The following is a 72,089-nucleotide window of genomic DNA, read 5'->3' on the forward strand; positions in this document are numbered from 1 at the left end:
GAGAGTTTCTACTGAAAGTGTAAAATACATTTTTATTTTTTTATTTTGTGTATTATTTTATCCGGAGGTAACCTCAATAAACGCATCATTTTTTATAACAATATTTTGTATCAATCATTTTTTTTTTTAATTATGTTCACGGATTCTTCTCAGACATGATTGTTATTTAAGAAAAAAAAGAAAAAAAAAAAGTAAAGGTAGATGTGACTTCGCTGAAAGGTGATAGTCAACCTTGTCCATACATATACAGTACTCATGTTTGTGCTTGAAAAATCAATTCATAATTCCCGTGCCATGTCTGACACTCATGGCTAGCTACCCAAAAAAGTCATGAATTCTTATAGATTCCAAATATAGCCGAAAGAGACCAACATCCATGCTAGAAATATATTTCCTAATTTGTCTAGACATGTGATAAAATGAAATAAAAGAAAAATTAAAAATTAAAATAAATATTATTAGAATATTATTTTTAATATTATTTTATTTTAAATTTTAAAAAAATTAAATTATTTATTATATTTTATATAAAAATTTTAAAAAATTATAATAATTAAATAAAATGAGATGATTTATAAAAACAAACAACACCTTATAGTACTATCACTTTTCACATGAATATAATTACATATATATATATATATACATGTGTGTGATCAACAAGAATTCAAGAAATGTGTGCAGTACTCAAAAATGGAAAACGCTAGCTAGCATAAAACATGTGGCGGAATCCTTATTTATTTTTCTTTTCTTTTTTTTCAGTTTTTGTATTTCAAATGAATAAAAATTAGTTAGAAAATGGTGAAAAAGTGAAAAAAAAAAAAATTAAAAGTTTCCGTAGGATTCGGTCACATCTAGCATGATAAGCGGTGGCACCCGCGCGTACGTCCAAAATAAGGGTTAAGTAAAAAAATAAATAATGATAGCCTAAATACTGTTTTACTATTCTTTTTAATTCTTTTAGTTTTTTTTTTAATTTTCTTTTACTTGATGATTAAAAAAGTGACTGCCAGTAAAATTTTATATTTTTTCAAATTTTTTCTTAATAATTAAAGATATTAAAAAAATACTTAAAAGCAGAAAAACCAAATAAACTAAGAGTAATAAAGTGGTGGTAAAATAGTTGTAAGTCTATCATTATCCAAAAGAAAATTGTGTATTTTTATACCTTGTATCATTTTTATTTATTTATTTATAGCAAAGCCATTTCATTCAATGAGAAGAAAAACATTACAAATGCATTTCTGTCCAAAGAACTTGGGAAATGAAATCTGGACCAGAATTCCACCACACAGTAATGTCATCTACATTCTAAGTATGTTTTGCAAGTCTATGAGCAACCTCATTTCCTATGCACCTAACATACTGCACAATAAAGAGTGGGATATTCTGCATTAGCTCTTTAACTTCTTGAATCAGGTTGCCCAATAGTGACAAAGATTCTCCACTAGCTTGTGTCCCTTTCACCATAAGTAAAGACTCACTTTCCACAATTAGTTCATTTAAACCTATAGGAATACATAGTTGAAATCCTTTAAGCATAACGAGAAGTTCAATCTCTGTAGGATCTTTACCTTCATTCTCTTCTCTATAAAGAAGAGAATGAAATAGTGTTAGTAGCAACCATCACAACTTCACACTTGGCTTCTCTAAGGATAATGCCCACCCCTGCTTTACGATGATCATGAAAAACAACCGCTTCCACATTCAGCTTCATTGCTCCTGAAGGTGGAGGAGCCCAACAACATTGTAGGCGAGTCAGATGCTTTTGTCGATCTTGAAGCTCCTTATGATCTTTCTGTAGAGATAGTGCATACTCCACCACTTGCTCATGAATCTTCTGATTTCTTCATGAATCTTCTGATTTCTTCTGCACCACATTTCCCATGCAATGAGAAAAAGCTTTTCTAACTCCACCTATGTACTGGTTTTCATAACTGCCTGCACTAACTCTTCAAACTTTTCTCTAATCTAGGTGGGGGCAAACAGTTTAGTTGCTTCTTCCAGCACTCTCTAATGGATGGACAAGAATAAAGGGCATGTCCAGTATCTTCCACTTCCTCCCTATAGAAAATGCATTCATCCTCCAGAACCACCTTTCTAGTTTTTAAGTTGTGCAAAGTTGGCAAGCCATTTTTACAAGCTCACCATGCAAACACCTTCACCTTATTTGGTAATTGTGACTTCCAAATCTTCCTCCATATACTTTTTTTGAATTTCTGCATTTGAGCTCTCACCTTCTTCTCTAGGTTTTCCAATGGCATGAAAAAAAATCTATAGACACTTTTCACACTATACTGACCATCTTTTTCATGCTCCCAGATTAATTTGTCCTCTCGATCCCTTGGTGCTAAAATGATTTTCTAGACTTCTGCAGTAGCTTTTGGTGGTAGAAGGCTTCTGAATTTCTCTACATTTCACCACTTTGTGGTTTGATCAATTAAACATTCCACTTTTTCTTCCTTTAACTGACTGCTGATCTCATTGCTACATGGTGTGATGACTTTATTTTCTGGTATCCAATAATCTGTCTAGACATTTATAGTTTTCTCATTCCCTACCCTCCAGCTGAAGCCTTTCAACAGTCCCTTCTTTGCCTCCCAGATTCCTCACTATACATAAGATGGGGCTGTGCCTAGTTTTGCATCACAGAAACTTGAGTCAGGAAAATACTTTGTTTTGAACACGTTATGCACTAGAGTAGACTCCTCATTCATAATCCTCCATCCTTGTTTAGCTAGCAGAGCCATATTAAAAGTCTTGAGATCCTTGAACCCCATACCCCCTTCACCTTTTGAATCACACATCGTCCTCCAACTTATCCATCTAATCTTATTCTCACTCTATCTTTGACCCCACCAAAAATTTGCCATCATATTTTCCAACTCAGAGTAGAAAGTTCCAGGAAACTTGAAACAACTCATTGTATATGTTGGAATAGACATGGCCACTACTTTAATGAGAATTTCCCTTCCCTCTAACTATTGATTGGTTGGTTCGTGCTTCAATTTGGATTGAAAATCTATGAATATATCTGTAATTTTTTCGAAATCTAAATATAGTTTTGAACTACTCTTTAACTTTAAGATAAAGAATGATATTAGTCCAAGAACTGTACCTACATCAATTCACATTTCTTAGGATTTAATTCAATTAAGAACTTTTCAGAAAAAATTTCCCTGGTGGTTCAATAAGGTCATGAAAAAATTTCAATTTATTTATCTCTTTACATATAATGGATTTGCCCGGACCAATACATGATTTTCTTTTAGTCTTTTTGGGATCCGGTCTTACATTAGGAGGCATAAGGGTAGTATTACTTAAGGACCGAGTCGGTATTATTTATCTTGATATATTTATAGGATAGATAGGTTCCAAATTTAACAAAGGCCCTGAATTAGACCGCTTAAATTCTGTCTGTTATATAATAATAAAAAAAAAACTACGTCTGAATTGATCTTATCCTTTATTTAATGAATAATTTTTAAGATTTTAATAAATAATTTAAAATTTTATTTGTTGAGTAATAACTTTAAGTCTTCAATAAAATACTGCTTGTAGAAATATCAATAACCCGTCATTTTGATGTGAGAGTAATCTTTCCTTCCAACCTTGTAATTTTTTCCAAACTTTATGCTTCAATTCTGAGAAAGCCTTAGTTTTTTCTTGACCTATCATAGGAGGCAGTTCCAAATATTTATCATATTGTTGGACACCCCAAAAAGCCATAATCTCCTCTTGGTGTGATGGACTGACATTCTTGCTGAAGACATGGATGTTTTATCTCTATTTACCTTCTAGCCAGAAGTTCTCTCATAAGTCTCTAGCAACTGTTGAAGTCTCAGGTTTTCTTGCATATTAGCTCTACAAAATAGAACACTATCATCTGCAAACAGTAGGTGATTGATCCTTGGAGCCCTTACAAATCTAAATGCCTTCTATCATTTTATCCTGTGCTGCCTACTGTAGAAGTGTGATTAGACCTTTAGTACACAGTAAAAAAAGATAAGGGGAAAGTGGGTCTCCTTGTCTCAAGCCTCTAGAAGGGTTTATTGGACCCTTAGGTTCACCATTAATCATAATAAAGAAAGAGACAGTATTGACACACCTCATAATCAACTTTACCCACTTATCATGAAAACCCATCTTTCTCATAAGTAGTTCCAAAAACTCCAACTCAACTCTCTCATAAGTTTTGCTCATATCAAGTTTCAGAGATATGTATCCAACTTTACTTTCTCTCTTTTGTCTTAGAAAATAAATCACTTCATAGGCTACAAGAATATTGTTAGAAATAAGTCTACCCAGTACAAAAGCACTTTGTGAACATGAAATAACATTAGGCAAAATAGTTGAGTCTGTTAGCTAGCACCTTCGAGATTAGCTTATAAATTACATTACAAAGGCTTATAGGTCTATAATCAGCCACTACCTCAGGCTTCTCCTTTTTGAGAATTAAAGTAATAAAAGTATGATTAATGGCATGTGGGAATAAGGATTGGTGATAGGTGATATGAATTAGGTGATTGGCATACTAGGGTTTTTACGTGAGTTTTGCATGGCAGTCGCGGGGGCCCCTGGTGGTCCTATGCCGGTAGCCAAACTAAGATCCTTCGCAAACCTTGTGTCTACTACTCCTCAGCCTCTTCCTGAGATTCTGTTGGCCACGAGGGCTCTTAAAATGACGGATGGGGAGGTGTTTTTTTTTTTTTTGTTTTCGAAATAGGAGATTAAGAAGTCAGCAGAGCATTTCAGGTTTTCGATGGTTTTGAAATTTTTGTGTCAACGTCCTTCCTTGGATGCTATCCACATTCAAGAGTAGATGGGGTCTAGCAGGGGTGGTGGTAGTTTCATCAATGAGACTGTATCGTAATGTTGTTGTTCATCTTACATCGGAAGAGGATTTCAACAAAGCGTTCTTGAGAAAGGCTTGCAATATCGATGGTGTTCAATATAGGCCGTTTCATTGGTCTCTAGATTTTGATGAGGAGGAGGAGCCATCTGTTTTGCCAGTTTGGGTTTTCCTTCCTGGATTGGTGTGCCGACAAGTCCTTCTAGTTGTCATCAAGAGGTGGTTTACGAAACTCTCCAAGCGTATTGTATCCATTGTAAAAGGCAGGGACATAATGAGAAGACTTGTAAGAAGGAAAAATTGCAGAGGGAAAAGGAGAAGCCAATTGTGAGATAGGAATACAAGGTGGTGAGGAAGCTTGAAAATGTTTTGATTGATTCTAATGTAGATGATGCAAAGAAAACTGAGGTTTTGGTTTTGGAAAACTTAGAACCAATGCATCTTATCAGAGTTGAAGAAATGACTGTGGCTTCTGAAAATATAGATAAGGAGGAAGATGGGACTGCTGTGAATCCATTGACACAAACGCTTGTGTTAGATCATGGGGCGAAGGAGTATGAGAAAAGAAAGCAGGTTGAAGAAACAGAGCATGGTATTTCACTTTTGCCAAAAATGGAACGGTTTAAGGACATGTATGATATGAATGAAGAGTTTATTGCCAAGGCTAATAGGGATCAGTTGGACCTAGAGAGGGCTTAGGAGGAATGAAATGGTCATGAAGAGGGTTTTGTTTTAGCAGGGGAGGATGAATAGATGGTTAGTCTCTCTGATAGTGAATGAGGATCGAAACCTTTGGGTGTGAGTAAGGACTTAGAACTTTCAAATAAAAAGAAGAAGAAATCAGAAGAGATGATGGTGAAGGGTCGAAGTTCGAAGTGGCTGATAACCCATTCCTCTAAATTAAATTTATGATTAGTCCAATTATATATTGGAATGTTCAGGGGGTAGGGACTTCTAGAGGTAGATTAAAGAAAATTGTGAGGAGTTATAAACCGAAAGTTTTTGTTATAGCGGAGCCGTTTTCCTCTGTAGTTTCCATGGATGCTCTTAAATGTAGTCTTTCTTTTGATGTTTGTTTGTCGAATGAGGTAGTGGAAGGGAAGATGTGGTTATTCTGGGTGTAGGAGGTAGGGGCTACTGTTCAAACAATGAGTAATTAGCAAATTACAGTCATGATTTATGATGGTTTGCAATGCAAAATGTAAGTATGACCTACGACGGAGGCTTTGGGAGGACTTGGAGAGGGAGGGGGACTGAGTATCCCTTGGCTGATTACTGGGGATTTTAATATTATAGCCAATGATAATGAAAGGAGAGGTGGAAGACCTCGTTCCATGCAGGCTATGGAAGAGTTTAATGCTTGGATTCATTCTTATGGTTTGATTGAGATGATGTTCTTGGGGAAGAGTTTCTCTTTGTGTAATGGACAGCAAGGGTTAGCTCAAAGTTGGGCTCAGTTGGATCGCACGTTGATGAAACAAAATTTTCTTGATTGTTTCCCACAATCTTCTATGCGTTATTTACCTTGTACAACGTCTGATCATGTGGCAATGGTTATTTCTTTATCAAGCAATGTGGTGTCATATGGCCCGTCCCTTTCCGCTTTCAACAAATGTGGGTGGACCATCTTGATTTTTATTGTTGTGTGAAGGAGTCGTGGGAGCAAGGAGTACTTGGAACGGGACAACGAAACTGGTTTAAAAAAATTAAATGTTTGAAGGTGCAGCTCAAAGCTTGGAACAAAACAGTATTTGGATGGACTGACCACCACATTCAAGCGTTGAAGCGTCGAATTGAAGTCCCAAAGTCCAATTTGCAGGGGCAGTATGATGAGGATACTGAGCAGGATCTTTTGGCTGCTAAGATTGAACTTGACACTCGAGAACAAAGAGAGGCTACTCGTTTGGCTCAATGTGCAAAGGTTCGGTGGTTGGAGCTAGGGGATAAAAATACACACTATTTCCATACTCTGCTCAAATGAAGAAAACAAATTTAGGTGCTCAAGATGAAGCTTCACAATGGTGTTGTCTTACATTCCCCACAAGCAGTTCATGATGGTGCGGTTTCCTATTTTGCAGAGTTTGCAGTCTTCTAAAGGGGAATATCCAGAGCTAGAAGGGTTGGTTGATCCAATTATTTTAGAGGAGGAAAATTGTCGTTTGTGTCGAATACCTTCAGTGGAGGAAGTTAAAGAAGCGGTATTTAGCATTCCCATTGAGAGCAGCCCAGGTCCAGATGGATTTGGTTACGAGTTTTATAGAGCATGTTAGGACATTATTTATTAGGATGTGATGGAAGTGGTAAGGAAGTTCTTTAGTGGCATTCCTCTTCCAAGGTTTTTCACAGCTTCTTTGGTGGTGTTAATTCCTAAAGTGCCACAGCCTACAGGTTTTGACAAATTTCGCACCATAAATCTATGCTCAGTTTTTTATAATGCTCTAAGGCTTTAGTTAATCGGTTGACACACTTGCTTCCTTCTATGATCTCTATGGAACACAGTACATTTATCCCCGAAAGAAGCATCTTTGACAATATCAGTTTAACGCAAGAAATGGTTTCCTTTATTAATAGAAAGACGACGGGAGGTAATGTGATTTTCAAAATAGATATGGCTAAGGCCTATGAAAAGGTGGAATGGGATTTCTATTGCATGTTTTGGAGAGGTTTGGGTTTTCTAGTGCAGTGTGTGGGCTGATTAGAAATTGCATCTCCTCGCTGTGGTATTCTATTATGATGCATGAGACTGTTCGTGGTTTTTTCCATAGTGGAAGAGGACTGAGTCAGGACGACCCTCTCTCGCCTTTCCTTTCCATTATCATGGAAGAAGTTTTATTCTGTTTATTAAAGAAGAGTTTTTCCAGTGGAAGGATTGGTAATTTTTCCCATCCACGAGGTACACCACTTATTTTCCATATTCTTTATGCGGATGATATTGTCATTGTTGCAAATGGGAGTAAGAAATCTGTTAAACATTTGATGGAAGTTATCGGAATATATAAGAAATGGTCTAGGCAGTGTGTAAACAAGGACAAGACAATGGTATATTTTGCTAAGAATTTCTCAACTGGGCGAAAATGTGAACTTCTTCAGATCACAAGTTTGGTAGAAGGCTCTTTTCCATTCACATGCCTTGGTGTTCCTACTATCTCAGGGAAATTATTAAGAAGATACTTGGATCCCCTCATCACTCGGTTAAGGGAAAAGAATGGTGGATGGAAGATCAAATCTTTATCTAGTGGGGGTAAATTGGTTCTGATGAAACATGTCTTGGCGAGTTTACCAACACATTTGCTAGCTATTCTTCAACTTCCAAAATTGGTTTTGAAGGTTATTAATTGCATGTTTAGCTCATCCTTTTGGGGTGAGAAGAATTGGAAAGGAAAAAAGAAATGGTTTTCATAGGGAAAAATGTGTCAATCGATAAAGGAGAATGGCATTGGCATTCGAAAGCTTGAAGATGTTCAAGCTTCTCTGCATGCCAAATTTTCTTGGAAGCTGCGAGGTGATGATTTGTGCAGTAGATTTTTTTGTGCGAAGTATATTGGTGATAATAATATCTCTTTGGTTGATCCAAAAAAGGTAACACGTTTTTGGCGCATGGTCATCCGTAGCATCCCTTTAGTTTTACAACACTCTAAATGGAAGGTTGGGGACGGGAGTTTGTCCTTTTGGTTTGATAACGGTTGGATGGGGGCCCTCATGCTAATGTAAATCAGATGGTGGAAGAGCCGAAGCTGAAAATATGTGATTTGAAGGTGGAGAATGGATGGGATATTAATAAGTTGGAAAGGTTGGTTAGTATTGATAGGGGATGAAATAAGTAGTTTCCTGGGTTCACGCAAAGCAGGTGAGGATATTCTGGTATGGATAAATAACAATGATGGGAGGTTTTCAACAAAGAGTGCTTGGGAGTGTGTTCGTGTTCGTGCTCCGGAAGTGAGCTGGGCATCTTGGGTTTGGCATGCAACCTTGCCAAAAAAAAATCTCTATTTTCATGTGGAAGGCAATGAACAATTGTTTAAGTGTTGATGAGAGGCTGAGAAGGGTGGGTATTCCAATTCCTTCGAAATGTGACTGTTGTGCTGGAGGGTCTTTGGAAGATTTGAATCATGTCTTAATGGCGGGAGACATTGCTTCGAAGGTTTGGAGATTTTTTTCAATTTGTTTGTGTGTTCCTTATGACTCGAGCAGAACCTAGTTTCAAACCACAGTGTTGTGGTTCAGGAGGGCCTCAAGAATGCACAAATGGGAAGCGTCATTGGAATAATTCTATGTATGATTTCATGGAGACTATGGCAACGTAGATGCAAGGTGAGGATGGAAAGGAAGTTGATCTCAGCTGAAGAAGTATGAATTACAGTGTGTAAACTGTCGAACATGAAATCCAAATTTGAAAGACTTTTGCATGCGGATGAAGCTCGCCTCCAAGAGCTGAATGTTCCTGTGATTCCAGTTAAACTTCAAGTGATGCGGGTTGTAACTTGGTTGAAGCCACCGCCTAGAAGGTTCAAATGAAACATAGATGGAAGTAGTATGGGAAATCAAGGAGCTTCGGGTGCAAGAGGTGTTTTACGGGACTCTTTTCGGGATGTTTGTCTAGCATTCTTGAAACACCTTGGTCCAGGGACTAACATCAATGCAGAGTTGCAGACAATGCTTATTGGCTTACGTTACTGTTGAGAGCTGGGTATCTAGCGAGTAGACGTTGAATCAGACTCTCAAGTTTGTGTTAAGTGGGTGCATTGGCAGAGGTGTGATGTGTGGTACTTAGAAGACTACTGGGATGAGCTTATGGACATTATTCATAGCGGTGATGTTCTTGTCAAGCATATATATAGAGAAGGTAATGCTCCAGCACATTACTTGGCAAAATTGGGGGCAAATGGAGTTACGTGCGTGTGGAGATCTTTATCTCAGGCTCCTACTTATTTTAGAGGTTTGGTCAGCAGACAAATTGGCCTTGCCTTATTTGCACATTTGTTAATGTAAGTAGCTTGAGAGATGGTAGTTTCATCTATTTTGGTTGTGTTTGGTAATAAGGTTATTTTGTCTTAGTGAAATAAGGTAACCAAGGTATTCATACACCAAAAGTGAGGGTTTTGCAATAAATCCTTTGGGCATTTTATTTTAAAAAAAATAAAAAATAATGGCATGTGGCCCTGTGGGAACTTACCATTATGCAAAGCATTCAGTACAGTTGTGCTCACATCCTTTCCTACTATTCCCCTTTATTTTTGAAAAAATATTGGTGCCATTCCAACTGGGTCAGGTGCCTTTGTGAGATTCATTTGTTGCAAAGCCAAAAGGACTTCCTCTTCTAGAAACACTTGTGTGAGATCCTGATTCATTTATGCAATTATTCTTCCAGCAAGTCCCTCCAAGAAAGCCATATCCCCTTTCTAATATGAAGATGTGAAAAGATCTCTGAACTAATCCAGAATAACCTTATCTCTGCCTTTCTCCACCTACCACTATCCTACGTCATCTCTTGCCCCTTATATCATGTTCTTCTTCCTTCTTTGAGTGGCTTTGTTGTGAAAACATTTTGTGTTTTGGTCCCCTTCTTTGAGCCAAAGGGCTTTTGATCTTTGCCTCCACAAAATTGCCTCTCTTTCCAACCATTTTTGTACCTCGACTCGAGCTTCTCTATGATCCTTAATCCATGGGCATGTAGGATCAAGAGTATGCAGCTGCTTTAGTTTATCTCTTTATTGTTGTAGATTCTTTCATATTGTGCCAAATTTTTTGTTCCACACCTCTTGTTTCTCACTGCACCTTGTGATCTGACTCATACAGTACTTAGATCGTTGTTACTTGAAGCACCATGCCACGCCTCAGTGATGACTCTTTGACAATCTGGAGACTTTATCCACATGGCTTCAAATCTAAAAATCATTTTGCCCCTACCATGGTAGCTATCACCATATAAGTTCAAGAGGATAGGAAGATGATCAGAGTGAGCTGCTACTTCATGACTGACAATTGCATTTGGAAACAAAGAGCACCATTTCCAATTTTCTTAGAATCTATCTAGCCTTTCAATTATACTGTGCTGACCATCCCTCCTATTACACCATGTAAATTGAGCTCTCTTATAACCCAAATCGTGCATTTCACAATCATCCAAAACTGCTCTAAAGGCAGCTAATTGTCTTTCAAGTCTAGCTCTCCCTCCTCTATTCTCTTGGTTACTCAAAATCTCATTAAAATCACCAGGTATTAACTAAGCATGATCACTAGGAACTTTTGAAGCTCTGATAAGGGACCATAAATCCCTGTTAAAAACCATTAAGCAAGATCTTCACCTTATTCTTTTACTTTTGCTTGTATATGGAATTTTGAGAAGCTAGTAATAGTTAACACGACATTTTTCTTCCAAAATAAGTCAATATCCCCACTTCTTCCTTCATTGCTTATAGCCATACAACACTCATACCCAACCCAAATTTAAGCCTCTCCATTCTTTTATCGGCTAGTTTTGTTTCTTGAATAAACATTATCTCAAGAACTTTCTTCTTGACTAAGTCATGAAGAGCTTGAATTCCTTGTGGGTTCCCAAGCCCACAAGAATTTCAACTTAAGATTTTCATTGGTTTCGGCAGGGCTGGTCATTTCATTGGTTTCGACAGGGCTGGTGACCAGCCTCTGCCAATGAAAGTCTGTTGGAAATAATGTTATCCTCCCTTACTGGCTTCTATTGCAACACATAGGAGGAAATCACCTCTCCATTTATTCTACTCTTCTTAACCATGTGAGCCTAAGAATGTAACCCACTCCCATCGTCCAAAACTCTCTTCTCTCCTATCTTTTTAGAAAGTGAGACAGAACACATACCTTTCCCTCTAGCCCTTTTCTTCCAACTTCCATATGTCTTTGTACTATGAGGATGTTGTTGGTCCATTCTGCCTTGTTCTCCATTAGTATTTTCCTCACGATTGTCCTTCAGTTCCATAATGCACTACTGGGCTTGGCTTCCAATCACCAATAATTGCGTTGGGCTCAATTTATTGGGCCCCTTAGATAGGAGCCCAGTTTGCTGTTGTCCTTCCATATAAGAATCTCGTCCCATATCTCCCAATATCACATCTACCTGATCCTCATTTCTCTCTACAACCTCCTTGAAGGCTACCTCTGTTTGCTCCCATTCTTTGGTTGTTGATTGAGAATCAACCCCATTTTGGAAACTTCCTTCTCTACCCTCCTCCATCCTCGCAGTTACCTTGTGAACTTCCTATTTCCCTTCATTCCCTCCTAAATCCTTGTGCCTACCACATTCAGTTATTCTTTCCATATCTATATCCATAGGCAGAGATTTTCCAGAATTCATCCCTCCACCGCCGTTGGTCTGTTTCTGATGGTCCTCCTACATTTTGTTTCCACCATCTGCATTGCTTTGCCAAGTATGATTATTCCACCGTTTCCGTCCACTTGGTTCTGCTCGAAGCCACAACCCGAACTGAGTAGCCTATCCTTCCTGTTGGCCACTCAGGATAGGCTACTCAGTTGGCAGTTGTTTCCTTCATGAAGAATTCGACCACACTTAAAACAAAAGCGTGACAGTTTTTCTTACTTTAAAAGTATCCAGAATTCTGAGCCGTTAATCGTCACTTTACGCCCTCTTGCTATTGGTTTTGTCAAATCCAATAAGACTTCCACCCATAGGAAAGTTCCCCACCCCACATCATCAGCATCCACTTCCACTCCTTCCACCACACCGAGTGATGTTCCAATTCTTTCCCCACATTCACGATTCATGCCTACTAAAGGCATATTGTGCATTTGGACCCATAGCAAAGCTTTATCAAATTTCTTCATGTTGGGTTGAACATAGCCATCAAGATGTATGATTACAAATAGGTTGTAAAAAAATCATGGACGTCTCTCCTCGATTCTCTTCTTGTCCGCATGAGTGGAAAAAGTGATGAGAAAGACATTTGGCCCCACTTCTTTGAAAGTTGCTTGTTTGCTTACTCTCCATATTTTTTCCATTGTTGATTCAACGATAGCCCTTCCTATCAATCTTTCCATACAGACTTTTCCAATCAAATACCTCTCATCTTTAGGCTGAACTTCCTTCGTGGCTTCCTCTACTAATTCAATTGCCTCATTCTCATCCTCTATGAGTCTCAGATGACCCCCACATCTCCTCAATCCTTTCCATTATTGTCAATAGGAAAGTAAACGGTTGTCTTCTATCTCCAATTGTAGACTACGACAGTGTTTTTTACACCATCTCAGTTTTCTCCCTCGAGAGAAAAAGAGAGGATTTTTGCAATTTTGAGTTTCACAACATCTCTCCTTTTATTATCAATTATGTCCCTCTATCCTGTTTCTCACAAATAAAATAATTTAAATGTTGATATATATAATGGTATGCAGCATGTCTATTATTGGACACGCATGACTAAAAAAATAATATAAAATATAAAACATAAAAACTTTGTTTAAAAGGATAAAATCCCATTGAAGTATTAAAGTCATTTAAAAATATAAAATAATAAAACAAAAGTAAAATGGGAAATAAAAGTCAATAATAATAAGAAGATAAAAAAAACAAATCCAAAAAGGGTGATGCTTGTATGCCCTCCAAATATACCTCCAAAAATGCCTCTCAGTGTATTTTGATTTTTTATTTTATTTTAATGTTAAAAAAATGCATACAAATTCACTAGTGATAATTTTTTTAAACATTTAAAAAAGTAAAAAAATAAAATACACTAAAAACACTTTTGGAAGGCACCCAAGCATTTTCTATCCAAAAATATTTGAAAAAATAAACTATTTATAAATTTAAAAAAAGAAAAGAGGAATTTCCTCGTTGCGGTGGAGAGGGGCGGCCTACGCACCCTACATAAATAGGCATTGCTCGGATGGCCAACCGAAGCCAGTGAGCGAGTAGAACTAGATGCATGGAGGAGTTTTTTTAGTGTATTTTCTATATTTTTAGGTTATTGAATTTTTTAAGTCTTTTTTGGGTTTTACTTTCTATTCATGTGGTTTAATGTTTTGAATTCAAAATTATTTTAATTTTAACGTTTTTCTAAATATTTATATGTTGTGTTTTGTTTTAAAGTTGTTTTGGATTTTATTTTTCACTTTTTTGATTTAGTCTTTTTTTTTTTATATAAATGAACATGTAAAAGGAGTTTTGACATCCGCTTTTTATTGTTAGCTTTTTTAGAATAATTTTCTTATTTTATCCATTAAAATAATTTAGAGAAGCAAGGACGAAGCAAATATTATAATTTTGGAGGGCCAGATATTTTTAGGTTTAGAATAAATAGTTGAATTAAAAAATCTTAGGAACACATTTAACAAATTGATAAAATTTGAGAAAAAAAAAAATCAAACTTGCATTCTTCCATGAATATAGGTTGGGAGGGGTATTTCCCACCCGGCCCATTCTAAATGGGCTTGAGCACAACACTGGGTCCCAGTCCAACCTGAGTCTCAGTATTCCGAGGCCCTAGAGTCACCAAAAGGGGTCTAGCCCTCAAGATCATATCAAATAAAGAAGGATTTGTAACGCGGGAAACCATACACAAGGGACAGATGGGATCTGCCGACTTTGACATCCCTTGTTACACCTAGCTTTAAGGAACTACGTCAGTAAGGATAAACGAAAGATGCGGATAACCTTCCATTTTCTAACGGAGGGGACCAGAAGTGACCACGATGATCACCTATTGCCGGGACTTGCCCTGGGAGCCACACCGCATTAAAAGCGCCATGCCAAAAGCCACACCACATTGAAGGCCCTAACTCAGGTCACCACGCCGCATTAAATGCTCGAGCTAAGATGGATGTGGGCAGGACAGCTTAACCCCGACATAAGAAACAAAATGTTCCCTCGAGACTTAGTATGAAAGCCCCCATCCAAGTACAAAGAATTCTCTCTAAACTTTGAGTACTAAAGCTATCAATATACCCACGAGGAGACTAACACAGGCATCAGAGGCTCCCCAGACAACCCTGAGCCACCTTCTTCTTTGTGTTTACAGGTGAAGATCCTGGCCCGAGTTACTAAAACCTTGCCCAAGAGTACAAAACATGAAGTTAACAATGGTGCCGTTTGAAGCATCCTTTCCATAGGGATAACATGTCCTTTGTATGCTAGTGACAACACGTTCTCAGACAACTCGGGGACTAGAAACCTTATCAGAAGACATGGAAGCAAGCTTAGCAAAGGTGGAGCAGTTGGTAAAGCCACTGATGACACAGGTGGAAACACTCCAAAGGGAAAACGAAGCCTTGTGGGTAGACATTACCAAGTTACCTAAAGACATTGAGCCCAGCCACAACAACAGGGCGAGTCACTGGCCGTTAGAGGGACGAATGTCGATAATTCGGGATGTCAAATCGTGTTAACGGGTCGTATTCGTGTCATGTCAAGGTATGTACATTACACTTAATGGGTCAACACGAAAACGACCCGTTAAGGATTTCGTATCAAAATTCTAAACCTGAACACGACACGGTAAGACAACGAGTTGACACGACACGACACGACCCGTTCCGTTTCAACCTGTTTACGTTAATGGGTTGAATAGACACGATACGACACGACCCGTTTGACTTGATTGATTTTATATAAATATTAAAATATAAAAAATATCTATAAAAATAAAAAATAAACTAACTACAAGTTTAAAATTACAATCCAAACAAATATGATCCACACAATTTTTAATAATATTCATTATTAAAATTACATACCAAATATAATAAACAAAACATACAATGTAAATATATTAATGTTGCAATCCCAAATATAATAAAAAATTAAAAACATAGATCTAAACAAATTTAGAACTTGAAGAAGGAAGTGGAGCGTCCTCCTTGCCCTTTAGGTTTAAGGATATAAAGGTAAATTTAATTTTCTTAACGGGTCATAACAGGTTGACTCGTTAGTGACCCGTTAAGCAATCGTGTCTTAACGGGTCAATCCATTTTGACCCCAACCCGTTAAGGCTAAACCTTAACCCACTTTTATCGTGTTGTGTTCGTATTGGGTTAACGGATCGTGTCACATATTACCACCCCTACCGATAATGAAGACAAGAAAAAGATGCAGCATGAGTTTCACGACCTCATGGAAAAATACGAAATGATAGCTAAAAAGGTGGGATCCTCATCCTTGGTAGACCAAATGCTCACCAGCATGAACCTACCTTATAGCGCAAAGGTGATGGTCATGCCGCTACCACCAAAATTCAAGATCCCTCAGATAGACTTGTATGACAGATCTAAGGACCCCCTGTAGCATTTGGAAAACTTCAAAGCCCATATGACCCTACATGGATTCCCTAGGGAGATTGTGCACAGGGCCTTCCCGTTGACCCTAAAAGGTGCAAAACGAGCATGGTTCCCGTCGATAGCACCAAACTCAATCTACAGCTTTGACGACCTGGCTTGTCTATTCATCTGGCTTGTCTATTCATCACGTAGTTTATGGCCTCCAGAAGGAGGAGGTGCCTAATGGCTTACCTCCTGACCATTAAACAACGAGAGGAGGAGAGCTTAAAGGCTTATCTGTCTAGATTTAACAAAGAGTGCATGATCACTGATGACCAAGATGAGAAGATTACTCTCACCACCCTCCTGTTAGCCGTATGGGCTCAAAACCCATTTATGGCTAAGTTGGCCAGGAAAACCCCAGCACACTACGAGAATTCATGGAGCAAGCGAATAGGTTCATAAACTTTGAAGACAAACTTTGAGCGTTGATAGCACCAAGAAAGACAGAGTTAGAACAGGCAGACAAGAAAGCCAAGACATCAATCCAATCCAAAACTGCAGAAAAGGCAAAAGGAGGACATCTCAACAAAAGGAGGGATGATTCCCAACCATGGTGGGGGTGGGGGGGGGGGGGGGGGGAGGTGCCAAACGTGACCGGGCAACGCTAACGATAGAGGAGGAGAACAGACCGACTCCTCGGGCCCGTTATTGCATTTACGATCGTTCCATAACTCACAACACACAAGTCCCGAGAGGGAGAAAGGGGGAGAGCAACATACCCAACTCCTTGGCACCACATCGACCAACAAGGAAAAAGGGAGCGAAACTAGGGAAGGTTCCCCAAGCCAAGGAGAAGTGAGAGTCCAAGGAGGCGGGTGGAATGTGAGCCCCCGCAAAAATGCCCCCTTGGGCAAGATCCGAACCATAGCTAGAGGGTTTGCTGGGGGTGGGCCCACTTCCTCTAGCAGAAAGGTCCACACCAGGAGGGCATATTTCAAGGAAGTATATTCAGTCGAACACTGCTTGATGAAGCAGAGGAGGAACGATGAAGAAAGGGTCCTCTACCCCTACGACGAAGCCCTAGTGGTGACAATGAAAGTGACCAACTTCACCATCAGGAGAATCCTCATCGACAATGGCAGCTCCACCGACATCCTATTTTGGGATGCATTCTCTCGGATGGGGATTGATCCTGACCACCTGCGACCAATGCCCATGCCATTGAAAGGGTTCACGGGAGATTTGGTTCAGCCAAGGGGGACAATGACACTCTCCATCTTGGCAGGAAAGGCCCCTCACACCGCTTCCACAATGGCTAACTTCATAGTGGTGAAAGCCCTTTCATCATACAACACCATACTTGGGCGACCCACACTCAACAATCTGAAGGCGGTAACCTCGACTCACCACCTAAAGATGAAGTTCCCGACCCCCACGATAGTGGGCGAGATCCACGGTGAGAAAGTCTTGGCACGTGAGTGTTACGTGCAAGATCTGAGATCGACAAATGGTGAGGTCAACACAATAGAGCCCTTGAGTGACAACTGCATGCCACTTCCTCTCGGGTTCATCACAGGAGAAAAGGAAGTTTGAGATGAGCAGGCCCTCCAACAAGTAGAGCCAAACGAGCCGCTTGAATTGGCTCCCTTGGACTCGACCCACCCTAAGGCCATGATCAGGCTTGGTAGCAGGATGGCTCCCAGCATGGGACAAGCCGTGATGCAACTCCTAACAGAGCATCAGGATGTGTTTGCTTGGAGCCACAAGGAGATGTAGGGATTAACCCGAAAATTATTCAACACCATTTGTGAGTGAGTCCCGAGACTAGAAAAGTCATGTAGAAGAGATGGAGTTTAATGCTGAGAAGTGCACCTCCATCATGGAAGAGGTCAACCACCTCCTAGCAACAAGATTCATACGCCAAGCACATTACCCGGATATGCTATCCAATGTGGTGCTCATGAAGAAGACCAACGGCCAATGGAGAATGTGTATTGATTTCAGGGACTTGAATAAGGCTTGCCCTAAGAACAACTTAACTCTTCCTCGGATCGACCTTATAGTAGATTCCACTGCAGGACATCGCATGTTTAATACCATGGATGCGCATTCTGGATACAACTAAGTCCACATGAACCCCAACGATGAGGAGAAAGCATCATTCATTACGGATAGGGGTTTGTACTGCTACAGGGCCATGGCTTTCGGCCTGAAAAATGCAGGGGCCACCTACAAGAGGTTAGTCAACTACTTGTTCAAGGAACATATAGGGCAGAGCATGGATATCTATGTGGATGATCCGCTTGCGAAGAGCAAGACCCCCGAACAACACTTAACCAACCTGCGCGAGGCCTTCGCGGTATTAAGGCTCTACCAGATGAAGCTTAACTCGGTGAAATGTGCATTCAGTGTAGAGTCTAGGGTTACATGGTCTCAAAATGGGGGATAGAGGCCAACCAGGAAAAGGTGAAGGACGTAATCAACATGTCCCCATCTCGAAGCATCAATGACGTGTAAAGACTCGCTAGCCGAGTGGTGGCTCTTAATCGGTTTGCATCCAGATAGATGGACAAATGCTTGTTGTTTTCCAAGTACTGCAGAAGGCACATGCTCAAAGTGATGAATGCGACTGAGCATTCGAGAACCTTAAGCAGTTCCTTACTAGTCCTCTGCTGCTCAGTCAAACCGACCTGGGAGAGGTCTTGAGCATGTGTCTATCCATCTCCTCGTACACTGTCTTCACAACTTTGGTACAAGACTTGGAGGGCTCCTAGAAACATGTGTACTACACCAGTCGTGCTTTTCGAGGGCCGAAATGAGATACACCTGTATAGACCAGCTCGCATTCATTCTTGTGATCACTGCCCGCTGACTCTGACCATACTTCCAAGCTCACCCGATACAAGTCCTGACTGAAGCCCCCTTAAATAAGACTTTACAACGACCAGATGTCTTGGGCCAGTTGATGAATTAGAAAATAAAGCTGAGTGAGTTTGACATCAGTACATTCCTAGGAGCTCCATTAAGGGACAAATACTGGCGGACTTCATCACAAAATTCACTAGTTTCCCAAAAGAGATCCAGAATCCGCCGTGATGCCTTAGCAAATCTTTATCGATGGCTCATCCTGCCAGGATGAAAGGGGTGTAGGGGTGCATATTATTATGGATGCTGGAGAAGAACATAATTATGCCATCATATTGCCCTTCAAAACTACCAATAATGAAGTAAAACACGAAGTGCTACTAGTCGGCTTGGAAGTTGCTAAGTTATTGGGTGCAAATGAGATAGAGGTGAAAGCCGACTCTTAGGTAGGTTTCAACCAGGTCGGAGGGGAGTTCATCGTGAAGAGCAAAAAGTTATACAAATACTTGACGCTGGTGGGAAACAATCGCGGCCACTTCAAATACTTCCATACTTAGCAAATACCAAGAGCTAAGAATCTAAAGGCCAACAAACTAGCCCGAGCTGCGTTCAAGCAGGAGGACTCGCCCCACTTAAGCAACCAATGGTCAGCATGGTAGTGATGCCCACGATAAGGGTCGAGATCTTGAAGGTGAGGCTAGGAGCTCTGGAATGGGCTATGAATATAATCAAGTACCTCGACGCCAACGAGTTACCTGAAAATAAGTGGGAAACGAGGAAAATCAAGAATAGGCTCGCTTCATCCTAACTGACAGGACTCTACACACATGGGGTTATTCCATGCCTCTCCTAAGGTGTGTCTCGTTTGAGCAAGGGCAGTACATTCTGGCAGAAGTACATGAAGGAGTATGTGGTAACCACTCGGAAGGAAAAACACTAGCAGGTAAGGTGATGAGAGTGGGATACTACTGGCCACACGCCCTCAAAGACGTGGAGAAGTTTGTTCGGAAATGTTAGAAGTGCCAAGAGTTCTCCCCAGTACCCCATTTGCTGCTAGAAGAGCTGAAATCGATCACATCACCATGGCCTTTCGTACAATGGAGTGTCGACCTGGTCGGCCCCCTTCCCATGGTAAAGGTGGGGTAAATTTTGTAGTAGTGGATGTGGACTACTTCACTAAATGGGTTAAAGTTGAGGCCCTAGCGACGATAACAACAAGCAATATTACTCGGTTCATGTGGAAGACGGTCATGTGCAGATTCGGGAAGCAAATTGACTCGGACCATTATCGTGACTGGTGCAGGGATTTGGGGATCAAGTTCAAGTATTCTTCCCCGAAGCACCCACAATCCAAAAGGCAAGTCGAGGCGACTAACCAGACACTACTCAGAATCTTGAAAAAAAAGCTCGACAACAAGAAGGGAACATGGATACACGAACTCCCAGGGGTACTGTGGGCTTACCGCACGATGATAAAAAACCCAACAAGTGAGACCCCCTTCGCCCTCACCTATGGACACAAGGTAGTACACCATTTAAAGTAGGAATGCCCACCTACAAAATCTAGCACTTTGATCAAGACTCTAATAGCATGAGATTAGAGGAAAAGCTCGACTTGTTGGAGGAAACAATGTTAGAAGCAGAGGTAAGGAAGACAATTAACAAGAGAAGCGGCGAACACTACTTCAACTAGTGATTTCAGTCGAGATATTTCAAAATTGGAGACCTAGTGCTAAGATAGGCTGGGATAACCACTCGAGAGGAAGGGAAGCTAGGACCAAGATGGGAAGGCCTTTATGTAGTCACAACCAACAACTGCCCGGGCTCGTATAGGATCAAAGAGGCACAAGGAAAAGACCTACCACACCCATGGAATGCCGAACACCTGCGGTAGTCCTTTGCTAGTGAGTGTAAGCTGCATTTATTTCTATAATGTATAAACAATAACTGAGATGACAATTGTCTTCAATGAGGGTGTTCTGTTCTATCAACGTTTACAAGGCATAGGGTGAGTCCAGTTTAATGTACTGCTAGGCTCCCTTCACGGATGCGAGGGCCAACGAGGTGAGTACGATCTGATGTACTGCTCAACCTTCCCCAAAGCTTACAAGGCTTAGGGCGAGTCCAGTCTAATGTACTGCTCGACCCCCCTTGCGCATGCAAGGGTCAACGAGGCAAGTCTAGTCTAACACCCTGCTCGACCTCCCCCAAAGTTTACAAGGCATAGGGTCAGTCCAGTTTAACGCACTACTCGACCCCTTCGCGCATGCTAACAAGGTGAGTCCAATCTGACGTACTGCTCGACCTCCCCCAAAGTTTACAAGGCATAGAGTGAGTTCAGTATAATGTACTACTCGGCTTCCTTCGCACATGTGAGGGCCAATGAGGCAAGTCCACTCTGACGTACTGCTCGACCTCCGCCAAAGTTTTCAAGGCTTAGGACGAGTCCAGCCTAACGTATTACTCAACCATCCTTGCGTATGCAAGGGCCAACGAGGCGAGTCCAGTCTGACATACTGCTTAACCTCCCCCAAAGTTTTCAAGGCTTAAAGTGAGTCCAGTTTAATGTATTGCTTGGCCCTCCTCGCACATGTGAGGGCCAACGAGGTGAGTCCAGTTTGACATACTGCTCGACCTCCCTCAAAGTTTACAACGCTTAGGGAGAGTCCAGTCTAACATACAGCTTGACCCTCATCGCGCATGTGAGGACCAACGAGGCAAGTCCAGTCTGATGTATTGCTCGACCTCCCCAGCAGTTTATACTTCTCAGCCCCCCTCGTGCATGTCAAGGCTAACGAGACAAGTCCACTCTGCTTGGCCCTCTCGCGCATACGAGGGCCAATGAGTGAGTCAAGTCTGACATACTGCTCGACCTCTCTCAAAGTTTTCAAGGCTTAGAGTGAGTCAAGTCTAACGTACTGCTCGACCCCCCTTGCGCTTACGAGGGCCAACAAGGCTAGTCAAGTCTGACGTATTGCTTAACCTGCCCCAAATTTTACTTGGCTTAGGGCGAGTCTTGTCTAAATACTGCTCGACCCCTCTTTGTGCCTGTGAAGGCCAACAAGGCATGTCTAGTTTGATGTACTACTCGACCTCCGTTAAAGTTTACAAAGGCTTAAGACGATTCCTGTCTAACGTACTACTTGGCCCCCCTTGCACCTGCGAGGTCCAACTAGGTGAGTCCAGTCTAACGTCGTACTCAACCTCTCCCAAAGTTTACATGTCTTAGGACAAGTCCACTCTAACGTACTAGCCCCCCTCGTGCATGCAAGGGCCAAAGAGGCGAGTCCAATCTTACGTACTGGTTGACCTCCCCCAAACTTTTCAAGGCACAAGGCGAATCTAGTCTGACGTATTGCTCGACCTTCCCCATAGTTTTCATGGCTTAGGGCGAGTCTAGTCTAACGTACTACTCGATCAATGAGGAGAGTCCAATCTGACGTACTGCTCGACCTCCTTTGAGTTTTAAAAAAATTTTGCATGGCAAAGCCATCAAACTCATAAATACCGCCAATAGTTCAAGTCCGAGTCTAACTATCAAGTTTACTAGTTTATGGGTTTTCAAATTACAAGTTTGCAAGTTTAGGAATCTACAAGGCAAGTCTGGTTGTTCATGATGGTCTATCTGAGTTGTTTTACATGCCAAGAAAGTAAAGGATACGAACCAAGGAGAGACTAAGTATTATTAATATATATGGCGCAAAAAGCGTGAACAAATACATGGCGCAAAGAGCATAAACAGATACAAAGTATGAAAAACATCTAAGGTACAAAAATGGTAACAAAATCAACCAGCAGGTTCGTCTGGAAAGGCATCATGCATCAGCTCTAGGCCAATGGAGGTGACATGTTTCAGTGCTAGCGCGTCGGGCGGCAAAGTCGCCAAGTCAATATGGGTTCTCCAACACGTGATCCCACATCCTCTTTAAGCCTTCTATATAACCATGTGACTAGGCCTTGTCCTAGACGAATGGTGCGCACTCCAATTGGACCACGTTATTCAAAGCCTCCAAGTCACTCGGCAACTCTCGGATAATGACCTGGTTAGCGGTGAGTCATCACTCCACCTCGACCAATTTGGTTGTCGCCTCATCTACCCAGGTCTTTTCTTGTATTTCTATTGTGTGAGACAGAGCAACCTGAACCTCCAAGTCCTTCACCTTTTGCGACTTAGACTCGAGCGACTCCATCTTCCTCTTTAGGGAGTCAGAGAGAGAATCGAACTATTTTTGGAGCTAGTTGTGTGACCGGGTTTCGAAGTCATGTTACTTCCTTAACCGCGATTTCTCATCCCGTAACTCCTCCAGCTCCGCCACCTGGGTGTCCAACGACTCCTGCAGGGTCTCCCATGCCTGCCCTTGGAGCACAACTTGAAGACTATGCGTCCGGCCTCCTCTTGTGAATTGGTGAGATCTGCTTTGAGTGCAGCCTTCTGCCAACGACCCTGGGCCATCCTTTTTCGCCTTCGACAATGGTTGATTTCGGCCTTGATGAGGGCCTCCTCCAACTTCTCCTTCTCCTCCCTCTCCCGCTTGGAGTGACACTAGGTTAAATTGGCCATGGAACGGAGCGCCCGGTTCTCTTCCTCAGGAGCTCATTGTCCATCCACAATTAAAGCCGCCAGTTGTTCAGCTGCTTGTCATGAAAGAAAAAAAAGTCAGAACACTTAAAGAGAACTCAAGGAAAAAGAAAGCGAAAGCAACGTGATGGAACATTCCCTAAAGAAGAGGTCCCTAAGTGACCTGACCATCTCTCGGATGGATTCCTCGCGCACCTTCCTCTAGTCGATTGATGGGAAAGTGAAAGAGAATCAAGGACAGGACTTGCCTACTCTTTGAGACGGGGGAGAGCCTTGACCTCGCTTCCAGGTTCTGACGTGGGCTTATCAAACTAGTCTATGACCTCCATAGACGTTGGCTCTTTAGAAGCGTGACTTCCCATTAGGCTGGCAGATGGGATTTGCTCTGACACCCATCCTATATCTTTGCTGGCGGGAGGTTTACTCCCACCGAAGCTTGATACTACAGCTTCAACCTCAAGCGGGGTGGGCAAGACCTCAATGATCTCCACCAGCGGCCAGGTCCTTCCTGGTCTCCCTTGGCACTGTCCCAGCCTTAGTCTCTAGCGGGGCAGGTGGGACTTCATTAGCCCTCATCGCAACCATACCAGCCTCGATTCTGAGCAAGATGGTCAACTCTTCCTGGCCCTTAGCTGACTTCGTCTAGACCTCACGCTCCACCTCCCTTTGGTCTTCCCCTTCGGTCTCTGTTGACGCGACCTCATGCTCGGAAAAGTATTGTATTGGGGACTTGAGAATAGATACCCTCCCCTTCACTAACCCTCTCCTCCACCTCAACAGACTCAAGGGAGGAAACTGTCTCAAGGTTAACGGAGGGCGGTGAAACACAAACTTTGGACTCTCGGGGTCAGGTTTCAAGAGAGCTCTGTAGAAGTGCAACGAAAGCCTCTGCTGGGCCCGTGTGAGGGTCTCAACTTTCCCTCACCTTGCCTGGTAGGATGGGAACATGGCTAGAGGGACCACGGCCTGAGGTACCTGAGTCTTCTCAGGAGCCGTTGGAATTTCCCAAGGTACCTCAGTGATCCCCGTCTTGCTCGACAGGGTAGGAAATGATGCAGCCTTGAGAACAGAAGGCGGCAGGGCAACAATGTAGCCTTCGGAGCGGGCACTAAAGGCTTGGGGTGACAGAAAAAGACAGGATGGTAAGTCTACCCGGGAGGAGGCAACGAAGCAGAGTCGCCACTACTGTCCACTGCCTCCTCAACTCGAGCTTTCTTCCCTTTCTCCTTCAGCGACGAGCTTGGGGATGCTTTCGATCCTTATGCACAGCAGCTCGCAAAGGGATACTACAATCATCATAATGAATGTGTGCGGGGAGGGGGGGAATATCGCCTTATGCTAGCCTTGGTCAGCAAGGCTTTAGAGAAAACATTGTTCGGGTTGCGCCTTGGCCCAGGACCGCAAGATCTCAAGCCGAATAGCATTTGCGGGAGTCAGCTTTGGTCTAATTTCTTTGTCTGAGGGCACAACCTCCCATACGGCCCTCACGGGGTGCTCCCTTTGTACTGTCTACCCAGCGGGGAATTCCCACCGGACAAGAAGAAGAACCACCAGTTCCAATCTTTGACCCTCTGGTTTTGCAACTCAATGGACCACTGCCTACCCTGGTGTTCCCCTTTTGCTTTAAAATATTGTGGGTCGAGAAGAACTCATGGGCAGTCATGTCTAGGTGCTCTGGGTCAACCTCCCCCAATGCCCTACGCGTAACTATGTAGTAACAAACCAAAGTCCTCCACGCATTAGGGTGGAGTTGCGTAGTGGCCAAATAGAGGAAGTCCAGAACCTCACAAATTGGCTTACAAAAAGGGAGCCACAACCCACTAATAAACATACCGGGGTGTAGGGCCACCTTTAAGGTGAAACCCTCTGAATCCACAGCCTTCTCACAGGCCTCGGGAACCTCCAAAACAACGAAGTCCGGGAACCCATAGGAGGCCTTCACCGACCATAGGATCGCAGAGAACACCTCTGACCTCTAGTTGGAGCCTTTAAAGGTTTGAGACACCTCACGAACTAGTAATGGGTCATCATCACCAGGGTGTTGAAAAGCGAGGTGAGAAACATTCTTAGTAGCCATCAAAGTGGGAGAATAGAATTGGTCAGGGTTACAACAATGGAGAGGAAATGAAGCAAGAAGGCAAGATCTAAGGCACCAAAAGAGAGTAGAGGCAAACATACCAGAAATAGGAAGGGAGGGGGGTCTTAAATAGCCCCCCACGACTGTTGGGCTGACCCATGTAGCATATAAGACATGCACTGTGCGAAGGGAGCTGAACAAGTGCGAGTCTTTTACATGTGCTCCATGATGCAACTTGGGAGAGGGATCGTCTCTCAATCAACCCATGCAAGAGGAACCCAACGAGCACAATCAAGTGCACATCAGATCTATCATAAATGTGCCGTCCAAAAAAAAAAAAAAAGAAGAAGAAGAAGAAAAGGAGAAGAAAAGAAAACAACAATGGAATTTCTGCCGAACCAGTTCAGCAAGAATTGGCAAGGTAACTGGGAGGGATATTTCCCACCTAGCCCATTCTAAATGGGCCCGAGCCCAACACTGGGTCCCAGTCCAGCCTAAGTCTCACTATTCCGAGGCTCCAAAGTCATCAAAAGGGGTCCAGCCCTCAAGATCATATCAGAGAAAGAAAGATAAGTAATGCGGGAAACCATACACATAGGACAAATGGGACCCGCTGACTCTGGCATCCCCTGTTACACCTAGCTTTAAGGAATTACATTGGTAGGATAAATGAAAGATGCAGACGACCCTCCATTCTCTAATGGAGGCGATAAAAAGGGACCGCGCCATTCATCCACCACCGAGAGTTGCCTTGGGAGCAATGCTGCATTGAAGGCCCTGACCCAAGGAACAAAATGTTCCCTGCAAACTTAGTATAAAAGCTCTCTACCCAAGTACAAAGAACTCTCTCTAAACTCTGAATACTAAAGCTATCAATATATGTACGAGAAGACTAACTTAGGCATCGGAGGCTTCTCGGACAACCCCAAGCCCAGGCATACAAAATACGACGCTAACACTGGTAATTTTACATTTAAGCTTTTCATATATTGCAATTATGATAAGAGGTTGAACTATGGAAACAATCTATATAGGAATTATAAAAAAGAGGTATAGTAGTATAAACTAATGCATAGCAATAACATCATCTATTTAAAAGTTTTTAAGTAGCGTAATTGCATACAGAGTAGCCAGCTATCCAGTGAACGTGGGGTTTTTTGTTAAATATGTTTCACAGATAATTACAAACTTTAAAAGAGAAATAATCTAATGTGAATATTATATTCTAATTTAATTTCTTGAAATAAAATAAGAAAATAAAATGAAGTTACTATAAAATGTTAAATGATCGAGACAAAATTCTAATTTGATGATATATAAGAAAAATCTATTAAAAAATTGTTGGCAATTTACAAAGCACCCTTAAGACTAGTCATTTAATAGCATTGACCAGTGCTAGTTATGAATTGTGGACAAGAACAAGAATAAAAATATAAAAAAAGTAAGAGATACAAATTGTTATATATATATATATATATATATATATATATATATATTAATGGCCCCGTTCCTCTAAGAACACTTTTTCATGCTAAGACCAATCCTCCATGCATGTCTCCTCTTCACTCGCAAGTGAGTTTGGCTGGGAAGTTCTAAACTTCTAACAGGCATCCGATACTTGAGTTAGAATTGGGGATTGAGTTAAGAAAGCGAGAGAATTTGCACTAGAGAGATACAAGAAGATCATTATATTCTTTTACATTGAATATCTTAAACCATGTAAAGTATTACTACAGTACGTACTCTCTATCTATGCTTTGCGTTGCCCACCTTCATTATGCTTGCCTCCGCTCTATTCGCCTTACCTTCCGCCGTGCCCCTTACTTCGGTTGCATTGCCCTTTGTCCGCTTTGCTTGCCCTACACTTATTCACCTTTACGGCCAACTTGTTCGAGCCTCGTGCCTTAGTGCATCAAAGCTTAGTGCATCAAAGCACAAGACTTTTAGCTCTTTCTCTGTTAGTGTTTAATCAGGCTTTTATCTCCACAGATTTATTGTCTTTAGACTCACACTAGCAACTAGCAAGTCAACAAGGAACTTGTCTGCCCCTAGTGAGCTTGATGTGTTAATGAAGTTTAGGAGGGAATCCGGCCTTGTCCACCAACACTGAAATATATATTAGTCCTTGGAAGTTCGTGTAATTGGCTAGTTTGCATGTATTAAACTCTTTTTTCACTCTCGATGAGTTAGTTTTTGTGTTTTTGGTAAATGAGTTTCTCTTTAAAAAAATATTTTCTCAAGTTCTTATTAAAATTTGGAAGCTTCAAATAAGAGAAAAAATTTAATATAAGTGAACCCTACAACATTTACTGCTTATTGAATACTACCCAAGATATTATTTATACAGGTAGTAATAAATGTTGTAAAATTCAGTACTTCATGTTTCACTCTCTTTTCCATTTGAGGTCTGACAAGAACTTGAAGAGATCTTGATCCTTGTTCTTGAGAGTAAAAAAAATATTGAAGAAGCTCAATTCACGCCATCTATATTGTCCACGAGAAATGTTTTAACTACAAATAGATTTCACAAAAGTAAACTCACAAATTCACAATTTGACTAGGCTTGATGTCATATAGTAAATTGTAAAATTATTTTTATTATAAAATAAATCTAACGTATCACATCAAACCATGTCAATTTGTGACTTTACTTTTATGGAATCTCTTTATAACTATAGCATTTCTCTTTTCACAAATATGTAAGCTAAGTGTTGCATCCCTTGATAGAAGGGTGCCATCACTATTATAAAACAGATGGAAGGGTCTCTAGCTCACCTTAAGCTACAATAATAATTTCAGAATCCAGGTGAGTCTCTCTACTAGTGACGACATATGACATACTTGGATAAACATGGTCGAAGGTACACATCTAGTTTATGCATTTTCAATGCACACTCTATTTCAATTTCTTATATTAGTGGTATCAGAGTAACTTCATACTTGTTTGTTATATACTGAAGTTTTAGACTCCGTTTGGATAGTGAAGTGTTTCATCTCATGTCATTTTAACTTAATAACATAAAGCAAAGATAAAGGCATTTAGAATTCATTTGTATTTCATCTTTATATGATTACATTGTGCTGGTTTGCTTTTATAAACACAAGCTAAGGTAGTTATACACTCGAGAAGGGAATAAACACAAGGAATAAAAACTTATTACACTATCTGTTGATAACAGAATGCACTGGCTGTCAATAATAGAATGCAATATTCCTCAATCTTTTGTTGTTGCAGTGGAATTTTCCAGGTCACTCATTGAGCCATTATTCTTGTGGGATGGATTTGTGTAGCTTAGGTTGATATGCCCCCGCAAGTCCACTAGGGGTGCAACCACAATGAGACTCATTTGCAATGTGGTGAGCCTGTCTACTACCAATGGCTTGGTAAATATGTCTGAAAATTGATCCTTACTACTACAAAAGGAAACCCGAAGTGATTTGGCAGCAACTCTATCCCTAACAAAATGAAGATCTATATCCATGTATTTGGTTCAAGAGTGACAGACTGGATTTACAGTTAAGTACATGGTGCCCAAGTTATTACACCATAAAATGGGAGCTTGAGATAGTGAGAGACCAAGTTCTTTTATAAGGGCCTGTAGCCAAATTAATTCAACAGTAGCATTGGCTAAAGCTTTATACCCAGCCTCAGTGCTTGGTCAAGCCACTGTCTGTTGTTTTCGTGAGCTCCATGAGATGAGATGACGGCCTAAGAAATGCAAAACCCTCCCAAAGATCTTCTATCATTTGGGCACTCAGCCTAGTCTGCATCAGAGTAGGCATGAAGAGATAAATTTGATTTGTAAGGGAAGAAAATACCATGGTTTAGAGACTGTTTGAGGTAACAGAGGATACACTATAATGTTGTCCAGTGGCTGAGTTTAGGGTCATGCATGAATTGGCAGACCCTATTTACAAAGTAAGATATGTCTAGTCTGGTTAATGAAAGATATTGCAAGCTTCTGACTACACTTCGAAACAAAGTAACATCATCAAATGAGGGGGAATCGAATTTTGACAATTTTGTAAAGGCTGACAGAGGTGAAAAATTCAGATTTGCCTCAAGCATGTGAGTTTTCTTCAAAATATCAGTAATGTATTTCTTTTGAGATAGACAAATTCTATCAGACAAATAATTAAGTTCCAGACCTAGAAAATATGACAAACGACCTAAATTAGAAACTGGAAATGCATTTCGAGGTGCAGTGATGAGATTATCAATAGCAGAGGAGGAGGAAGAAGTGATTACCATGTCATCTACATAGACGAGGACAAAGATGCAAAGACCATTTTTGTTGAGAATAAACAAGGAAGGATCAGTGTGAAGCTGAGAATCCATAGTGAAGGAGCCATGAACTCAATCGAGCGAACCAGGCACGGGGTGACTGTTTTAACCCGTCGATTGCTTTGTTGAGTTTGCAAACGTAATTAGGCCATTGGGAGTCAATGAACCAGCATCAGTTTGAATGGTGATAATCTTAAAGTTAAAAACTCGCTCGGCAAATTTAATGAAAGTAGTGAAAGTTTGCAACACATCGGATTTGAGTTTAATGGGAGAACACCAAGTAAATATGGTGAACTAATCTACAATAGACAAGTAGTATGAAAATCCATTTCTTGAAAGTAAAGGGGCTGGACCCCATACATCGGCCCAAATTAATTGTAAAGGCCTATCTGCCCGAGTAATGCTTGTGGGAAGGGGAGTTGTCGAGCTTTGGCTAAGGGGCAATCTGGACAAGAGTAAGTAGTCACTTGGGAAAAATGGCAAATGGTTGTTGTGCACAATGCGTGAGACGAGGTCAAGTGAAGGATGTCCCATGCGTTTGTGCCACTGACTGAGGTAAACTTTTTTTGCCGATGTGAGTGGAAGGAGTAGAAGACAATGGTGCTGAAGGAAATTGATAAAGACCATCACGAAGAGGACCGTTGATGTGGAGCATTTTGGTCACTTTGTCCTTCATCAGAAAATAGTTGAGTGAAATTAAAAAAAAAAAAACAAGAATTATCAGTGCAGAATTGAGAAATGGAAATCAGATTTTTTGTAATTGAAGGGACATGCAACAAGTTATAAAGATGAAATGAAGAAAAGGGAGTTTGAAGGGAAGAATCACTAATACTACTGATGGGTAAACCATTTCCATTGCCTACTCAAATTTGCTCAGATCCACCATAAGGTTTTGATGAGATGTTGAGGTTGGATAGATCATGTGTAATGTGATGAGTGGCTATGGAATCGAGGATAACTGAGGGGGTGGTGTAGTTTGTAGAGAATGAGCGTGGGGGTTCAAATTCGTAGGCATGATCAAAGCAGTAGTGACATTGAAGAGCAACATGACAAGGCTTATTGCATACCTGACATGTACATCGATTTTTTTTTTTTTTTTTAATTAAAGAGTGAAGGTCACATGTCCAAGACCCCCTCCCGATTTTATTAAAGAAAACCCCACTTGTGGTGGAGGAATACCTTGCAAAACAACCAAACCACACCTAAATCATAGCAACCTCAGATGCCCAAACAAAATTTCAAACAATCCAGGACCAAAACAACAAGGAATTATAAACGTATATAAGGAAGTTCCTAACTATCCGTGCACAACAATCCTCTTAACATCTCGCGTCTTATAGCTGCTCCAGTGAACGGCACACCATTATTATTGGCCCCTTGTTTAGCAAGGCAATTCGCAACCATGTTTGCTTCCCTGAAAATATGACAAATACTACAATTCAAGGCACTAAATAGCATTTTTATTTCTTCCCAAAAATACCATAGCGTACACCTTCCCGACTAGATCCATCAAACAATGATTGCCGAATCCAACTCCACAATAAAATCCCTAAGTCCCATTTTTGAGCCATCCATAAACCATCAAGAAGTGCACAACCCTCAGCTACAGTATTCGAAATCACATTATAATGCGTTGCAAAACCAGCCACAATTCGGCTCTTATCATCCCGGAAGATTCCTCCCCCGCCAGCCAACCCAGGATTGCCGAAGGAACTACAATCGATATTAAGTTTTAATCCACCCCTTCTCGGTTTCTTCCACATAACCACCTTTGGCATTTTCTTCTCAACCGACATGGAATATTTAATGCCTTCACAACTTCCAAGTCTTTAACACTCATCTGTTTGAGTTTCTGTTCTATTGATAAAATAGCTATCAGACCAGACTTAACCTATCACATTACACCTCTCAATCCACATTTTTTCTTCCATCCGTACCTCGCACCTTGATCTCGACAATGCCCAAGTAATTATAATAGGCATAATTCCATGGCACACACCTGCATGTAGGTCTATTTGAGTTGTAGTTGGGTGGATTTGAATGGAAAGGGAAACGGCCTCTGTTTGATGGAAATCGACTTCTCCCTCTGTTGAACCGACCTCCACGATATAGGGGCCTTCCTCTTTGATCACTAAGGGTGCTAGAAGTCAGGTTGGCATAGGGCTCAAAATGATTATTGGAGGGGCTAGAGCTACTACGGGAAAAATGGGACATACAATTTTCGTGGATGAGGAGGAGATGGTATAATTCATGTGAGGTGATGGTGTCTGCTCGAGTTGTTATAAAGGTGATGAATGATTCATATGAGGGGCCAACTCCATTTAAAAGGTACATTACAAATTCTTTATCGGAGAGGGGGTTTCCAGTAGCAGCTAGAGTATCAGAAAGCATTCGAACTTTACTAAAGAAGTCAAATATGGGTTGGTCACCGTGGGATAAATTTGTGAGTCGGAATCGAATTTGAAATTATTTTGCTTGTGAGAGAGAGCTGAACATGGACTCAAGAGTAAGCCATAGTTCACGAGATGTTTTGGAAGTGATAACATGGCTGATGAGTGAGTCGGTAAGGGAGGAGAATAAGACACTGAGTATTAATTGATCAGCCTGCTCCAGGAAAGGTATTCTAGGTTGGGTAATGGAGTAGATTCAGAGGTGGTGGGAAGGGTAGCTAGAGGTGGAAGTTGTGTGCCATTAACTTAAGAAAAGAGGTCTTGGCCTCGAAGATAGGCAGAGATTTGAACTTGCCATGACAAGTAATTATCTAGGTTGAGTTTTATGGTTACTACATGAGAGAAAGAGGAGATAGAGGTAGGAGGCGCAGGGAATTTTTTAGGTTCTGAGGCAATTGTAGAGAAAAGAAGAAAATAAAAGGATGGATCAAGAGACTGCTAGTCGGCAGCTCTGATACTATAATAACATAAAGCAAAGAAAGAATAAGGCATTTTGGAATTCATTTGTATTTCATCTATATATAATTACATTGTGCTAGTATGCTTTTCTAGAAACAAGCTAAGGTAGGTATACACTCAAGAAGGGAATAAACACTAGGAATAAAAACTTATTTCACTATCTGTTGATAACAGAATGCGTAGTTGTCAATAACATAATGCAATATTCCTAGGGATGTAAAAATTAACCGAAAAACCGACAGGACCGGCCTGAATAGGTGGAACCAGTATGGAAGACACTAATTTTCATGATTCATTACATGGAATGGTAGAATTAAGCTTGTTCCAAAGTCCAGTTTATTTTAATTGTTATTCCAATTAGTCTCTTTCATTATTTGCTACTAATATATTATATGTTTTAACATTAAATATTAAAACAAACGTTTATCATATGATAAAAGGATCACATCCTTTAACAGTAGTATATAGGATCCATTATAAACTGATGAAAACAACATTATAACCACAAGCTCTCATTACCAGTCCAAAAGGATATACATTATTACTACAATCTAGTACACAAAACTCTAGTGTACAAATTCCTAATCAAATTAATTGGAATCAAATTACCATTATTAATGAATGGCAATTAGATAACATTACTCCATTATCTAAGATAGAAAATAATTCTAAAGATGATTTTGAATACATAGATAAAAAAAAGATGGAACAGTCCAAATAGCTTTTCGACTTTTTAAAAGATCTTTATCACATTATTCTTCTCCAAAACCTTATAGTTATCATACACCCAGATTTGTTCTTACGTCAATTTCTCGAAATAGATCTCAAAATTTTGACACCAGATCCCAGAGTCTAGACACAGATTCTAGAAATTATTCTCAAAAATATTATTGATACACCAGTATATACTGTTAATCATCCAAATAAGACATCCACCTCTCATAATTCTGAAAATGAACATTCTTCTCCAACATATTCTCAAGTGATTGGAGATGATGTGCAAATATACACCTTGAGTAAAAAAGAATTTAAAATTAATAAAAAATATCTCAAACAAGATTATATGAAGGAAGAAAATAATCAAAAAATATTAGTATTTTCTCGACTTTTACAAACATAGAAAGAGATTATATTAAAGAAAAATATTATGAGTATTTAGAAGGAATGCAAATTAATATACCTTTCTTTACATGGTTCGAAATTTATAAATCAAACCAATTATCAACCATAAACAGGACTACTAATCAATGGATTAAAGAATAAAATAATCAAATTGTTTATGAAAAATACCCTCCTTTTGAAGCCATTAAATTTTCTCAAAGAAATACTCAAATACTAGCATTACCAATAAAAAAATATAATAATTCAGTAGAAGTTAAAAACACTGATAATATAATCCAATAAAATAATTACACCAATTTATATCTAAAAACTATGAGTAAACAATTAGAAAGAATTGAAACCCAAATATCTCCTATTAATCCTACTATTAAAGAAGCAAATGAAACCCCTTTATTTGTTCCCCATGAAATCTCATCTCATCTAAAAACTATTTTTTCTAAAATAAAAATTGATTTATTAGAACAAATCTATAATAAATTAAAAAAAAAAACTAACTATTAGCAATACCGCATCGACCTCAAAATAACTCCATATTAATGTATGAAGCAAAATAGATTCCCCTGTATTATCTAATTATGAAATAAGTAATATTGAAAACCAATTTAAAAATTTAGACTTACAAGTAAATAAGATTAGAGGAGATCATGCTAATAGTTTTTCAGCAAGGGATTTTAAACATCATGTTTCTATTACTCATAATTGGTATTCAAGGCCTACTCCACCGGATATGCAATTCGAAGAAAGATAACATATAGTAAGATCTGCTTTTGCACCAGATGTATTATATAAATGGAATATATATGGATTATCTGAGTATAAAATATTAAATCATTTCCAAGAAATGATTATGGTAGCTAACGTCTATAAAAATAATAGAAAAACTGATTATCAAGTAGCACATATTATTGTTACAGGTTTTATTGGCCAATTAAAAGGCTGGTGGGATCATTACCTTTCAAATGAACAAAAGACACAAATATTAACTGCATATAAATATGATGAAAACATACAAGTGATTAAAATAGAAAATGGTTTATCATTAGAAGATGCCGTAAATACTTTAATATATGTATTAACTAAATACTTTGTTGGTGATTCTGTTCAATTCAAAGAAAGAACCAGTGATTTATTGATTAATTTAAAATATCCTCAATTATCTGATTTTTGTTGGTATAAAGATGTATTTCTAACTAAAGTTATGATCAGAAACGACTGCCAGCAACCATACTAGAAGGAAAAGTTCGTAGCTTGACTTCCAAATTACTTCGCCCAAAAGGTATGAGAATCATTAGTAAAATCAGACGGTACTACTAATTTTCATAATCTCATATATGGAGATATAATAACTATTATTAATATAATTGGTCTAACTGTGTGTAATGATTTAAGATTAAAAAAACAAATGGATAAAGAAAAGAAATTTGCTAAAAAAGAATTAAGTACCTTTTGCGAACAGTTTGGTTATACTCCATTATTAGCCCATTCAAGAAAGACACAAAAAGGAAAAAAGAATTTATAAGAATTATTCTAACAAAAAACGAAAATATAAAAAACACAATAAAATGACAAAAGATAAACAAATATATAATAAGCCGATAAAAAATTCTAAAACGACTAATAAAAAGAAAAACAAATTGTTTGTTATAAATGTGGAAAAGTTGGACATTATAAATCAAATTTTAAAGTCAAACAACAGATTAATGAATTAGATATATCTGAAATATTAAAAGAAGAATTATTAAACATTTTTATACATTTAAGTGAAGAGGAATAAAGCTTTTCAGAAGAAGAAGAAATTTATCAATTAAAAGAATCAAGCTTTTCAGAGCAATCTTCTGATAATAAATTTGAAGAAGATGGGGCAGAAATCTGCAATTGTTTAGATAAAACAATTGTATTTGTAATAAAACTATTAATATACTTTCAAAAAAAGAAGATATTATATTAGAATTAATAGACAAAATTAATGATCCCCAAGAAAGAAACGATTACTTAGAAAAATTAAAAGATACTTTTAATAGTCAAAACACTTCAATATTATCTCAGCACCTTACAATTTTTCAGAAATAGTAGAAAGATTTAAAACAAAAAAACAAAAAATTACAATATGAGATCTACAACAAGAAATTAATGAAATAAAACAAGAGATTAGAAATTTGAAAACATCCAATTTCAAACTTGAAATTTCAAATGAACAATTATTACAAGAAATTATATTATTAAAAATAGATAAAAACGTAAAGAATTCCCATAATAAAGAATATAATCAAGAACAAGGAGATTGTTCAACAATAGTTATAAAAGACGAAATAGACAATTTCATTAATATCTTTGATAAGATAAATTTTAAAAAATGGTATACTGAAGTAACAGTCTCAATTAATCAATAATTTTCTTTCACCACAATTGTCCATTTAGACACAGGAGCAGATTTAAATTGTATACAAGAAGGATTAATACCTTTTAAATATTTTGAAAAAACAAAAGTGACATTATCCCAAGCTAATGGAACAAAATTAAACATAAACTATAAATTATCTAATGCACATATTTGTAATAATGATTTTTTTTAAACAACATTTATTTTAGTAAAAAATATTAATACCAAAGTAATATTATGAAATCTATTTCTTACCTTACTTTACCCTTTCTCTGTAACAGAAGAATGAATTTCTACTAAAATACTTGGACAAGAAATTCAATTTAACTTCTTATTTCCTCTTGTATCAAAAGAAATTAACTCCTTAAATAAAGTTTCATTAACCAGATAAATGAATTTTTAACAAAAAATAGAATTAAAAAAAATGAAAAAAAGATAAGTTTCTTAAAACAAGAACTAAAATATAAAAGAATTCAAGAACAATTAAAAGACTCGTTATTAACTCAAAATTTGATAATTTTAAAACTATAATTGAAAATGAAGTATGCTCTAACTTGCTCAATGCTTTTTGAAATATAAAACAACATATAATCGAATTACCTTATGAAAAAGAATTTTTTGAAAATAATATTTCAACTAAAACTAGACCAATTCAAATGAATAATGAATTATTAGAATTTTGTAAAAGAATAAATTAATAATTTACTAACAAAATGATTAATTAGGAAAAGTAAGTCACCATGGAGTTGTGCTGCCTTTTATGTTCAAAAATAGGCAGAATTAGAAAGAGGTATCCCTCGACTAGTCATCAATTATAAACATTTAAATAAGGTATTACAATAGATTAAATACCCAATTTCTAATAAACAAAAGTTTATTATCTCGATTATATAATGCTATGGTATTTTCAAAATTTGACATGAAGAGTAGATTTTGACAAATCCAAATTGCTGGAAAGGCCGTTATAAAATAACATTTATAGTTACATTTGGACATTATGAATGGAATGTTATGTCCTTTGGGTTAAAAAATGCTCCTAGTAAATTTCAAAATATTATGAATGAAATATTTACTCATTTCACTCATTTTTTGATAGTCAATATAGATGATGTATTAATATTTTCTTCATCTATTGAACAATATTGGAAACATCTAAATACTTTTGTCCAAATTATTAAACAAAATGGGTTAGTTGTTTCATCATCAAAAATAAAATTATTTCAGGACAAAATTAGATTTCTTGGACATGAGATCTATCAAGGAACTATTCCACCAATTAGCAGATCAATATAATTTGCTAATAAATTTTAGGATGAAATAAAGTATAAGCAATAACTACAAAAATTTTTGGGAAGTCTCAATTATGTTGCAGACTTTTATCAATCTCTCAACCCATTATGTAAACCATTATTTAAAAAATTAAAAAAAAATCCATCTCCGTAGATAGAAAAGCATACAAATATTATAAAACAAATTATGGCTCACGTTAATAAATTACCATGCTTAGGACTCACATCTCCTCATACTTTAAAAATTGTTAAAACAGAGGCACTTGGTTATGGAAGAATTATGAAACAAAAATTATCAATTTATTCGGAACAGATTGTTCGATTCTATTCAGGATATTGGAATCCTATCCAAAAGAATTATAGTACTATTAAAAAAGAGATTTTATCTATTGTATTATGTATTTCTAAATTTCAATATGATTTTTTAAATCAAAAGTTTTTACCTAGAATAGATTGTAAATCAACCAAAGAAGTTTTATTTAAAGATGTGAAAAATCTGCCTGCTAAACAAATATTTGTTAGATAGCAAGCTATATTAACTATTTTTTATTTTGATATTAAACATATTAAAGGAGAATTTAATTCTTTTCCTGATTTTCTATCCCGAAAATTTTTATAGAGAAAATCATGTCATCCTCAAAGTCAAAAGTAAAATCTAAATCTTCTTATGCACGACCACCATCTCCACCATATCATTCACCTTGTCCTTCTGCAACTCTAAGACCATATACAGTATTGAGGTCATTACCATAAAATATTAGATTATCTTACAATTCATTCTCACCATTAGCTTCTACAAAATTACCAACATACTTCAAAGTTGTTTCACCTTCTTCCTCTTCTATTTCTCAAATTGTTAATCCTCTATTACTATCTCAGCCTTCTGCATCTCTTATTATCATTAAATCTCACTAGCACCCATTCTTTCCCATCGAGTCTAAAATTCAACATTTGTCTCATCCCCAAAAATTAGCTGATGTCTTTCTTTTGCCAGACTGGCATTATGTCCCACAAAACATTAAGAAACCTAACATTTTTATAAATTCATTTTAGTTGACATTGATTTGATTATTATCTCTAAGATCCCTTATTTCCTTCAAACTCAACATTCTTCACTTGCATTTCCAATTATTATTTTTCATAAAACTACCATTAAACAAGTTCTCACATTGGAACAGTAGGAAAAAAATTCCTATTTAATAAGAAAGTTTTCTCATTATGATTACTACGATTACCAGTAGGCATAGAAAAAAATATTTTTAAGGCAAAATAAAAATTTACGTCATTCGTGGTTTCTTCATTGTGACAAATTATAAGAAATTAAGACACTCACAAAATGGTTTTTACTACGGTAGGATTATTATGAACCCGAACCTCTTCTCCTTCCTCTCCCCTTCCAGGAAAGTTTTTGAATTTTTATTTCACAAGATGATTGTCCACCAACATTAAGCCATTGTTCACCACTTTTTCTTTTCTTCCTCAAGACAAAATTAAATTGGATTATGAAATGAGAATACGTTATCAAATCTCATCCCTCTTTAAAAAAAATTATCTTTCTAACATGCCAAGTTTCTGGCAAATGGTGGGAAAAATACAATTATGATCATGTCTTAAAAATGTTTTTAAAAATTACCAAAGCTCTAGAAGTTCTAGTCCAGTGGAGTAGATTTCAGGCATAATTAGCATCCATTACCAACAAAAAGATTTGAAAGAATTAGCCAAAACAATGTCATAAATTTCAAATAATGATGATGAAGAAGATGCACAACATCAAGTTAGATTATCTCCATTACAGCAACCTGCATTATTACCGGTCCATCAAGCCTCTCCCTCTCAACAGACCTCTCATTTTCAGGGTAACTCGGCCGCCTCTCATTTTCAAGATTACTCACCCTACCATTCAGTACATTTGATGGAATCCCAAGACCCGTTTAATCTGAAACTTGCAAACTATGAACGTCATATTATATGATTTCAGAAGATTGCTATTTTCTTAATTAGTCAACATGACATATGGAAGTTGTCAGAAATATTATTTCATTAGAATAATAAAAATAAAGAACTTTGTCTATACTATTCATGCCAGATTATTGTCGCTGCCCAATATTATTGTCCAGGAAAATGACAAAAGACTTTGTATATACTATTCATGTATTATTAGAAATATTGTTCCAATTCATGTGTTGATACTATTCATGTATTATTAGAATTACTGTTTTGTATTGTTTTAATGTCTATATAAAGGAGTCTGCAAAGAAATATGGGCATTCAAAATTTCTCATCTGAAGCCAGCCTCTTCCTCGCTCGCCCAAATCACTCTAGTCCCGTCTTCCTCACTCTTTAAAATCTATCTTTTATAAATCTTCATTTCTTCATATCTTCTACTTCTAACTCTTCTGAGAATTAATATCCTTATAAGTGTTATGTCTTTAATGAAGTTGATTTTGTATATCTCTTTTATCTTATTTACTTTCTCATGCATATGGTCGGTTATACCGCCTGTTTTACATGCTCTCATGCGTATGGTTGGTTATACCTTCTACTATTATTCTTATTGTTAAACCTATTATTAGTAGCTATATATACGTCTATGGTATCAATGTTATTGGCGATTATATCATTATATTGATATTTATTGTTATATTGATATTTTATTGCTATATATAAAATCACTACACTAAATAATTATATATGAAATAATGATATAGTAATTAGTATTAGTATACTAATACTATCACTATCAATGATATAGTTATAACAAATTAAAATCATTATACCAAATCCTAATATATAGTTATTCTAATTACTATAACTAATACTAATATATATCCTAATTATACTATTAAAACTAAAAATCCGGACCGGAATCGGTAAAATTGGAAGTACCGGTTTAGGAGGGTAACCGATGCATATCGGTTCAGTCCCAAAATTTTTCCAAAACTAGACCCGTTACACCCCTAAATATTCCTAAATCTTCTGTTGTTGCAGTGGAATTTTCCAGGTCACTAGTTGAGCCATTATTCTTGTGGGATGGATTTGTGTAGCTTAGGTTGATACAACTCATATCATTTTTACAACTTTCCCAAATTTACATACAAAATATTATAAACAATTCAACTTTTTCAAATTTCAAACTAATAATATTAAAAAATAATATTCTAATAATATTTTATTCAACTTTTAACTTTTATCTAAAATCATCTCATCTCATCTCATCTCATCTCATCATTCTATCCAAATGAGACCTTAATAAAAATATTCACATGCTTTAATTTTTGTGTGCAGATAGGTGGAATATTGATCTTTGTGTTTAAATAATTGTTAGAGACAACCTTAAAAATTTAAAATGAAAATGTTGGAAATAGAAAAGTTAAGATTTAGGTTTCGTTTGGATGTTGAGTTGAGTTGAGTTGAGTTGATAAAATATTATTAGAATATTATTTTTTAATATTATTATTATTTTAGAATTTGAAAAAATTGAATTGTTTATAATATTTTGTATTGAGATTTGAAAAAGTTGTAATGATGAGTTGAGATAGATTTAGTAACCAAATGAAGCCTAAATATGTTTGTTATGATTTCAAAATAAATAAATAAATAATTTAAATGTTTGTAAAAAATCATTCTCTTGAGATTTCAGACTGATTTGGGTAAAACGACTTGCGTATTGCGGGCAGTCGATCTAAAACGACGCCGCTGTACCGGATTGTTCTGTATTTCATAGTTTATCTTGTACAGTAATATTAGAGAGAAGTTACTATAGTAGTACACATTTTATATTCACTACATAGTTACTTTTAATTTTCTACTTTTTTATTTTAAATTTAAAAAATATATAGTTTAGATTATGGCACATCATGTCTACAAAATAATTACTTCCAAAAATAACTTTTATCTATATTTATTCTATCTTGTTCCTCCTCCCCCCCCCCCCCCCCCCCCTCAGTATTTCCCAATCCGAAAAATTAGGGTTTCATTTTTCAGACTTCACTTGAACTCACTTGTGATCCGCGGCAAAATTCTGTTTCCTCCTTTTTCTGTTACTGTTTTGTAGTGTAAGTCTGTGTGTTTTGTATTCATTGGATTATCTTTTTTCTTTTATGGAAACTGGTTTTGGTCCCAGGCACTAGGAGCTTAACAATGGCGGCGGAGCCCAAGGCAGCGACTGAGGACGCGAAGATCGATTTGTTCGAGGACGACGATGAGTTTGAAGAGTTCGAAATCAATGAAGGTAAAATGAAGAAAAATATTTGATACCTTTTTCTTTTTCCACACAAAAAGACAATGATCCTTCCGATCTAAGATTACGGTTTGTGGTAGATACATACGGATACAATCTTTTGCAAAACTATGGATGGACTGCTTGTATATATAAATCAATAGGAGTAACCATATACAAGAAAAACACCTAGCCCAGAGAGCCCCTAATGACCCAAAAATCCAATGAAACCTACCCAAAATACACCAAGCCCGAATTGGTCACACCTCCCCAACCCCAACCCCAACCCCAACCCCTTGTTTCCATAAAACTAATCCTCTGCCCGAACATCCCACAACGAGATCGTCTTCACAACCTTTATTCTTCCCTCGACTTGAGCTACCTCCCTTAGCATCATAGTTGAACATAGAAGACGCTTTAACTCCAAACACAAATATTGATACTTGAAATGATTTTGATTCTCCTCCCAAAGATCTAACATATTGTAGTAGTTTTTCGGTTTTCCTGGTTCTTCATTGGTTCAGTGGATAGACTAGTTTTTGTTGATAAAATTTATGGACCCGAGAAATTGAACATGTCAGGCTCCCTGATGAATATTATAGGTCATATGCACTTCACATGAAGGCAATTGCATCTGCCCCCCTCCCCCTTCTTCTGTCCACCCCAGTTTTGCCCCGGATCATGAAACCCTTGATAATTTGCTGTGGTGTTCATAAATATTTCTCTCTCTCTCTCTCTCTCTCTCATACACACACACAAACAAATATATACCTTCATTTTTCAAATTCACCAGATAGGCAGATACTATGCGCATGTTTGGGAACCAAGAATTTAAAAAGAAAACCTCTGCTGTTTAGGAAAAAAAAAAAAAAAAAAAAAAGGCTGCCTTCAATCAAAACCTCTTTTACTCGCCAAAACAATTTTTCATTACTCAAGAATAGTCTCATCAAATAATTTGCTCCTTTTTTTTATCCTTCTTTAAAGCACAAAGACCAAAACAAATTTCACAAATACCTAAAATAGCTCACAATAATTTCTCTCCAAACATCATTTCATTAGACCCACCACCTTTTCAAAAATATATCTCAAAAGAATTTCTCATTCCAAACATGCTTTTTTATCGACCCTGCCACTCTCACAAAACCCCATAAAAATCTATCTCAAAAAGTTTTCTCAGAGATTTCTTAAATAATCAACAAAGCTTCAATCCAAAATGTTCTAAAAGCACTTGTTTTAGGGCACACATCTTATAAACATTTTCCTAGAGACAGGTCTATGGATCTCACACTTGCATCGATCTTTGTGGTTCCTATTCTGTTATTAATATATTCATTCTCTACTTTCCTTGTCATGGTATTTTTATCTTCTCCTTTATTTTTTTCTTCTTTTTCCAGCCGTTACCCGTAGATAAGAATTTATGTGATTGGTTTAGTTGCCTAAAAGAAATAAATAAATAAATAAATAAAATAAAATAAAATAAAATTTTTTTTGTCTTCAGTTATTGACTGGTGACTAAAAATAGAAGCACAAGTTTGACCTATCAATCATCTTTTAATGCAATTTCAATTTGGATCGCTTGAGGACCCATGAATACCCTTTATGAGTTTTTTTTTTTTTTTTGGGGGGGGGGGGTGTAGTAGTATAAATGAGAAAGGACTGTACAAAAGCACAGGGATGTACCCCAGGTTACAATACAGCACCAACCTCTCTCAAGTACTGCTTTCTGACTCTTTCTTGCTTATTTTTTATTCCTAACTACACTAATGCATAACAGAGTGGGAGGAACAGGAGGAAGGGAAAGATGTGACGCAGCAGTGGGAAGATGATTGGGATGATGATGATGTTAATGATGACTTCTCTCTTCAGCTGAGGAGGGAACTGGAGGACAATACTGAGAAGAACTAGGCTAGAATTTTAGACTCATCGTTTTCACTTGATTGTATTCTCTGCAGCTGATCAGTTCTAGATGCTCTTTCCTATCTTAATGTATCAACATTGCTCAAAAGCTCCATATGAAATTCAATTGGACATGGAAGCAAATGGCCATTTGCAGTATATTTCTGTATGAAATCTTTTTTTTGCTTGATATAAATTGGGGATTTTCCTCAAGGTTCAACTTAATTTGGGCAAGCGGAAGAGCTTGTAGAAACCGTGCATAAAAATATGCCTTTTGAACAGAGCTAGTGAAATAGGCATAATGTTAGTCTGGTGGTGCAGAGGCTTACCACAATTAAGATGGTTGTTGTGTCATTTTCTCCATAGTGCTAGATGCCTAATTCTTATATAACCCGATGACATGCTTACTAATTTGATTCTTGGTTTCCTCCACATCTTTCTACATTGACAAGAGTGGAAATGGAATTTGGTAGTGGTTTAAATGTTTATTGACAAGTTCTTCTTTGCGCTAAACTTGAAAACATTTCTCTGCATAATAAATATTAAAAGAATAACAATACCCACAAAACATATTTTACAACATATTTCATAGTTGTAAACACATTTTACAACCAGAAAACACACTCTAAGAAGAAGAAAAGGTCTTTCATATTACTCCTTAAGCATCAGAATGGTATGGTATCCACGAGTGCCTTAGAGGGGCTCCTTTGCCCGTTTATCTAGAAGTCTGTGGATTTAAAGTTTGGAGCATACTGAAAAAAACTGTCCCATAGCACAAAGACAAGGGTCAATTGCAATTGAAGCCCTGCCTGCATGTTTTCAGGCAAAAGACAAACGAAGCGAAAATGCTTATTATAGGTAGGTAGGCTCCAAATTCTCCTAAATTATGTCAGAAATCTAGTGACTAGTGTTTTAAGGGTATTATCAAATCGATTCATATGGTATGTATTCAAGTAAAATGCTTATGTCAGTCAGTAATTACAACCAAAAAGAAAAGAATCCCAATTTATCATTTGGATCCAACTAATAACCACCCTTGATTGGTAATTTGGTCCTTGGGAAAAATGATTTGTGCCAAGTCCAGTGTGTGCAAACCGACGGCGTGCAACTTAGTGCAAGTCCTTACTAAACAAACGAGTTGAAAAAAGTAGAACCCCACTAAAAAAAATTCATTTTTCATGATGAGTTTCACTTTATTTTTTTAAAGGGCTTACATAGGACTTGCACATCTGTGTCTAGCATTACTCTTTCATGGAATATCCCAATCTCAATAATGTCCACTTGATCCAGCTCGATCATCCTACAGAATCTGGTCGTTTCCTTCCTTGTCTTGGCTGCCGGTAACGACAGCACCGCCAGCACTGTTTCAGGTCGTCTTTTCATCCCTAGGGATTCAGCGCCATCCACTTTTCCGATCATATGGACTCCTCTGCTAACTGATGATATCTCTTCCTGGGCCTCTTCCCTGTCGGCTGTCTAGCTTCTCGACATTTCGAGCATTGTGGCATGGTCTTGTTGGAGTGGTGCAACAAATCTCTGCATCCCTACTAAATCCATATCATTGTACAAATCACTTGTATCTGGATCATCCTACCACATTCTGAAGAAAGTTTAGAATAGATTATGGATCATATCCATGGTTTCACGAGAATGGATCTTCCTCCTTATTTCAAGAGATGTTTAACGAGAATGTAATAGGAAAATTTAATTTCTTGTTGATGCTAGCCTGCGTGATGTAGAAAACATGAACTATGACTACGGTGTGATCTCTGCAAAGAAAGCAAAAAACAAAATATATTATCTGGTCAACCAAAACTGTCGAGCTCTCCACTGAACAGTTAGGCAAACAAGATTGAGGTGATTTGAGATAAAAGTCATCTCAGGAATGACTTCGTTTTTTGGAAAGCCTTTCTAGAACCGATTGCACACCATCAACCAAATACTCAAGCATATAAAGTGGATTGAGATAGCTGTGAGATCTGACTTAATCATAGCAATGATAATGATCATACTATATCAGTAGTGGAAGATCTTACAAAGAGGTGGCAGAGCCAGTCCAACAATCCGAATGAAGAACACATATTTCGTATATTCAATAGGTATTTGGGAAAAAAAAAAAAAAAAGCTATACATTATCCAGCATTGGTGACTCCGCCTATGCCCACCACCGGTCTTTTTCTCTCATCAAGATATCCCAAATTGTATTTTCTGCAGTGTAACTACAACTGGATCTCCATCTTCGAAATAATTACATCAACTTGTTCATGCAAACCATAGAATTTAAGGCCCTCGATACTTGCGGAAGCAAATACAACCTTGAGGCTGATCAAGTGGAATCATACCTCCACCTTTTGATGTGTCTATAGCCTCTAACATGGAAACTACCTCTGCCATCTCTGGCCGCTTGTCGGGGTTAGCATCCCAACATCGCTTCATTACATTCGCCAGGGAACTCGGGCAACATCTTGGAATCTCTGGTCTCAGATTCTGGTTTTCATCATGAAAGCATCATGAAGAGGATCAAATCATAATGAATACAACTTTATCAAACAAATCTCCAGTAGAAAGACTCGAGACTTATAGGATACAGTGATTGGGACAGAAGCAGATAGGTTACCTGTCGAACCACAGCTGAAGTCACTTCAGCGAAACTAAGGTCAGGATATGGCATGTCACAGCAATATACCTCCCACAAACAGATGCCAAAACTGTACACATCACATTTCCTGTTATATGGATTGCCATTGAGAACCTGAAAACCACCAATTTGACCCAAGTTACTGAAAAATAAGTCATTAAATGATTGTCCCCCCATCTGTTCTTGCTAGCTAGCTCTAAGTTACCTAGAATGTGAAACCTAGTATTGTTTCTTGTAAAGTTTTCCTTCAAAAACTGAAATGAATACTGATCTAAGGTGAAGATTTTCTTTTAACTTTGTAAGAAAAATTTTCAATCCCTGAAATTAGCATATTGGAAGAGAACCACTCCACATTTTGGATTGAAGTTGAACAATCCCAGACTGTGGTTCACTAGGGTACTAGTGAATTAAGGTAATTCTGAGCAACCTCTAAGCTGAAACATTAGGACCAGGAGATCAATACCCCCCATTGTGCTAACAGGATAACTCTTATTCGTAAAGGAATAATGATAGACCTACAAATGTTTTACAACTAACCAATGTGATTGTACCGCCTCATAAAAAATGTTAGTTTTCTTAATTTGAATCTTTCAATTTTGTATAATAGAGTAGTAAAAGAGTTGTATATTGTATCATTACTCTCTGTAAAGACAATGTGAAGTAAAAGGTGCCATCCTTTATATGAGATGGTTGATGGGGGCACCATTATCTCTGCACTAACAGAGACATCCACTTCGTGTGCCCGAAAGTTATGGATATTTATGATACACACCTAAAACCAGATGTCTATTTTTTCCCTAAGCATAAATAGACAAGAAAAAATCCAGAGAGATCAACAATAACTTTTTTCTGGTGCCATATAACCAGAGAAATTCATCGAGTAAATCAATAGACCATACCTCAGGTGCCATATAACCAAGTGTTCCTGTCTCCCCAGTCATGTCATTAGGATTTGAAGCCTCAACACGAGCAACCCCAAAATCAGCAATTTTTACCGTACGTGTCTTGTCCAATAGCATATTCTCTGTCTTTACATCTCTGTGAACAATCTTCTCCGAGTGAAGGTAACTCAACCTACAAGATATATAATATCCTGAGTTTCCAACTACTTGGCTAGAAAAAAAGTCCAATTCATGTGTTAACTTTAAATTGTAAACCACAATATTTAGAAGAACAAAAGAATCACAAACACTAGGCCAGTGTGGGTACCCTCTAGCAAGATCTAGTGCAATCTGGATGACGACCTTAAAAGCTAGCTTCCTTCTCCTGTTTTTTATAAGGTACGACTTCAGAGCACCCCCAGGCAGATATTCCACAACAACACAACAGATATTACTTGGCATGCTAATTTGACCATTATCAGTTTGTATTTGGAGTTCTGATGAGCCCATGGTAGCCCCTATAAACTGGACATTGAGAAGACGATAATATCAAGTAAGAGAAAGTATAATGAAGGATAAAAACGATATTAATAGGCATGTATTATTTTCTGCATAAAATCAAGCCAGAGGAAAAACACAATCAACCTAAAAGGGATGTACTGCAGCAGTCAAAAGTGCTGAACATTCCAATGCATCAATTCTTTTACTCAGTCACTGAATTCGAATGAAGTCAGTGCAAAAGTCCTTGTATGGCCACAATGACATTGGAGACAAGGCATAGCCCAAAATATCAAAGTAAGAAAAATAAACGTCAAAAAGGAAAAATAAAAATATTGTTTGAGGGTTCCCTATGCAAAAACATCAGCAGCCCCCAACTCTGCCTTTTCTTTCTCCTCCAAGAAGCGAGGCTTCCGTCAATGGTCAAAACTTCAAGATTTGTGATTTTAGTAAAATGCTCTAAATATCATAGAAAGGAACCACAAAGGGAACTCTGGATCACGACAACTATATAAATAAGGCATTGAAACTCCTAAAACGAAATACATCAACATCCAAGTTACATAAAGAGAATAACAACAGAAATTTTGAACTATAATATTTTTTATATAGGTAACATTTTCAACTATAATTGAAACTCATCTTTCTTCCTTTTACAATTTTTTTTGCAATCATAGTGGATAATTCCCAAGGGATCATTTCTCTGTTGGTGTTGGCTTCAGCTGCTTACTCCATCATACCCAATCTAGGGATTGACAACAGCATGCCTTTCCATATCTGTCACTTCTATGGAGATCAGTTCAAGGAACAGAATTAGGTAGCTCAAGCACTTCTTAAACACTTCTTTGAGGAAATTTTGTGAAATAGAGCAGCAGCATCAATTTTAGCTTGTGTTTGACACATAATTTGAACTGAGCAGCAATGCTTGAGCTTATTTGATTCAACTAAACTAATTCAAGTTTGTCTAATTTACTTGCTAGGGAATTTGGCTGTCCAAAACTCTGTACTCTATAGCTCCATGTCACCTAAATCCTCAGCCACGTTAATTTGGTCATATCAAGAGAGAGACTCCTTGCTGTAACGTGGTATTTATATGTCCAAACAACTTGGCTGACTAGTTTCATGTGTCTTTCAACAATTCTTTTCCCTTTTTTTTTTTTTATTTGCATGATGTATAGCTATGATGCATACCAAATTCCAAGTAATATTAACTTTCTTTAAAATTTTATTTATCACGCATCCAGTAGTTTAATTTGTTCCAACTGACAGTGTACAATAATACAAAAGCACCAGCCTACTTGAGATGTCACCACAAGGAAAACAAAACTTTTGCATACAAAAAGGCTTTCAATCCACAAGAAGAACCACACTTGAGCAAGTGCCGCAGATTGAAATGAATGAATCCAATCTTTGTGGGAGAAGCTCCAATCTTCTACCTTGTCTTAGGTTTTCACTTACTTTCCAAGCCATTAAAGGTTAAATCTAGAGCCCTTGGTGCATCAACTCACCATGCACACCCCAACATTTGAAGCATCACACCTCCTTCGCCCGTCATTAACCGTTGGCTGTCTAACACACATGGCCGCCACACGCTACCTGGCTGCCTCTGGTTTCAGCCTGCTTGTGATGCCAATCACTTCTAGCTGGCCATTGGTTGGATTACCAGCCATGTTATGTTTTTATATATTTTTTTCTTGTCTTTTTTTAGGGACTGTCAACCTTAGATCTACACTTAACCACCACCTACTACCCACACACACCCTTACTGGGGTTCTTCCAGCGTGTGGCTTCACCTCCCCACTTAACAACCCCGCATTTTGACCGGCACATGCAGCCGCCAACATGCATGGCTCCCAAGCACTGCTGTATTCCATTGCAGTAAAACTTGTTGTCCTTTTTTGCCAGCTTATGCTTCTTTTACTGGGAGTCGAAGATAACTCTGTATGCCCCCTTATCCAAGGACCCGGGAGAGGAGATTCTCAATGACCACCCCAAATACAGACAATCCCAATGCACATCTTAGTGCTAATGGATTCTCATCCAGTCGAAGAAACCGCCTTCATCGCACCCTATTCTAGACCATGACTTGACAGATCATGGGACCAGAATCGTAAGGTTCCATTTCCCTTTTTTTTTTTTTATCACACTGAAATGTTTGTTTTGGGGTGTTTGTAGGCCCCCACCCCCTCCTATTGTACCTTTAAATCTTATTTTTCTAGTCTTCCCATTAAAAATTATAATAGCTCTGGAACCGAAACGTATGAACCTTGTATCCTGAAAAGTTGCGTGTTTTTTTACAAGTAAATTAAATACTTACTTAAATCTAGAAACAGGATAGAAAAGCCAAAGAAGGAAAACAAAAAGAATATAAAAAGCATGAAGATTAATCCTTCAGTGAACTAACAGAAAGAAAAATGAAGCTCAAAGCAACAACAGATTCCCAATCGACATTTTTATAAAAGGTAACCTTAAATTAAGATTTTTATAAAAAGCTAAGATTCAAATAAAAGGCTCCATTTTCTTCACCACATGCGTTAGATATATGAGTTGTCCACCTAATAATAAGATATATACAAACATATGCAATCCAAATTTGTTGGGCATTGATGGATATGTTTAAAAGAAGAAAGAAAGTTGCAGAACTGAAAGGTAACCTTAGTGACATTGGGATGATCTAGCTTATGCCACACAGCAACTTCTTGCGCAAAAGCAGCCCTTAATGAAGCAATCTCAGCGTCAGTTCTATGACCCTCCTCACCCCAGTCGAGCAATTTAACTGATGATCAAGAAAAAACCCAGAAAAACAATGTTAACGATTCTTCGTTTTTGTTGAGTTTTGCTGGGTACCACTGCAAATGGCTTGTAAACAAATGCAACACACTCAGCCTGAAAAGTGGCTAACACGATATTAGAAAGAAACCTAATAGATCTTAGCTATATATATTGTGATGACGGCGAGGATGAAAAACCAAATCCTAATATTTAGATTCCACACTATCTTTATTGCTAGTTTTCTTAGCTGAAACTTTAACCCACAATTGTGATCACATGGAAGTTCAGTAATGCAACAACATCAACCAAGTAACTGCTATCATCAGCAAATTCACCCCGACACCGTGTCTGTCACAGATTCCACAAGAGTACAGTTACAGTGGACAGTCGCTGATCCATTCATAATACTCCATTAAGTTCTCTTATAATAATTAAAAATAGTTCTTGAAAAAGATATAAAGTCGAGAAAACACCAAAGAGATTGAATCACCTTGCCTTAGCCAGAGTGGTCCCACTGATCCGTTATAGGACCGACCAATTTAAAGTATAATTTCAAAGTCAACCCAATCGATCAAAGACAAGAACATGCATGTATGCAAAACTAACTGGCCATCTGGTAAATCTAACAACTAAGAAAATATAAGACATAATCCGGAAGGAAATCCAAAAAAAAATTACCACAAGCAACCACTTTGCATAAAGCATAGTATACTCGGGAAAGAAATGACTCTAGTGAAAATCATAAGTGGGAAAATGGGTCCTTAGGGAAACAAAAAAGGGAATTTCAAGAGCGTTCAAGCCAAAACCCACTAACAAAATTAAAGCAAGTTCTTTAGATCAAAATCTGAAATATTTGGCAAAGAAAAGAATCAGTCAAAGCAAAAATTAAAAGTGGTGGGTGAGGAAGAGAGACGGACCAGCGACATCCTGGCCGTCGTAGATTCCACGGTGAACGGTGCCGAAGGTGCCACGGGCAATGACGGCCTTGATGACGAGCTTGGCCGGGTCGATCTCCCACTCCAGCCTTTCCTTCTTCATAGTTCCGGCGGTGGACATGATGTTAATAGCAACGCTGTTACTAGAACTACGGTTGAAAGTCTCATATTCCTCCCTCTTCTTATTCTTATCCAAGGTCCACGCCCTGTCGAGGTGCTCATCCAAGCTCTTCAGATCAATCTGATCCGCCCTCACAAACCCATCACTGTTCTTCTCCATATTTCTCACTTTTCTTCCTCCCTCTCCGTCGGCCTGCGTCAGATCAGAGAACAGTGAAACAGACCTGCTATGCTAAATATGCTCTAAAGCTTGGATCAAACCAAGAAATTGTTGCTTGTTGTGGTCCGTGTCTCTCTGGGTTTCCACTATAGATGGGAAATTTTCGCTGGGGATTGGAGTTTCTTCGTCAATCATCATCCATGTGGGGCACATGGAACCGCCTGAGCGTAACGTGTGCTTCTGACCCACTCTGGTCTCCTCCCTCTGCTCCTCTTCTTCTTTCCTGTTTAATCACTTATTTTTTTCTTTTCTTTTTTTCATTTTTTATTTTATTGATACAACTATTTTTCAAAACATATTATAACCATAACAAAATTGCACAAAAATAATATTATAAATTGATGTAATTTAATATGATTTATCAAATTATAAAATTATTTTTATTGTAAAATAAATTTAATAAATCAAATAAAATTACGTCAATTTATTAAATTCTTTCATATAATTCTTTTATACATATAGCAGTATTCTTATTTTCTTCTTGATTTCAGAAATCTATTTCGATTATCTTAGTTAAACAACAATTAAAAGATTATCGGATTTATCTCTTATAACACATTTTAAAATATTGTATACAAGATAAAGATGAAGAATAAAAAAATATTTTTGCTTATCCACATATTCTTAAAAAAATTAAAATAATTTATACAACTCATTAATGTATTTGCTTCCCTAATAATTTTTTTTGCTTATTCATCTTGTTCAATTGTTTTATCTAGTTCTTATTAGGGACTATTACATGCTATAATTGTACGTAGTTAACAACAACCATCTCAAATCAGTCCAACTCTTGACCACATCAAAATTATCATTGCGGTGATACCTTCGTGGCATCGGGATTGGCATAATCTAATATTCGAATATGAGAAGCACTGTAGTTATAAAAAAATTTTATAAAAATAAATTTATAAATTGATATAATTTTATATGATACGTTAGATCTATTTTATAATAAAAATAATTTTACAGTCTAACGTATCATATTAATTCATATTAGTTTATGAATTTAATTTTTTGAGATATCTTCGTGGTTAAAACATTTATCTTCTTGTTATGTATATTTAATTAGTTAATTCTATTTTTCTCATAAAAGACAAAAATAAAATAAATAAATATGGATGTCATTGATTTAACTAAGAGAATCTAAAACCATCCGATCTCATCTTATCTTATTATCCAAATCTTAAGAGACAAACCGATTTCTCAAAAAAAAAAAAAAAAAAAAAGAGATAAACCAACCGTTTGGTGTTTTCTAACTTATTTCAATAGTTTTTCTTTTTTCATTCTTTCTTTTTCAGCCTTTTCTTATGAATATAATAAAAACAAGAAAAATAATAATAGCAGTTTGGTTACAATATCAATTTAAAGGGAATTCATAAGAAGTACTATTCTCAATTAATAAAATACAAACTGTAATATTGAGTCCCTTTTTTTATCAGAAATTATCAGCCAATGATAAATACCACCATCCTCTAAAGGTTGAAATGAATTAAAAATAAATAAACAAAAATAAGTGAGTGAAATAATACATTGAATGAATGTTGTATCTTAACCAATTGCACATTAATAATTTTTAAATTTTTTTTAATAATTTAATAGTGCAATGTATCAATTTTTACTAGATATAAAATGTAAAACAAATAGCAACGTGCACATCCTTTTTAGCATTCAATATTGTGCTATTCATTTCATTTTTTTTTTTTTTTTTTTGGTCCTTTCTTTCAAAATCTAGCCTTTAGGTACCGTTTGGATAGTGAGTTAAGATGAGATAAGATGTTTTTGATTAATTGAATAAAATATTGTTTGAATATTATTTTTTAATATTATTATTGTTTTAAGATTTGAAAAAATTGAATTATTTATTATATTTTGTGTGAAAATTTAATAAAATTGCAATGATGAGATAAAATGAGTTGAGATCACTTCTCAATCCAAATGGAGCTAATTGATATTATCACTAGACAGTTCAATGTCCAGCTTGCACATTTTAAACTTTGGGGTTTGAATTTTGAACTCTCTAAATGCACTCAAAACATATTTCCTAGTAAGCTTAAAACCTTTCAAACAAACCGATATTTAGACAGCTTAGGATAAAGAAAGCAAAGATCTATACAATTCAAAGTGGAGCTATATTCTTCAATTCACAGCTTCATTTTCACATCTAAACCCTCAAATTTAAGAGAAATGTAACCTGCATGTCAAAATATCATCATATTTGTTTAGTCTTTTTCATGTCAAGAAAAAATAAGAGAAAATTAGTTGCAGCTAAAGGGACCTTTCATCTAAAACAAACAAAAAAAAAGGTTAAAAGAAGACAAAAGGGGAATGATTTGTGGGTAAGCAAGCACGATACTCCATTTAAGAAAAGTAGATAAATCTGAGACCCATATAAAAGAACTCATTTTTTAATGATTTGCCTTATTTTCTTTGAAAGAAATACACGAAATTTGTACATCCCAAAACTTTATTTAGCATTATTCTAAACAAAATGGATTGAACATATTGATGGGAAATTGGGGAAGTTTGATATTTTGGGAGAAGATAAACGATGGGAATGATAGTTCAACTTGTGAGGGACAATCTTATCAAAAATTCCAAATATTATTTAATTAACTTAATTTGGAAACGTATAAAGGATGAAGGCTCGGGCTCCACTATTTTTATAATCAATGAAGGAAAAAATTACTTTGCCTCCTAATTGCATTGCTCAATTTGATTGCTTGGCAATTTTTTTTTAATCTAGTAATTAAGAAAGTAATTTTAAATATATTGAAATATTTTTTTATTTTTTAAAATATTTAAATATATTAAAAAAATATAAAATAAACAAAATAAAAAGAGGTCAATTTGAACGAATTATTTTTTAAAATATTTAAATATATTAAAAAAATATAAAATAAATAAAATAAAAAGAGGTCAATTTGAACGAAATACTTTAGACGGCAGAGTAACTCGATTCATCAATGAAATGTATTGATGTGTACTTCTGCACTTTTTTTTTTTTTTCCTATTATTACAGAACCAAGTCAAACTCCTATGGAGAGCCGTTTTGTTTGGCCCTCCAAAACAAAGTAAAAACGTAAAGAAGTTGAAGTGACCTGAGCCTTTTTTGGACGGCATCTCAAATAAAAAGGGATTTCTATCTTTCCCACCTTCTCGATCTCATGAATCTAGAACAACTTCCCTTCTTTTTGCCTATTCTTTGTAACTACCTGATTAGGGAGAGGAACTCTGCCTCCTCCCTTTCTTTCTCTTTTATCGGCCCCTCTCATCTCCGAAGTAATTTTTATCTAAAATAGTCTTGTTTTGTCTCACTATTCAAACGGGCCTAAGTATTTTTTATGTTTGGTGCACCTAAGATGAAAGATGATTGATGTATCGTCTTCTAGATTTCTTCAAACAAGACGTGTTGCAATACCAATTTTTTAGGTCGTTGCTATACAAATCCAAAGAAACTGCGCATCATTTTGATGTGCGCACGGGTCTTATGAGATGCCAAAAATGGTGTTAGGATTTCAAGCCTCCCAATACCACATTTGCTGCTCAATTCGTTTTTTCGATCTTAGATCTTCAAGATATTGCTATCCACTTTCCATCGCAACAAGCGCATAAGCCGCATGCACTAATACCGTAATCTCTCATGCTTCTCAGATGCCTATAAAGATCTTGTCGGTCCAACCATAATCAATCAAATGGTATTTATAAGATAAACACAACTTTCTTTTCTTGCAAAAGAGTGGAGAGAGGCGGCCAGTGTAACTTTCCCTCTAAGTGTGACTATAAGAGCCCGCACTTGGTGCGACACGTTAAATTTGAACCATAGCTACTGACTCGGGTGGAGCAGTCCATCACCGCAATCCCACCAAAGTACCGGCATGCAAAGGCCTCCAAAACTTAAGTTCACAAGTTTTACTAAAGTAAGTCGTTTCAAACCTGTGATATGGATCAAAAGGGAAGAACGACTCCTAACTTTTGTAAATTGGGCTACCACCATGGTGGTAGATATGACACATAACTAAACAAAGCAAAAGTACCTAAAGGTACAAACATCATCAAAGGAACTCTTATGTATATTTTTAAATGATTCTAATTCATTCTTCCATCTTGTCCTCTTTGTCTGGACTGGAATGGAGGACCGTCTGTATGATCATCAGCCACCACTACATATATTTACACATACATCGTGCATATCTTTAATAATGAAAAAAAAAAAACAAAAAAAATACCAAGATGAAGGTCATGCAATTACCATAAATATTGGTTGGTGGCACCCAAAATTATGGACGGGAAAGATCGGGCTGGTTTGGAAAGAGAAACTATCTCACCTCATGTCATCTCATCTCATTATTATAACTTTCTCAAATTTTTATATAAAATATAATAAATAATTCAACTTTTTCAAATCTTAAAATAATAATAATATTAAAAAATAATATTCTAATAATAATTTATTCAACTCATCTAAAACTATCTTATCTCACCATCAAATGGCCTTCAATATTCATCATTGTTTTCTATTTCTTTTCTTTCTTTCTTTTTTCATCTATTGAGAGTCGACATGATCTTAAGATGAATAATTAAGCTAAACGTCGGTTGGTAAATAATTATGGTATATTTGGACTGTGATCGAAGTAGCAAACCAGTCAAATAACCAAATAATTAATATTCTGAGACCATAACTGTGTTCACACTTAGGTAGTGGAGCAACATCAATAATTCAATTAAATCATAGCATAAGTTTGCTGGTGGTTTTTAAGGACTCATTTGACTGTATCCCAACATTAATGAAAATTCAAGGCATATATAATTAGTAATGATAGAGATAGTTATGGACTATGTAAACATCACGTATTCTTTTTAAAAAAGAATAAGATCTATTATTAAAAAATTAATTTTTTTTATGTGAATCTCAAATTTATTCATTTTTTTTAAAAAAAGTACACAACGTTTATGCACTCGCGCGATGATTACAAATATCATATCACTATATAATTAATGAGTAATGTTACATACAATTATGGAGTGCGCAAACGCCGAGCAATCCTCTTAAAAAATAGTAGAGTTAACTACAAAAAAATTAATATTTTTTCATATAAATATTATATTTACTCACTTTTTCAAAGAAATTATGTAGCACTTGTGCATTTCACAATTACAAATATCATTTCTCATAATTAACCATAAAATCCGCTTTCCAAGATGACCCAAGTTGTTTTGTTTTCTTTCAGTGTAATTATTTTTCTGCATAATCTCCTTTTCCTAACAAACTCAAGTGAATTGAGGTGCACCTTCCATTATCTTCAATCATATTGCATTGGAACTTTTGTCTTTTGCAGGGAGTAAATCGGCCTACATCCATCGAACTTTGCAAAATGCTCAAATGAAAATGGAAAATTAACTTTACTTTATAGTTTATCCCCTCAAACTATCTAACCTTATAAATTGCCATTAAAGAACTGTAAATATCGTGTCAAGTTATATATGTTTCGCTCATCTTAAAAACCAATTCTTGGTTAGAGAATAAATAAAAATGTAGGATTTAAATATGGGATTAAATTGTTAATTTTAATAGTTTGACAGTCAAATTGCTAAAAAGAGTGATAGTCTGAAGATGTAAAATGTAATTTTTTTTTTTCCAGAGAATTGGTGCATTAGCCTAGTAATTATAAGTTTAAACGTCTCATAGTGCAGTATTATATAAGCAAAGCAATTTCTATACATATTTCTGAGCAGAGAAAGTTTGCAGAGCAGTGATACGAAAGACTAAGGTCTTGTTTAGTTACATAGATGAAATGAGATGAGACTAAAAATCTGTAAGTATTAGTAAAATAATTTGTGAATAATAGTGTAATAGTTTAAGTTAAGATTTTTATGAAATTTTGAAAAATGAACGAAAAAAAATTGAATAAAAAATTATAAAGTTAAAAGAGAGTTAAAATATAATATTTTAATATTATTTTTGTTTTGGTATTTGAAAAATTAGAATTATTTTTTGTATTTTGTTTGAAAGTTTAGAAAAATTGTAATAATTAGGTAATAATCAGATGAAAAATTTGAAGGGTTGAAAATTTGAAATTAAAAAATGTGTGTTTAAATGGTGTTTGGATGTTAAGATAAGATTAGATGACTTAAAATATTTGTGAAACTAATCAGGCCTAAGGCCCCATTGGACTTCACAAATGGTCTCAACCTGTCTCATTCTGTCTTGTCTCATCACAGCTCAACATCCAAATATCATTCAAACACAAACCCTTTTAAATTACAATTTTTTAACTTTTTCAACTAATCATTATCTAATAATTATGATTTTTTCAAACTTTCAAAAAATAAAAATAAAAAACAATTCAACTTTTCAAATCTCAAATTAAAAATAATATAAAAATTACATTATAATAATATTTTATTTTTATAATATTTTTATTTAATTTTTTTCCTCTCATTTTCCAAAATTTCATAAAACATCTTAATTCAGACCATTACACCACTATTTACAAATTATTTTAATACTATTTACAAAATATTTTATTATTATTCACAAATTTTTTATCTCATCCAATCTAGTGTGTAACATCAAAATACATTATTTTATAAATTTTCTTTTATAAGATCTTTTATGTAGATATGACACTTGTTATCTTGTTTTATTTTTAGTGCATGTCACCGTATGATTGGAGTAATTGGTTGATTAGACCTCCATAATCTTTTCTCTGCTCATTTGTTTTCTAATGATATCATGTCTTGCTATTTTGAATTATCCACTCTCTCTCCAGATTCTCTCCTCACTCTCTGGTGAACTTCTACTCCTCTATGGAGTCTTCTTCTACCTTCCTTTAAACATCACACCTCATTTTCTCCCATTTTCTTTTACCAACTAGCAATGGACTCGGTAATTTCACAAACTTGTTATCTTGTTATCATGCCACCATATGACACTTGTTATCTTGTTATTTATTTTGATCTACTATGACCCTGCATATCAACCTTGGCTTGTAACTTTTGTCTTCACCCCTGTTCAATGGCGCTTTAAGGCGAATTTTTGGAACATGTTGGGCTCGATATATTAAGCCTTCTCGGGACCATGGTATTGTATAGAAGATTTTAATGACCTGCTAAATCAATCTAAAAAAGCAAGGGGCACCTATTCACATCTACTTCTGCAGGAGGTCTAAGGAATTTAATGCAAAAATTGGCCTAACTGATCTTGGATTCACATGCCTGTCCTTTACATGGACCAATAATAGACAAGGCATAGCATTGATAAGGGAGAGACTAGATTGGGGCATAGCAACCCAACAAAGGAGGTTGTCATTCCTTGACGCCAATTTGCAACACATTTCCTCTTCGGTGTTTAGGGCTATAACCGGTCCGGTCCGATCTGATTTTGGATAAAATCTAGAACCGAACCGGTATATATTTATTTTGTATTTTTTAAAACCGATTACGTACCGATTACCCTCCTAAACTAGTACTTTCGGTTTTACCGGTTTCCGATCCGGTCCGGTCCGGTTTTCTGATTTTTTTAAAATGAAAGTTTCACAAATTTTCATTAAAAATTTGTTTATAAAAAGAAAAGATTTGAAAAAATATGTTTTATACTTTTATTAATATATTAGACTATATAATAGTATTAATATTAGACTATTAGTATAGTTATAAGTTATATATTAGTATTAGTTATAAACTTTTAGTAAAAACTTGTAGTATTAATTATAAGTATAACTATAGTCATTAGTCTATATTAGACTATTAGTATTAGTTATAAATTTTTAGTGATGTAGTATTAACATTTTATGTAATAATTTATAAATTATAATAAGAAATTATTTTATATATGAATATATATAATTATATATAAAAATTTCACATAAAAATTTATAATTATACATAATATATAAAACTTATATATATTAATATATATAATATTTTGTATAAAACTTATATATACAATAATACAAATATTATTTTTTTTATATATTTTTTATCAACCGGTCCGGTTCGGTCCGAAAAATCCTAAAACCGAAACCGGCCGGTTTTCACATTCTAAGAACCGGTTTCGGACCGGTTTTCCAGTTTAAATTTACACCCCTATCGGCGTTGAATCACCACCCTTTGATATTAAATACCATAGTTCGCCAAAGCTGGGCTTTCTCTTTCAAATTTAAAGAATTCTAGATCCATGCCAAATTTCCTAACTCCCAAGTTCAAAAAAAATTGGAGTTTGAAAATTCATAACCGTCACAAGCTGCTATTCTAGAAAATAAAATGGAATATGCTCCTAACAAGAAATCGGCTGCAAATGGTCATCCCAAACTTGAAGAGGAAGAAACCCAACATCATTTTATTGAATATCCATTTGCTCGTATACCATGGCAACAAAGTAGCTGGCTTTTAAACCTTGATCATCTGCAACTAAACTCAATTTCAGAATGGATTCAGCTTATAATCAACCTTGCTTTGTGGCACTGGCACTAAATGCATCGGAGAAACATCCTTTTCAACTCTTTACGCATCGGAGGCAGCATAATGAAGTGGTACATAACCAAACTGCCATTTCAATAAGAGATGCAACCAGACAGCTGGCAAAAATTTATCAAGTCTACAAACAAGCATGGGAGCATAAATCACTAGGATGCGTACCTCCACCACCGAACCAATGGAGCTTCTCTTTTGATGCTGCCGTAAGAGACACATTTTCCACCTCTTCAGCTGTATGTCGGGATTCAGAAGGTAACATTGTGGAAATCTGGACCTCAAAAATTCCAACCACTAACCCAGTTATAACAGAGTATTAGTATTCCTGAATGTATCTTATATTTTAGATAGCGGCAATGACCCTGCTTGAAACATTCTGTAACTATTTTTTTCTTAATACTAAGCATGCTTGATTTGGAAAAAAAGAAAAAGAAAAAAAGATATCATGTCTTGCTAAAAATATAGATGTTAATGGAAATGAATTCATACGCATTGTAAGTAGGAGTGTAACGGGTTCAGTTTTGGACATATTTTAGAATTGAACCGGTATATACCGGTTTTGAGATTTGAAGAACCGATACCACACTGATTACACCCCTAAACTGGTATTTCCAGTTTTACCGGTTCTGGTATGATTTTTCTGATATATAATATAGTATATATATTATAGTATATTATAATATATATTATAATTGTATTATAAACCATAGTGATATATTATAGTATATTATAATATATAGTGATAAAGTATTAGAATAACTATTAATACAATAGATAATAGTGACAATACATAGTTATTTATATAGGATTTTAAAATTTAATATTATATTAATTAGTAATTTATCATATAATACTAAATTATTTTATATATAATTATATATATTACATATAATAGAAAAAATAATTTATACAATATAAAAAATTAAAATATATATGTATATATGAACTGGTCCGATGTTAGAAAAAGGAACATCAGAATGAGATTGATTTTGACTGATTTTGAGAAAAATGAAACTGGTACCAAACCGAACCAACCGATTTATCCGGTCCGGTCCGGTTTATTGGTTCACCGATTTTTTTCCACTCCTAATTCTAAGAGGGTTTTTCCCCCCTATCTGCCTTTAAAACAAGCTCATGAGAGACCACCAAAGGAGTAAGTTAGAGAGTCCGGCCGAGCTCGGTCAAGCCCAACGGTCCTCTTCTAAAAGTAGTCATTGGGCCTTCGCAGAGTACTTGGCCCAAAGCAAAACTGGCCCACAAAGCAAGCCACACGTAGGTAAAGTAAACGGTAGGGGTGAATGGAACTCGCCTCCCTGACATCACTCGAATGATAGACTATACCCTCAGGACCCTACCCAGGCAGGTGCGCGGGAAATATGGAGAACCTGTAACTTCCTAACAACAGTCATGGAGAGGCATAACAGGGAATGCTTCTTGGAAAAGTGAGTTAGGAAGTCGCATGGCACACTACCCTGACTCCAGGTCGCATTAATGACGCCGCCCCTGAAGCCACGCCGCATTAAAAGATTCTAAGAAATGAATAGTGGACATGAAATAAGTCCCTCAAAGTCAAGAAAGAGTTGTCCCCACTAGAAACCTAATATAAGAGTCGATCCCAAAGTACAACAAACGCTCTCTGATTCCTCTAAACTTATGCACAAACTTCTAAGGAGATATATTGAGTTTGGCATCGGAGACTCGCCAGCCACTACTAGAGCTCCCATTCTCTATGTTTGCTTAAATTGTGCAGGAGATAGCCCAAAGATCCGAGTTTCTGAAACTCAACTCAAAGGTGCGCGAAACACGACGTTAACACGTATAATAATGACACGAATAGATCATAAAATCGGGCGAGATACAATGGGCAAGAACTTTATTATTATTAAGAGTAATGTTAGATATAGTTATGGATTGTGTAAGCACCACGTAGTGGGATACATTATTAAAAAATTAATTTTTTCAAGTCAATTTTATATTTACTCATTTTTTTACAAAAGTGTGCGGCACTTCTACACTCTATAACTGCAAATATTATTTCTCTATCAGTAATTCCTTATCCAATGTGTTTAGTTTCAACAGAAGAGTGAAAGAAGTCGAATCCGATATGAACAAGGATTGAAAGGTAGTATAGAAGTTATGAAATTTAAAATTACCTACAAATTATTATAACGATGAATATTTGCATTTTAGCTAACTGAAATTAAATACAACAATAAGCTAGGTATATCTTATTGTCAATATTTTATAAGAATGAGTGACACGATGCAGGTGTGATGCTAGACTTATGGGGATGCAAGCCAATTGTAGCAATGTCATTTTCTCTATATATCTACGCGTTTAATTAGCTCATACTCTCTCGAATGCATATATGGTTCAGGCTCATCTAGACCAAAAATATGTCAGGAGTTGTCCTTTTCTTTAGGTGAAGTGGGGACCTCTTTCTTATTTAATTTATTGAAGCAAGATAAGGACCTAATAAGTTTAATTATTATATAAATTTTCCAAAGATTGAATGAATTTCATTTCGTTAAGCAAGACATATATCGTAATTGGTGTCTATCCATTCGGGTTTGAAAGGTAAAATCCACTCAAATTTTTGTTTGGTTTTTCAAGTGGAAAAAAGACAAAACACATGGTAAAGTGATCAGTCCGACAATCTTTACTACTCATTTAATGTTTTTTGAAATATTTTAGGTGCAGCGAAACATTAAGACCAGTTGGTTTGCATGTTTTAGGTGGAGTCTTTTCTGGTTATTCGGATTCTTGTCCGACTAATTAAGGAGATGTCTAGATGTTAAAAGTTTTTGTACGTGATAATGAAGGCGCTTCGAGAATAGTTGGGAAAACTCCTAAGATGAGTTTTTATAGAGTTTTGTAAAAGTGGTGTGACTCATTGAGACTAGGTTTCTGTTGAAGATAAGATTACATCAATAATTTGATTTGGTTATTATCTTAATTTGGTTTTCATAATTATCAAATTAAGAGATTTGATTTTTATTATAATAAAAATATTTATCTTGTCTGTAATTTTCTTATAAGAGTACTGCTATACGTACTTACAGTTTTAATTACTTTTATTTACAAAATTCACTTTATTATTTTTCTTTGGAAATTAAAATTTTATAAACATATCAATAACTAACATGCGGAGAAGTAAGATTTTTGTATTTTTTTAAAAATTCATTTAACATTTTTCTTCTTATAAATAAGAACTAATACTTTATTTTGAATAACAATTCAGAATAAGAAAGATGTAGCTCTCAAAGTTGATCTCCCTTATCAGTCTCTCTTCAACATCTCTTTTTTCTATTAGATTTTATATATTAAAGAATTTTACACTCCACAAGTGTATGTTTGGGAAGAAAATTCAAATGGTGATTTTGGTTGACGTATATATGGATTTGGTTCCCATATTTGCTTTCCATTTTTTAATTCTGACTAGCAATTCCCTTTTTGACAAATAAATGCAGATTAGTCATTATGATTAGGGGTGTCAAATCGTATTAACGGGTCGTGTTCGTGTCGTGTCAAGACATGTATATTATATTATATAGGTCAACCCTAACCCGACCCGTTAAACTTATCGTGTCAAGATCTCAAACCCTAACACGACCCATTAACATAACGGATCGTGTCATGCCAACCCGTTTTGACCCGTTTATGTAAATAGATTGAACAGACCCAAAATTAACCCCCTTGATCAAGTTAAGTTTAGCATAATTTTATATAAATGTTAAAATCACAATATCTATATAAAAAAATATAAAACTAACTGCAAGTCTAAAATTACAATCCAAACAATAAAAATATCGAAATTAAAATCCCAAAAATTTTATTTTTTAGGTATAAGGGTATAATTATAACTTTAACTTTCTTAACGGGTCATAACGGGTTATAACGGGTCATAACGGGTTGACCCGTTATCAACCCGTTAAGCTATCGTATCTTAACGGGTCAACTCGTTTTGACCCAAACCCGTTATGACCCAAACCCGTTAAGGCTAAACCTAACCCGCTTTTATCGTGTCGTATTCGTGTTGGGTTAACAGGTCGTGTCACATATTGCCACCCCTAATTACGATCAGTAGGTTCAAATGTACACATTAGCAATTTTCTTGAATTATCAAATATATGATGATTGTAATTAATGGATGAGCTGTCCCTAGAAGCCACGCCGTATTAAAGGATTCTGACAACTGAATAGAGGAAATGACATAAGTGCCTCAAAGTCAGGAATGAGCTATTCCCACCAGATGCCTAGTATAACAGTCGACTCCAGGTACCAGAAACGCTCCATGATTCCTCTAAGTTTACGCACAAACTACTGAGGAGATATACTGATTTTGGCATCAGAGACTCCCAGCCACTACAAGGGCCCACATTCTCCGTGTTTGCTTAAAGTGTGCAGGTGACAACACGAAAACTCAAGTTTCTAGAACCCAGTCTAAAGGTGCGCCAAAACACGACATTAACAATGGCACCATCTGTGGGATGAGGGCAGTCTTCGACGATACTTGCCCCCTTGGCCAACATTCATTTTGTCAACCGGACCGTGCCGATACAAGCGACTATGCCCCAGGTTCATAGGCATTCCCCCAGTTCACCAGTAGAGGGGAAGGGGAAGAAACCCAGGAGGGAGTCTCCTGCCATTGTCATTATGATCAATAGGTTCAAACGTACACATTAACAACTTTCTTGAATTATCAAATAAATACTGGCTTTAATTAATAGATGAGTTGTCCCCAGAAGCCATACCGCATTAAATGATTCTGACAAATGAATAGTAGAGAGGACATAAGTCCCTCAAAGTCAGGAATGAGTTGTCCCCACCAGATACCTAGTATAACAGTCGACTCCAGGTAAGAGAAACGCTCTCTGATTTCTCTAAGTATACGCGTAAACTACTAAGGAGATATACTGACTTTGGCATCAGAGACTCCGAGCCACTACAAGGGTCCACATTCTCCATGTTTGCTTAAAGTGTGCAGGTGACAATCCGAAAACTTGTGTTTCTGGAATCCAACTCAAAGGAGCGCAAAACTCGGTTTTAACAGTGGCGCCGTTTGTGGGACGAGGGCAGTCTTCGGCGATACTTGCCCCCCCGGCCAACATGCATTTTGTCAACTAGATTGTGCCGATACAGGCTACTGTGCCCCAGGTCCATAAGCGTTCCCCAAGTTCGCCGGTAGGGTACTCCTACTCTAACATTGTCGATATTCAGCCCTATTCAAGACTGAGGTCACGACGGTGTCCGTGGAGGTCAGCGAAGCTTCAATTGTTGTGGCTGAAGCCGGGACTCCACTGCCCTTCACTTACACTACCCTGGCCATGGCTTCGGTGGAAGCTGAAGCGGGGGTCGAAGTTGGCGTGGGTGGTGAGATCCTAGCCATAATGGCAAATGCTGGTATTTCTCTGGCCTTTACTAACACCATCGTTGCCTTGGTGTCCACAGGGGTTGGTGATAAGGAGGGGGTAATGTTGAGTATTGTGAAGTCTGGTCCACACTACTTGAGTGAAGTCCCTAGCCTCTCGAGTGAAGACAAGTTAGAGAGTTCGCTCGAGACAGCTCGACAAATCTCTTGAGCAAAGGCAAGTCAAAGGGTTCGCTCGACAGTGCTCGATAGACCGCTCGAGCGGAGGGAAGTCAAAGAGTTTGCTTGAAGAGCCGCTCGACACATGGCTCGAGCTATTGTGGGAAACAGTTTGCTTGATACGGGCTCGACACGCTGCTCGAGCGAACATTACTATTTCTGAATTTATTAGGGTTTCCGCCGGATGAAGTATAAATATGTTTTGTTTTTGACTTGTAACCTTACTAAGTGAATAGTAGTTGCCCGACACTATTGTATTGTGATTCCTCAAGAAATAAAAATCCTCTGCAACTCCTGTGGATGTAGGTAATTTGCCAAACCACGTAAATACTATGTCGTGTGTGATTGCTTGTTCTTCCGTGTTTTCTTTTACTTTATTGTCATCATTTTTTCACAACAATTGGTATCAAGAGACAAGGTTTGAGTCTGAGGAAAAACGATGACTGGAGAGGAAGTGAAGGTATTAGCGATCGAGAAGTTCGATGGCACGGATTACGAATACTGGAGGATGCAGATAGAGGATTACCTTTATGGAAAGAGACTTCATCTTCCATTAATGGGGCAGAAGCCGAACTGCATGTCAGTTGCTGATTGGAACCTGTTGGATCGATAGGTTTTGGGGGTTATTTAGCTAACCCTATCCAGATCCGTTGCACATAACGTCATAAAGGAGAAGACGACTGTAGATGTCATAGCGACTTTGTCTAGTATGTATGAAAAGCCGTCAGCGAATAACAAGGTATATTTGATAAAAAGTTATTCAATTTGAAGATGGCAGATGGTACATCTGAGCACAACATCTAAATGATTTTAATACTATCACAAATCAATTGTCGTATGTTAAAATTGAAGTTGATGATGAGATACGTGAACTGATACTATTGGCATCACTGCCAAATAGTTAGGAAACTATGAGAATGGCTGTCAGTAATTCTGTTGGTAAGTCAAAGTTGAAATATGATGATATTTGTAATTTGATTTTGGCTGAGGAGGTGCACAGGAGAGATTCAGGTGAGACATCAAGTTCGAGTTCAGCACTGAATGTTGACTCTCTGGAGAGAGCACAAGACAGGAACTCAAACAGAGGCAGATCAAAATCAAAGAACAGGGGTAAGAGCAAGTCAACGCCTGGTCAGCAGGCAACTTGCTAGAATTGTGGCAAAGCTGGTCACATAAAGAAGAGATTCAGGGGCTTCCTTCCATACATCTTCACATCAGAAGATAATGCAGAACTATATTCCAGGTGATTTTGGGAAAGTGTATCTAGTTGATGGAGATGATTTGAACGTAGTAGGGATAAGAGACATTGACATTGCACTCCCTAACAAGAACATATGGACCTTACAGGAAATCAGACACATTCCTGAGTTGAAAAAGAATCTCATTTCTGTTGGGCAGCTCGATGATTGTGGTCATTCAGTTGTGTTTTCAAATAGCACCTGGAAGGTCACCAAAAAGGCATTGGTACTGGCTCGGGGTAAGAAAACTAATACACTCTATATGATTACTGGTTTGAATAATACTATTGCTGCTACCGTTGCAGAGAACACAACAGATTTGTGGCATTGCAGGCTTGGCCATATGAGTCAAAAAGGCATGAAAAAACTTTTGTCTAAATGCAAGCTACAGGAACTGAAGTCTGTTGATCTCAGTATGTTTGAGTTACATTATGAGGAAACAGAAGAAGGTCAGTGTCTTAAAGAGTGGCAAAAGGTTGAAGACAGGAAAGCTGGACGTTCTCGTTACTATATCACGTTCATTGATGACCACAACAAGAAGATATGGGTCTATTTTTTGAAGCATAAATTTGATGTATTTAATGTGTTCAAAATTTGGAAAGCCATGGTTGAGACAGAGACAAACTTGAAACTGAAATGTTTGAGGTCTGATAATGATGGTGAGTATATTAATGGTAGGTTTAAGGAGTACTATGCAGCTCAGGGTATCAGAATGAAAAAGACCATTCCTGGAACATCACAACAAGATGGAGTTGCTGAACGTATGAACATAACAATAAATGAGCGTGCTAAAAGTATGAGGCTATACGCTGGACTACCATATACTTTCTGGGCAGATACAATCAGCACTGTAGTCTACCTGATAAATAGAGGGCCATCAGTTCCGTTGGATTGTGGATTGCCTGAGGAGGCTTGGAGCGGAAAAGAAGTCAAATTTTCTCACCTTAAAGCTGTCTTTCTTATATTCTTATTGATTCTGATGCTCTAGTAAACTTGAGGCTAAGTTAAAGAAATGTTATTTCATTGGCTAAGTCCACTCTTATAGCTGCAATTTGCAGGTCAGTTAGGACTATTCCTCCTTTACAGCATTTCTCACTTACTTTGAATTATATTCTGTTGACAGATGGTGGAGAAACGCAGAGTTACCAAGAAACCTTGCAAGTTGAAAATTCTAACAAGTGGAAGCTGGCCATGAAGGATGAGATGAATTCCTTGTTAGGGAATCGGACATGGGAATTGACAGAACTTCCATCAGGAAAGAAGACATTATACAACAAATGGGTATACCGGGTGAAGATTGAGCATTATGGCAGGAAGAGGTACAAGGTAAGACTTGTTGTAAAAGGCTTCCAGCAGAAACAGGGTATTGATTACTCTAAGATCTTTTTTCCTGTGGTAAAGATCACAACCATCAGGTTGGTATTAGCTATGGTTGCTACTGAAGATTTATTTCTTGAGCAGTTAGATGTGAAGACAACTTTTCTTCATAGAGACTTTGAAGAATGCATCTATATGCACCAACCTGAGGGGTTTGTAGTACGGAAAAGGAAGATTCAGTTTGTAGACTAAAAAAGAGTTTGTATGGCCTGAAGCAAGCTCCTAGACATGGTAGAAGAAATTTGACAGTTTCATATACAGTGCAAGGTACATCAGATGTCAGGCAGATCACACCTACTATGTCTGGCAATTTGACTATTCTTACATTATTTTGTTGTTATATATGGATGACATGCTTATTACAAGGACTAGTATTGATGAGATCAATAATCTGAAGAAGCAGATGTCAGAGCACTTTGCAATGAAGGATTTGGGAGCTGCAAAGCAAATCCTTGGTATGAGAATTGTCAGAGACAGATTCAGAGACACGTTGAGACTCTCGCAGGCTGCGTTTGTGAGAAAGGTACTCAGTAGGTTCAACAAGGCAAAGCCAGTTGGCACACACATGAGCAATTACTTTAGACTCAGCAAGGATCAATCACAAAAGTCGTAAGAGGAGTAAGACTATATGAGTAAGGTTCCTTATGCCTCAGCTATTGGTTCACTTATGTATGCTATGGTTTGCACTAGACTAGCTATTGCACATGCAGTGGGAGTTGTGAGTAGATACATAAGTAACCTAAGAAAACAATATTGGGAAGCAGTGAAGTGGATTCTGAGGTACCTAAAAGGCTCCTCAGAAACGTTCTTGTATTTCTCAGGAGAGGGCTTAGAGGTGCAGGGCTATGTTGATTCTAATTTAGCTGAAGATACTGATAGCAGAAAAAGTACCATAGGGTTTGTTTACACTCTAGGTGGTACTGTAGTTTCATGGGGTTCCAATCTACAGAAGACAATTTCTTTGTCTACTACAGAAGTTGAATATATTGTAGTTTCAGAAGCTGCAAAGGAGATGGTTTGGCTATAGGGCTTCTTGGAGGAATTGAGTAAAAAGAATCAGAAGGGCACTCTCTACAGCGACAGTTAAAGTGCCATATTCCTTGCCAAGAATACAGTGTTTCATTCTAGGACTAAGCAAATTCAGATCAGGTATCACTTAATATACGATCATTGTTAGATGACGGATAGTTGTTACTTGAGAAAATTTGTAGAAGTAAGAATCATGTTGATATGTTGACAAAGGGTGTTACACTTGAGAAATTGAAGTTGTGCACGACTTCATTTGGTCTTCTAGCATGAAGAGAGGGGCAGTGAGTTGCAGAGGTGGAGGATATCATGTTTGAGGCAGAAGGCGATACTGTGGATGTGCCGGTCTCCAAGTGGGAGAATTGTTGAGTATTATGGAGTCTGGTCCACACCGCTCGAGCGAAATCTCTAACCGCTTGAGTGAAGACAAGTCAGAGAGTTCGCTCAAGATAGCTCGACAAACCGCTTGAGCAAAAGCAAGTCAGAGAGTTCACTCAACACCACTCGACAAACCACTCGAGCGAAGGAAAGTCAAAGAGTTCTCTTGAAGAGCCGCTCGACACATGGCTCGAGCTATAGAGGGAAACAAGTTTGCTCGATGCGGGCCCGACACACCGCTCGAGCAAATATCACTATTTTTGCATTCATTAGGGTTTCTGCTGCATGAAGTATAAATACGTTTTGTGTTTTGACTTGTGACCGTACTGAGTGAGTAGTAGTCGCCCCACACTATTGTATTGTGATTCCTCAAGAAATAAAAATCCTCTCCAGCTCCCATGGATGTAGGCAATTTGAGAAACCACGTAAATACTGTGTCATATGTGATTACTTGTTCTTCCATGTTTACTTTTACTTTATTATCATCATTTTTCACAACAGCTTATAGCAACGAGAGAGGCTGAGGGAGCCCTCCTCTAGCTTGATGCAGATGTGTTGGCTGGCGAGGCTCTAGCAGCTTCCGCGGGCATAAGGGTTGGAGATATTTCTAAATGTGTCATGGCAGGGAGTGATGTCATTGTGCTCGAGAACCTTTCCGAGGAGAGGGGGGATTTTGCCCTAAGGCCAGCGGTAAGCGGGGACTGTGTAGCCCATGTCCAAGACATGGCTAGAAGGTTAAGGGAGTTCTTCTCCGAGGTTAGCTATCGACTCTTTATACCTCCTTTTAAGCTTTTTTGGTGAATTTTCCATTGTTGCTAACTTTGAAATTTTTGTAGAAGGGTGTAGGGCAGTTGGCGACGTTCATTGTGGACAACCGGGAGGCACTAGAAGGCGAGAACCGAGCACTCCAATCTTTGGCTCGGTTGACCTTGCGCTGTGCCAAAGAGGAGAAGGAGAGAAAATAGGAGTTGAAGGAGACCCTTGTCAACGTGTAGTTCAGTCGGTGGCGGAGGTAGAAGAGGATATTCAATGCCCAACTTAAGTCCACCTTGGCGAGATACTAGGATCTGTTCAATCGTCAACAGAGGGAGCTGGAGCATTTGCAAGCCAAAAACTTGAATTTGCTCAAACAACATGACTCCGACCCCCAGTCGTACAAGTGGTTGGAAGGGAGGTTCGAGTAGGCCTCTAAGTCTTCACAAAGAAAGAGGGACTCTCTCAAGGCTAAAGACCAAAGAGTGAAGACCTTTGAGTTTGAAAAGACTGAGGCCGATCATGCAATAGCCGCCCATGAGGCCACCATCTTCGACTTGCACTCTTGCCTTGACAGCGCCGAAGCCACCCTTCCTCGGCTGCGCGAGGAGTTGTCGCACATCAGCTTGGTTTGCGACAACGTCTTGAACTACGGCTACTTGGAGGGTTTGGAGAGAATGAGAGATCACGTGCTCTTGAACCCCCAAAGCAATTTGAGGGCACTGAAAGTGCAAGACCCCCTCCAGACTGAACGACGCTGAAGCGTGGTGCTTCGATTGACCACCAAGGGGTCTTTCCCCACTATCAGCTCTTAAAAAAAGTCCATGAGAGACCACCGGGGGAGTAAGTTAGAGAGCCCAGCCAAGCTCTGTCAGGCCTGACGGCCTTTCTCTAAAAGGAGTCACTAGGCCTTTGCAGAGTACTAAGCTCACAAGCAAAACACACCCACGAAGTAACCCCCATGTAAGGAAAGTAAACAGTTGGGGCGGATGGGACTCGCCACCCTGACACCACCCCGATGACAAAGTACCCTCAGGAACTTGCCCAAGTAGGTGGGCGGGAAATATGGAGAACTCGTGACCTCCTGATAGCAAGCATGGAACGCTTCTGGGTAAAGTGAGTCAAGAAGCCGCACCACATTAATGGTACCACTACCCGGACTCCACAACGCATTAATGACGCCACCTCAGAAGCCACGCCACATTAAAGATTCTGACAAATGAACAGTGGAAAGAACATAAGTCCCTCAAGGTCGAAAATGAGCTGTCTCCACTAGAAACCTAATATAAGAGTCGATCCCTAGGTACGAGAAACGCTATTTGATTCCTCTAAGCTTACACAGAAACTACTAAGGAGATATATTGACTTTCGCATCAAAGACTACCCGGCCACCCACATTCTCTATGTTTGCTTAAAGTATGTAGGTGACAGCCCAAAGACCCGAGTTTCTAGAACCCGGCTCAAAGGAGGGCGAAACACG

At 37.4% G+C, this 72,089-nt stretch overlaps 2 protein-coding genes across 3 annotated transcripts; one reads left to right on the forward strand and one right to left on the reverse strand.

Moving 5' to 3' along the window:
• Positions 1-41,529: 41,529 nt before the first annotated feature.
• On the forward strand, positions 41,530-44,049 carry LOC121237930 (protein DSS1 HOMOLOG ON CHROMOSOME V-like). Of its 2 annotated transcripts, none has more exons than XM_041134862.1 (4): positions 41,530-41,609; positions 41,720-41,827; positions 43,590-43,759; positions 43,814-44,049. In XM_041134862.1, the coding sequence occupies exons 2-3, from the start codon at positions 41,737-41,739 to the stop codon at positions 43,718-43,720; spliced, it is 222 nt and encodes a 73-aa protein (XP_040990796.1). In that variant the 5' UTR covers positions 41,530-41,609; positions 41,720-41,736; the 3' UTR covers positions 43,721-43,759; positions 43,814-44,049. The 2 variants fall into 2 exon arrangements, with proteins under 2 accessions (XP_040990796.1, XP_040990797.1); XM_041134863.1 differs by having other exon boundaries at positions 41,538-41,651.
• A 1,646-nt stretch (positions 44,050-45,695) lies between these two features.
• On the reverse strand, positions 45,696-51,988 carry LOC121237211 (serine/threonine-protein kinase STY13-like). The gene is made up of 6 exons (XM_041133840.1): positions 51,418-51,988; positions 50,383-50,504; positions 47,559-47,755; positions 47,249-47,423; positions 46,329-46,463; positions 45,696-46,198 (listed from the first exon to the last, which is right to left on the reverse strand). The coding sequence occupies exons 1-6, from the start codon at positions 51,713-51,715 to the stop codon at positions 45,992-45,994; spliced, it is 1,134 nt and encodes a 377-aa protein (XP_040989774.1). The 5' UTR covers positions 51,716-51,988; the 3' UTR covers positions 45,696-45,991.
• Between the last annotated feature and the right edge of the window lie 20,101 nt (positions 51,989-72,089).

The sequence above is a fragment of the Juglans microcarpa x Juglans regia genome, chromosome 6S (assembly GCF_004785595.1).
Source record: "Juglans microcarpa x Juglans regia isolate MS1-56 chromosome 6S, Jm3101_v1.0, whole genome shotgun sequence".
NCBI classification, from domain to species: domain Eukaryota; kingdom Viridiplantae; phylum Streptophyta; class Magnoliopsida; order Fagales; family Juglandaceae; genus Juglans; species Juglans microcarpa x Juglans regia.

Bases quoted from the DNA above. Each gene is read 5' to 3' on its own strand.
- LOC121237930 (XM_041134862.1), top strand. From the start codon at position 41,737: ATGGCGGCGGAGCCCAAGGCAGCGACTGAGGACGCGAAGATCGATTTG. The intron at 41,828-43,589 runs GTAAAATGAAGA...AATGCATAACAG, and splicing joins AGAGTTCGAAATCAATGAAG to AGTGGGAGGAACAGGAGGAA.
- LOC121237211 (XM_041133840.1), bottom strand. From the start codon at position 51,715: ATGGAGAAGAACAGTGATGGGTTTGTGAGGGCGGATCAGATTGATCTG. The intron at 47,424-47,558 runs GTACCCACACTG...TATATCTTGTAG, and splicing joins GCACTAGATCTTGCTAGAGG to GTTGAGTTACCTTCACTCGG. The intron at 46,199-46,328 runs GTAACCTATCTG...GATGAAAACCAG, and splicing joins CTTCAGCTGTGGTTCGACAG to AATCTGAGACCAGAGATTCC.